General features: G+C 42.4%; 1 protein-coding gene across 1 annotated transcript; it reads right to left on the bottom strand.

Moving 5' to 3' along the window:
- Positions 1 to 35685: 35685 nt before the first annotated feature.
- Positions 35686 to 46355, bottom strand: LOC130884722 (glycine cleavage system H protein, mitochondrial-like). Its single transcript, XM_057785854.1, has 2 exons — positions 46332 to 46355; positions 35686 to 36183 (listed from the first exon to the last, which is right to left on the bottom strand). Exons 1-2 carry the CDS (start codon positions 46353 to 46355, stop codon positions 35686 to 35688), a joined length of 522 nt encoding a protein of 173 aa, XP_057641837.1.
- Positions 46356 to 72089: the final 25734 nt, after the last annotated feature.

The raw sequence follows: 72089 nt of genomic DNA, 5'->3' as shown, positions 1-72089 counted from the left end.
ATGAGACACGTCTGCTCCTAGCAACACCAATCTACTTCAAGAGGAAGATGGGCACTGAAGAGGCTCCTTATGGAGTTGGTTAGTCATTTGGGCAAGAAAGTGCTATTGCCTGGACTGATGCATAAATTGTACATAAAGAATCCACAGAGAGATGACTGCTAAACTTGCCTAAAAGTGAGATGATCCTTTGGGGTTGCTGTTTCATAAAAGAGTCTGTGAGACATTCTTCAGGATGCAGAAAAAAGTGACTGAACTCTTTGAAATTTCCTGCTTCATGGAAATGTCTGCTGAATACTATGGATGCTCCAATGGCACAGAAGAACTTTGGGTGACTGTCCAGGCAGTGAGATGTCTCTGTCATTTCTAGAGTTTTGGAAGTTGCTTACTTCTTGTTTCCTTAGATAATATTATATCCTTCTGGAGTCTTTCATAGAGTTGAAGAATAGATAGTTATAGTTTTCCTTATTTATGATAAAAGATAAAGTAGATATAAATATTGTAACTGTAATTCTTCTTTTAAAAAAATATTTATTTATTATGTATACAATAGTCTATCTGTGTGTATGCCTGCAGGCCAGAAGAGGGCACCTCTTGCTTGACAACTGTTTTGTTATATGTAATTTTACTATGTTAAAGCTAAAGCCTTCCTTTTTGTTTAAACAGAAAAAGGGGAAATGGTATAGGAGGTTCTTCTGTTTTTGTGTTGCTTTCATTGGTTGAATAAAGAAACTGCCTTGGCATTTTGATGAGCAGAAATTAGGTAGGCGGAGTAGATCGAACTGAATGCTGGGAAGAAGGACAGTGTGGCAGATGCCATGAAGCTCCTGTCTGAGACTGACATTGGTTAGAATCTTTCCCAGTAAGCCATGACCTTGTGGTGTTATACAGATGATTAGAAATGGGTTGAATCAAGTTGTGAGAGTTAGCCAATAACAGGCTAGAGATAATGGGCCCGGCAGTAATTTAATTAATACAATTTTTGTGTGATTATTTCAGGTGTAAGCTAGTCGGTATGAAAAGCAGGCCCGCCCGCTCCTCCTGTAACAAACCTTTGCCGCAGTCTGCCTTATTCTTTTGAGCCAAGGTCCTTCTCTGTACCTGGAGCTCACTGATTAAACAAGAGCCTGAGTTCTGAGGAGCTTTCTGAGTCTGCATCCTCAGGCCTAGGAAAGCAGGCACGTGCTCCAGCCTTCTTATGTGACTCTCATGTCTGTGGAACAGACACTGTACCGACTGAAGCACCTTCTTAGCCCAGCTGTGACCATTTGTGAGTACACAGCACCTTGGTACTAAACACATTTGATGCTCCGTAGCTATCCGCAGCATCATCTTTATCACTCCTTTAATTTTGTAAAGCTGAAGCTCTGAACCCTGGAATACCGACACCCTGCTCCCTCCTTTCCCCAGTTCCTGACAGCTACCATTCTACTCCTCTGTGTTTTGGCTATTCTAGAAACCTCAGAAAAGTAGACTATGCTATTATCTTCCCTTGAACAGCTTGGTGCACTTAAAGAGCAGTATTCAGTCCACACGACGACATGCATTGTGATTCATTTTTTTTTTTTTTTTTTTTTTTGTTTTTCGAGACAGGGTTTCTCTGTGATTTTGGAGCCTGTCCTGGAACTAGCTCTTGTAGATCAGGCTGGTCTCGAACTCACAGAGATCCGCCTGCCTCTGCCTCCCAAGTGCTGGGATTAAAGGTGTGTGCCACCACCGCCCGGCTGTGATTCATTTTTTAAGGCTATATAATATTTCGATGTGTGTATGTGTATGTGTATGTGTGTATGTGTGTGTGTATGTGTGTGTGTGTATGTGTGTGTATGTGTATGTGTGTGTGTATGTGTGTGTGTGTATGTGTGTGTATGTGTGTGTATGTGTATGTGTGTATGTGTGTGTGTATGTGTGTGTGTGTGTATGTGTATGTTTACCCATTCATCTGTTGGCAGGTACTTATGCTATTTTCGTGTTTTAGTCACCATGAGTAGATTTTTAATTTTTAAGTTACCTGTATTTACTGTATATAATGACATGTGTGCTATGGTATGTGTGTGGAAGTCACAGGGTAGCTATAGAATCAGCTCTCTCCTTTGAGCCACCATGTGGGCCCCAGGGGTTCCATGAAGGCCACCAGCCTTGGCTGCAGGCAGCTTCCCTACTGACACTCTTGCCAGCTCTGGTTGTGCTGCTGCTGGGACTTAATGTCCACTCACTTTGGGGACCTGGTGTCCCAGATGTAGGCCAGGACCTTGGCTTGTCTGGAGGTGGGGGTGGACACTTCTGCAGGTCCCTCCATGGGAACACTCCTGTGTGTCAGTTTGGCCTTTCTCACACCATGGTGGCTGGGTTCTAGGAGTAAGTATTCCCAGAGAGCTCTTTGAATTCAGCCTTAAAAGTCATCTGGTGACACTTCTGCCGTGTCCTATTTGAATGTGGTTAGCATCTCCGTTAATGAGAACCAGCATGAAGACTGGCCCATTCCTCCTCATGGGGGAGAGCCAGGCAGGCTGTGCAGAGTGGACGTGTGTGGGCTGTGAGGAGGTACCGTCATCATAGTCTGAAATGTAACCAGTCATGTTGGGAAAATCCCCTGAGCATAGCTGTGCCAGGAAGGTGAGAGGGGCTGTTCACATCCACTGCAGAGGGACAACTGAGGCCGCAGTGCCCTCAAACTGAAAACATCCACTCAATGTAGGGGCTCATCTCCATGACATCCATCTAGTCTCTGCTTGAGTGTCTGCAATGACGTAGAGCTCAGTACTGTTTGAAGAGCTGGTTCTGGTTCTGTGTGGTTGGAATGTCAGGAAACCCTTAGGACGAGAGGAACACTGACTTTCCTGTAAGATCTCCCTGGCTCTGGGTCAGTTTCCCCTTGAGTAAGGATGAGCAAGGATGAAAGAAGACAGAGAGAAGCTGAGTACTAGCTGGTTCTGGAGGGTTCCCAGTCATCCCATGAGAAGCCAGCTCACACTGGGCTCCTAGAATCCAGTCCAGATGCTGATGGAATTGGCCTCCTAGTTCCTCAAAGGCCAGATGGCTGCTCTTCAACACCTCCGTCTGTGCTATTGTTTCTCAGAATTCTCTGGATGTTCCTAGTCCTCAGCAGGGATTCTCTCTTGCCCTCAGTAAAAACTCTGACACACAACAGGTTTGTTTGTTTTAGAGATAGTGTTAACCTATCAATTCAGATTACTTGGGAACTTGCCATCTTCCTGCCTCAGCCTTCTGAGTACTAAATTTCAAACATGTACCATCATACTCCTTCTTCCCCTCCTTGCCTGCCCCTGTCTGTTTATCTGCTCTCTTTCCCTCTCTTCCTCTCCCCCTTCCTCGGGATTGTTTAGTTATTTGTATGTTTTATTATATGTTTGAGTGTTCCTCACGTACACCTACATGCCAGAAGAGGGCATCAGATCCTATTATAGATGGTTGTGAGCCACCACATGGTGGCTGGCAATTGAATCCAGGTCCTCTGGAAGAGCAGCTCTTAACTACTGAGCCACCTCTCCAGCCCTTCTCAGGGTTCATAAGATGACCTTGTTTGAATGTGACACTCCCTGATTCACCATTTCATTATTATGTCTTTCAGAAGTGACATCATACAAGAGTGGCTTACGTGAAGCTTGCAGTTAACTGAAGCTCCAAGGTGTTTTCCATTTCCCCGTTGCATGAGGTCTCCTGTGTGATCCAGAGTTTTGTTATCAGAACAGAACTGGGGTGAGGACAAAGACCCTGAGGTCCACTGGCCCCCCGAAAAGAGCGTCTAAGATAAAATCTGGCTGCTGGGCATGTTCAACTACTTGGGAAGCTGAGGCAGGAGAAGCACTTGAACCTAGGAGTTTGAGACCAGCCTGAGAAGCACAGTGAACCCCTGTCTTGAGGATGGAGGGGGAGTGTTTTCTGAAGAGTAGGCTCTGGGGTTATGTCTGAAGTAGATGGAGGGTCAGCTTGTTGGGAAAGAATATTCTTGGTGTCACACAAAGAAACACCCGAATAAAGCAAAATTAAATAAACTGGTAAGGCTTTTTTTTTTAATTAAAAAAAATTTTTTTTAAATGGTGTCCCTTGACCCAAACTTGGCTAGCAAGAAGCCCACATGTCTTATATTCATAAGGAGAAGCCTGGTTGTTCCTCATTGGCTGAGGTTCAATTTCATAATTTTTTCTGATTGGCTAATTTTGAAAGCAACATGAAGGAAATGAAGGGAAGGGGCAAGGGGTGCTGGCCACTTTGGGATGAAGTTCCAGGAATACAACAGGGCTTTGTGTAAATGCAATTTTTATGGTGGGGGAGATTAAAATATCTGCATAAAAGTTTTATAAGGCTGGGGGCTGTTTAAAAGATTTGCATAAAAGTTTTATTAGCTAGAGGAGATTAAAGATTTGCATAAAAGTTTTACAAGGCATGGAATATTGGCCCTTGGTGGGTTGAAAAAAAATTTTTTTTCCCACAAACTTGTGCTTGGCTTCTTGTTGGGATGGCATGGGGGGTGGGTCAGGTGGCTTTTTTCAGAGGCTGGGATGATCACCACTTATTCCGGCCTTTCTTGACTGGGAGGGGAAAATGAGATTGAGAAGGGCCATTTTAGAGGTTCTCAGCAGTCCGTCACTCGGGCTAGATCTGGGAGCGTCTAGATGCAGGTGTGCAGACTGGGCAGGAATGGTGGAAGGTGGGCCTTACAGGAGAGGGCTGTGTGGAGCCTTCTCTACTCTGTGCTCCAGTGGTCTTATTTATGTTCAATTACAATGGAACTAAAAAAAGGAATCATTTGTGAATGATAGAGGCAGCCTCCTAAAACCAGCCTGGCCCCCAAACTCTTGTAGGAAAACTTTCTCAGCTCACAGGAAGACAAATCAAACAAAATCACTTTTCAGCTGAGTAGGGAATGTTTTGGCTCGCCCTCTAGGAATGGCTGGTATGAAGCAGGCTCCAGCACTGACAAAGACCAGAAGGTCACTGGGACCCATCTCCAGCGGGCTTTACTGTAGGCCTCATTTGTGCTAGTGTAGATGGGTTTCTTGCAGGCAGTAGCCGTGGCACTGAAAGCTCTGGAAGGCATAGCCTTGCAACACTCCATCCCAAAGTCTTGAAGATGGGCTGAGGAGGCGCCGCGGCTGATGGAGTACTTGCCTAGTGTGCATGAAGTCCTGGCCTGGGACTGGGTATGGTGACGTGTAGTTGGTTGGTTGGTTTCACTCTTTATTCTTTGTTTACTCTTTTGGGGCCTGCCACCCAGCTCCCCAATAAATCACATGGAATCTTATTCTTTCTTATGAATGCCCGACCTTAATTTTGTCAGTTCTTTGTTTTGTTTTGTTTTTGAGACAGGGTTTCTCAGTAGCTATGGAGCCAGTTCTGGAACTCTCTCTGTTGACCAGGCTGGCCTCAAACTCCCAAGTGCTGGAATTAAAGGCTTGTACCACCACAGCCTGGCAAGTTTTTTTTTTTTTTTTTTTTTTTTTTAATTATTCCATCTACCATTTGCCTCTGGTCTTTTACCTTTCTCTATTTCTGTAAATCTTTTCTTTCCTTCTTATTCCGTGTCTAGCTGTGTGGTCAGGTGGCTGGCCCCTTCTTTTTTCCTTCTTTCTCTTGTCAATTCACTCCTCCCAGATTCCTCTTCCTATTTATTCTCTGCCTGCAGCCCCACTATCCTTTCTTCTTCCTTGCTGTTGGCTGTTCAGCTCTTTATTAGACCATCAGGTGTTTTAGACAGGAAAAGTAACACAGCTTTACAGAGTTAAACAAATGCAACATAAAAGAATGCAACACATCTTTGCATAATTAAACAAATGTTCCACAGCATAAACAAATGTAACACTTCTTCAAATAATATTCCACAACAGTGATAGGTGCCAGTGATCTCAGCACTCTGGAGGTAGAGGTAGGAGAACCAGAATCAAGGTCAACCCACCCCCATCAGGGTTTCTCTATGTGACAGCCCTGGCTGTCCTGGAACTCACTTTGTAGACCAGGCTGACCTTGAACTCACAGAGATTCACGGACCTTTGCCCTCTGAGTGCCAGGCTTAAACCACCGAGGCCAGGCAGAGTCAATCTTGAACAAAGATACAGGAAACTTTGTCTCAAATAACAATGACAAAACAAATACTTGAAGGGATTGAAAAGCGTGCCTCTCAGAATCAGTCTATAGAACTCTAGAGGTTTACGACTTGCTTTGCACAAGTCATGTGATTATCCATGGGTCAATCATTTTGGCAGGAGGTTGAGATAAAATGACTGACTAGGCCCAAATCATATGTCTTTTCCAGTGAACACCGGCACGTCAGGGCTAAAATACCAAAACAACAACAACAGAAACAAAGCGATGAAACAAGGCGTTAGGATAGTATCAGGCAAGTAAGAACCGAAGCTCCACGGTCTTCTCTGGGATCTACCCGGCACAGCATACACACCTCTCTCCCTGGCCTCCTCATTCTCCTGCTTGTCCGTAAGCATCAGCCTTTGCTTAGCTTCTCAGCATTTATGTATATGGCTCAAAATGGACTCCCCAGCCCCAGACACCACACGACTTTTAGGAGCCCAACACTAGCTATGGCTAAGTTCCTATTTCAAGGAAGAGCGACTCCTACTGGCTGCAGAGATGGGCACTGCTCTTTATTGACTGTTACTAATTTTGTTTTGTTGGAGAGATGGGTGTTAAATAAATGCTGGACTGGACATCAGTGGTAAAGGATATTGTTACAGGCTTCAAACATGGTCTGGAGATTAATGTCTAAAAGAAGCGGCCGAGGCTGAGGCAGGTATTGCAGAGCGAGGTAGCCTGAGGCAGGTATTGCAGAGCGAGGTAGCCTGCTAGTAGCAGAAGCGACTCAGAGGATTACAATATATCTTGCTGTCATGCCCTCAAGTAGCTTCACGTCTAATTTGACAAGCAAGACATTTGCTGGGGCTGAAGGTCATAGGTGTCATAGGAGGGTGAAGCCAGTGACCGTTGCTGGTTAGTTAGAACAGCATTGACCTCTGAGGAGGCAGAGAGGAAGGGCAGAATAGAGGGGTTCAGGCACTGATCCCTCCTCTGTCTCCTCCACAAACCCCACTCTGCCTGGATAACCCTGAAAGACCTTATCTACTCCAGTCACTGTCCAGCAGTTTTCATGACTTTTTTGAAAGTCAAGAAGTTTAGCCCCTGCTAAAAAGCGAAAAATGGGCATATACATAAACAAAAATCACTTCCTCTCCCTCCAAACTCCAAGGTTAAAAGCAGGCCAATAGCCCTCTGGACGTGGAGACAAACACGCGAAGGCTTCCGGCAGGGACTTCCACTTTTATTTTATGATACAGGAACAGTCTAGACTTGCCCAAGGCCTCCAAGCTGTGACTGGGATGACGTTTCTGTCTGCCAGCCCCTGGATGACTCCCCAGTGGGGAGTTGGCTTGGCCAGTCTTTGTGTGAAAGGTGGGGGACACCCCATCTTACAGAGAGAATAGAGACCGGGCCTAGGGATGCGTGCATTCAAGCCAAGTCCTGAGAGAGGCTGAGAAGCCTTGGGCATCATCGGTGAGGGGCAGAAGGTCCATCCAGAGTCTTATCTAGACAGACACCCTTTCCTGTTGGAGGAAAAGGAAGAGAGATTTGTTTCTTTGCTGTTTCTTCCTTTTCAGACAGATCAGGATTCAGATGGCCCCAGATAAATCCAGCTGACAAAGGGACCAAAGCGCTATGAAAGGGGCCTTTGCCCAAGACACACAGGGAGCCGGGGGCTTGGGGTCAATGGCCCCAAGCGCCTGGCTTTGGATTTTGATACAATTTCCAACACACAGTGATTTGTACTCATTCTCTGCCCTGAAAGCCATAATTACCAGTGCTGTAAGCTCGAAGCCTCGGCCCTTCTTGTCACCACTGTGGTGTCTCCTCGCAGCGTCACTCATGGTCTGCCTCACTCAAACCTCACTTGACCTCAGAGAGGCCCTGAAGGCAAAAAAATCGCAGAAGGGCAGCGGCCCCGGAGGAGGGGTCCTGAGGAAGGAAGAGTGGGCCTGGTAAGGAGGACAGAGAGGTGGCTGGGCGGAAGCGGAGGGAGCCGGGGAGGCGGGTGAGGGCCATGGCGAGGGCCCCTTGTCAAGGTTCTATCTGCACGGTGATTGATGCGAGCCTGGGTTTTTCTGTCAGCCTGTCACGGCGCAGGAATGTTTAATGTTCTCATTATTGGTTACGCTGTTGTGTATATTTCTCTGTCAGCACCACGGACCCAGCTGAACTGGCAGAGCACTTCAAAGGCCTGCGGGTCATTCATCATCCCCATGACGCCCAGGCAAACGCTCAGCTTCAGCTCCGCGCCAGGGATTTGTTATGACTTGCAAGCCGGCTGACAGACAGGGCTATGGCAAGGAGGGGACAAGGGCTGCAGAAGGCCTCCTCCCAGCCTTTTTTTGTCATTCTGGACTCAGGGCAGTGCCTCAGTGCCTCCAAGACCAGCCAGGGGTGACCTCCGGAGCACGTGTGTTAGGTCAGGAGTGCAGGGTGAGCCATAGTGCGGGCTCTCTGGAACCCTGCGAATCCACTCCCCGTAGCCCCACTTCCCCGTGGATACATTGTGCTATCCCCCTGAAGTTATTTTGAAGTTGGGTGGTAGTGGTGAGGGGAACCCAAACTTGCAGGGCCAGGGAGGGTGTGGGGGGCAGGGAGAGCCGGGAATATGGGAGCTTTGTTCCTTTTCCCAAGCCTGACATGATTAATCGTTTTCTTCTGATCTAATTTTGGAACATGAAAAACAGCACATTTGTCTTGAAGAAAAATGATGTGCCGAACTGCGCAGATGGAAATTTCGAGCAACGAGAAAGATTAAAGTGAAACCCCACTCCTTAGACCTAATCATGAGTTGTAGATTATTCTGTCGGCCCAGCCAGATGGTAGCTCTGATTCCACAGCCCCTTCTTATATTAATGAATACTAGACTGTTATATTTGACTTGGGTAAGTGAAATGTCTATCAGAGCTAATGGGCTGCCAGCCAGCATAACACATGTTGTACCGCTAAGGGTGCTTGCTGCATTTTTCATGGTTTATACTAATGTAGAACATTTTGTTCCCTACTGGTTTTCATCATTGTCACTGTTTGCTAAATATTTTCACATGGAAAGGGTGGGGGAGGGAGGCAGAGTCAGGAGGAAAAAGACCCCCCCCCCAAACTTGTGTCCAAAGCTAATTTCCTCCCGTTGGGCTTGGCTATAACTCTGCGAGTAAAACGGTCACCCCCAGCAATGCGTACAGGAACTCAATAGTAACGTGATTAAGTCCCTAGTCAAGAAGACTACTCGCGACTCCATGTTAACAAACCTAATTATAGCCCTGCAGTGATAAATTGGGCCCAGGTCCTTGCTGCATATCTCCGAGGTCATGTTCAAAGAGCAGTTTGACCATCTCTCCTCCCTGGGGGAGAGAGCTGTCCTGGAAGGTGTCCCAGGCCCAGTATGGCAGAGGGGCTGTTCCCCTCTAACCCGGTTATCCTGTCCCTGGGAAGGGTGAAGGCAGCTTTCAGAGAAGGTCAGATTTGTGAGTAAGGGGCTTTGGGCTTTTCCTGCAGGAGGAGGGTGTGCCATCTCTGCCTCCCCCCACCCCCACAGCAATGGTTCCAGGCAGGCCTCTGAGTTGGTGACTCGCTACTCCCCTGCACCCAGCAGGAGATGGCTCAGACCTGCCTTCTTCTCTCAGCCTTCTCGGAACTGGAAAGACCCAGAAAAGCTTGTGGTTAAGAAGGAAACCCACAATTTCTTACTAAGAAGGACCCATTCTGGTAAGCTTGGCATCCTGGAGATGGGGAAGTCCTGGAGGTGGAACCTGAAAGCAATTTGAGGGCAGATGAGATGGGGCTGAGGGACATCTTCAAGGGATGGTGTCCCGAGAAAAGAACGGAAAGAAACCCACAGCCGTGGACACCCCAAGAGTCAGCACGAGGTCTTGGCTGGTGATAGGCGTTCTCTCTCTCCATCTACTCCGGCCTCTCCAGCCTCATTCCTCACCTGTCCCCAGCTGTGAGCCCCACATTTCTACTTCATGAACATTTTTCGTGTCCCCAGGCTCTTTCAGAACAATGTACTTATGTCTTTTTAATTTCCATCTATCTTCCTCTGGCTTCTTTCTCTGGAAACCCTCTGCACACTCCTTCACGACCCAGCTGTGGTGTCGGTAGACCTCTGGCATGGTTTGGCCGTGTAACATTCCATAAGCCCCTGTGTTGAATACTTGGTGCCCGGCTGGTGGTGCAGTTTTAGGAAGCTCTGGAAACAGGAGATGGAGTCTGTCTGGAAGATGTCAGTCTTCAGTTTTGCTTCCTGTCCAGCACAAGGTGGGTAGCTTCCTTCTGCACACTCTCCCCCTGCCACCACGTTATAACGCGTCAATGGGCCCTGAAACATGAACTTCATTGAAGGAAGGAAGCCTTCTGAAATTGTGCTAACCCAGATCTCCTTTAACTTTTCAGGTAACTAGTCACAGTAACACCTACGTGACCTCAAAGTGGACTTGTTAAACATTAAACAACATTTAATGTTTACTACTTGGGAAGCAGAGGTAGGCAGACCTGTTTAGTTTGAGGTGAGCCTAGTTTACATAACAAGTTCGAGGCTAGCTAGAGTTGCATGGTGAGACAGCGTCTCAAAAAAAAAAAAAAAGCTTATTTGTGTTGCCCATATACTCATTAGACTTGGTGCTTTCTTCTTCTTCTTCTTCTTCTTCTTCTTCTTCTTCTTCTTCTTCTTCTTCTTCTTCTTCTTCTTCTTCTTCTTCTTCTTCTTCTTCTTCTTTCTTCTTCCTTTTTTTTTTTTTTTTGGTTTTTCGAGACAGGGTTTCTCTGTAGCTTTGGTTCCTGTCCTGGAACTAGCTCTTGTAGACCAAGCTGGCCTCAAACTCCCAGAGATCTGCCTGCCTCTGCCTTCTGAGTGCTGGGATTAAAGGCGTGCGCCACCACCGCCCGGCTTTTTTTTTTTTTGCTTCTTTCTCTCTCTCTCTCTCTCTCTCTCTCTCTCTCTCTCTCTCTTCCTGGAGAGGGTGCGACGTAAAAGAGTGGACCTGGGAGGAATGAGAAGCGAGTGTGATGGGGGTACATTGTATGAAATTCTCAAATAATTAATAAAAATATTATGTTGGGAAAATGTTTATTACCATATATTAATTATATATAATAATGAGTTTCATTATAATATTTTTATGCATGTATATAATGTATTTTGATTTTCTTCACTCCCATTACCCTTTCTATTGCCCCTCACGCCTCCTTATTTCTAACTGGTCTCCTTATATTTGTTTTCTGTGTGTGTGTGTGTGTGTGTGTGTGTGTGTGTGGTGTGTTCACCTACAGGGGCCAGAAGGGGGTTATAGATCCCCTAGATCTGGAGTAATGAGTGGTTGTGAGTCTCTCAGGTGGGTGTTGGGAACTAAACACACATCTCTGGATGAGCAGGAAGTACCCTTAACTTCTGCACCATCTTTCCAGCCTCCTTTGCTTTATTTCTTATAAAAACAAAAAACAAAAAAAAACCCTAACTCTAAGTTTTCCCCCACAATTTTTTAAGTGGTTTTACTTTATAAAAAGTGCAAATGTTAATAAGATCCTTTTGTTTTGAAAGAGGATCACAGCATATATCTCAGGTTGGTCTAGAATCCATCCTGTGGCCTGTGCTGGTCTTGAACCCAGGATCTTCCTGCCTCAGTTCCCTAAGTGCCTAGATTAAGGCGTGTGCCACCTCATAAACTGGTTTTAGAATATTTCTATTATTCTCCAAAATCCTCTTGAATCCATTTTAAATCATTACTCAGAGTCTACCAACATTAGCCTCAGGCAACCATTTTTTATATTTTATAATTATAAACATAGCTCTTTATTGAAAAAGAATTTACATGTTATAAAGTATATGCTTTAAAATACAAAATATAAAATAGCTTTAAAATACAAAATATAGAGTAGCTTTAAAATACAAAATATAAAATATTTTCAATTCTTAGTACATTTGTAAAGTTATACAAAATCATCGCTACTTTCCCACCAAAGAAATCCTGTATTCAGTTTGTGTTTACTCCGCGTGTCTGTCTTCCTGGGGTCTCTGTATCACTGGTAACTTGTCATCTCTGGATTACGTTTTAAGAAACAGACTCATGATATTTGGCTGATTAAGACTCTGACTTCTTTCATCTTAGTTTAATGTTGGCTCTATCCCTGTCATAACACAGATGAGAACATCATTTTCTTTTACAGTCAAATAATATTCCATTGTATGAATTTGCAACATTTCCTTTATTCATTTCTCAATTGATAGACATCTGAGTTGATTTCATTTGGGGGACTATTCTGAATATTGTTGCTGTGCACAAATTTATGCACAAAATTTTTCATGGATATATTTTTATTTCTCTTTACCAGGATTACTAGGTCGCAGACCAATTCTATTTTAAGGGTTTGATTCAGAGCTTAATTTTACATTTGTAATGATCTAAGAATTCTATTTGTTTACTTATATTTAGATAAAAATTTTGAATAAAATTTTTTCAGCATAAATTTTTTCAAACTTTTTAAAATATTTTTTTTATTTTTTTAAGATTACAATATAATTGCATCCTTTCTTTTCTTTCTTCCAACTTCTCCATGTATGCATCGTTTCTCTCAAAATATGGCCATATTGTCATTTACACACACACACACACACACACACACACACACACGCACGCACACACCACACTTCTAAATACAGTATTACAACTTGTTGGTTGGCATAGCGTGACTTGTTATATATGTTTTCAGGAACCAATTGGTGTTCTCTTCCCCAGGGAAAGACTTTTCCTCCTGCTCTTATTGTTAATTAAATTGCTTGTAGTTCATTTTGTTTCGTTTTGTTTTTGTGACAGGGTCTCATTGTGTAGCTCTGTCTGTCCTGAAACTCACTCTCTAGGCCAGGCTGGACTTGAACTCAGAGAGCTCTGCCTGCTCCTGAGTGCTGGGATTCAAGGCGTGCGCCACTCCTCCTGACCAGCCTGTAGTTCTTTGTGCAGGTTGGGTCCTCATGAGCCCTCCCTCATTCACGTTTGCATGTCCATTGGTGTCAACTTTGTTCAGGTTTTGTTTAGGCAGCCATGTTGGTGCAGCATGGTGGATGTAGGTTCTCTGGCAAGTCTAGGGGACACATGATCTCACAGCAAACTTCCTGTTCCTCTGCTTTTTCCCACAATCTCTCCCCCCCCCCCACCTTCTGCAACAATCCCTGAGCCTTGGACTTGGGAGTTGTGGTGATCTATCAGGTGGGACTCTGTGATTTGATTGGTTGTAGTTTTTTGTTCCTTCTGTTGCAAAGAGAAGTTTCCTTGGTGAGGGGTGAGGACTTACCTGTGGGTGTAAGGACCAATATTAGCATATAGTTAGGGATTATGCTGGCTTAGTGAGGTGTCAGTTGTATGTTCTACTCCAAGATCTAGGACCTCACTACTCCTGAGTAGCTGGCTAGCTTTCCAGGACCAGACACGCTATCTCTCTTATTGAGTGGGCCTTACGTCCAATTAGAGAGCTATTGCTTACTCTCAAGGTACGCATGCCACTACTGCACACTTAGGGCTGTTGTGCCATGCTGGTCATTGTGGTTCACAGACATCAGAGCCAGGTAGGACAGTTGGTTGCTTCCCTCCTTTGGAAGTTTGCATGGTACCTCCTATACCATGAAAGCTGGTCCACAGGGAGGAAGATTTCAGACCAGATCTAGCTCAGGTCCTTTGGGTCCTGTTTCCAAAGTACATGCGTCTTCAATAATAGGAACTTGCCTTCTGTCTTTGAGAGGTACAACCCAGGGCAACAGTAATACCTGTGATATTTTGGGAGTCTCCTGGACAATCCTGACCAGCAAATCAAAAGTGGGTTTCTCATGCCTGGCGCTAGGTTCCTGTAAGGTCAGCCCAGATGGGAAAATTTCACTGAAACTCTATATGTATATACACACTTACATGTCTATAAGTATTTTTAGTAGACAGTAGTAGTAGTTGATTCCTCTGACCTTTTCAGACATCCATACTGTTATTTTCACCTCCTCCCACCTCTGTCACTAATTAAAGCCGCCCCACTTTCCCATTTCCCCTTCAGATCACTTGCACCCTGCTATATTCTATTGCTCAGCCCCTCCTCGCAATGGACCCTTTCTTCATTTCTATGTTATCCCATGATATACATCCACATCTACTCGCGGTGTAGATCAGCTGCCTGGCCTTGCACTAGCAGTGCCTCGTGCACCGACCTCTGCAGTGCTGAGGTTACATGTGTGGGCCACCACCATGCCCAACAATGTTTTTTTTTTTTTTTTCGAGACAGGGTTTCTCTGTGGCTTTGGAGCCTGTCCTGGAACTAGCTCTTGTAGACCAGGCTGGTCTCGAACTCACAGAGATCCGCCTGTCTCTGCCTCCCGAGTGCTGGGATTAAAGGCGTGTGCCACCATTGCCCGGCCCAACAATGTTTTGAGACTCTTGTTAGGTGAGATGTGTTTAAAATTGTTACATGCTAATATACCGACCATTTTAACACCATAAAATGTTCTTTGTCCCTGACAATGTTTCTTACCTTAAAATTTATTTTATCTGACAGTAATGTGGCCATTACAGCTCTCTTGTAGTTCCTTTGCTGAAATGTATTTTCTCATCTTTTTTTGTTTTTGTTTTTCAGGATAGGGTTTTTCTATAGCTTTGGAGCCTGTCCTGTCTCCATCGTCTGTGTGCTGGGATTAAAGGCGTGTGTCACCACCACCTAGTATTTTCTCATTTTTTTATTTTTAAAATCTTATGTCTTGGAATCTATGATATATATCTTGTTGATATCATTTGGTTAGACTTTTCTTTTGAATCTAGCTCTAACAACCTCTGACTTTTGAATGGAATTGCTAAGTACATTCCTTTTTAATGTGATTATTGATTTGCTTAGATTTATACTTGGCTTTTTTTCCTGTTTTGGGTACTTTTTGTTTTTCTGGCCTACTTTCATCACCATATTTTAGATACTTATATATTAGCTAAATATTGGAAGAGTAATTCCTCTAGTTTTTTTTTGTTATATGATTTTAAGCAATTAGCCACTGTTCCAGGGATTATGGCTGCATTTAACTTTTCATAATCTATTTAAAAAATAGTACCTTAATTCTGGAAATATGTACAAATTTAGTTCAGTTAAGTCCAATGGATGAAGTAGGAGAATAACAAACTCAATGCCTTTTTAGGGTACAGAGTAACTTTAAGGAAAAAAAAAGAAAAAGGCTTGGAAAGATAGTTTAGTGATAGAGTACATGCATAGCATATTCAAGCCCCCCCTTAATTCCCAGTCCTGAACAAATAAGGAAGGAAAGTGAAGGAAGGCACTTTGCTTGATTATATCTCCTTTTCCCCTCCTTTTTATACTATTATTTTCAGACATATACATGTGTAACATATATTTGTTATAAATCCAACAAACAAACTCCGTGGGAGCAGGCCTGAGCCAGGAACCTCTGTGGGAGCAGGCCCCAGCCAGCGGCCTCTGCCATACCAGGCCCAAGCCAGAGATCTCAACAGGAGCAGGTCCAAGCAAGCAACTTCCATGGGAATATGCCCAAATGACCTCTGGAATTGCGGAGCAACCCCCAGGAGCCTGGACCAACCTCTGGGAACACCGAATGATCTCTGGGGTGACTGAACCGTGACCCCAACTGCACCGCAAGGATCAACCACCTGAGCCTTGGATCCACTGGCACCTGGAAGATTGAGCAGCAGAGACACAGCCCCAACTACATCAATCAGAGAAAAATATGGTTAGACAAGGTAAGAAAACAATACCACAGAGAGCAACACGACACCAACAAAAACTAGTGGCTCTCCAATGGCAAGACATGAACACCCCAATATAGATGAAGCAGAAGAAAATAACCTAAAAATAACTTTAGAAGGATGTTTGAGGCCTTTAAAGAGAAATTGAAAAATTCCCTCAAAGAAATGGAAAAAAATACAAACAAAAAATTAGAAGAAATTAACAAATCCCTTAAAGAAAACCAAGAAAAAGGAATCAAACAGATGAAAGAAATGATTCAAGACTAGAAAACCAAAAAAGAGATAATAATAAAAAAAAACATAAATCAGTGGAATTCTGGAAACAGAAAATATGGGAAAATGATCAGGAACCACAAATACAAGCATAAACAGCAGAATATGAGATGGAAGAGAGAATCTCAAGTGCTAAAGATACAATAGAAGAAATAGACTCTAAGAAAACAACAAATCTAACAAAAGCTTAACACAAAATATCCAGGAAATATGAGATACCATGAAAAGAGAAAACCTAAGAATAATAGGGATAGAAGAAGGAGAAGTACAACTCAAAAGCACAGAAAATATATTAAAATCATAGAAGACTTTCCTAACATAAAGAAAGATATGCCTATGAAGACACAAGAAGCTTACAGAACACTAAACAGATTGGATAAAAAAAAGTTCCCTTGCCACATAATAATCAAAATACTAAACATACAGAATAAAGAAAGAATGTTAAGAGCTACAAAGGAAAAAGGCCAAATAATATATAAAGGCAGACCTATCAGAATTACACCTGACTTCTCAAGAGAAACAATGAAAGCCAGAAGGTCATGGTCAAGCATTATGCAGACATTAAGAGACCATGAATGCCTGCCCAGACTATTATACCCAGAAAAACTGTCAATCACCATAGAAGGACAAAACAAGATATTTCATGACAGAACCAGATTTAACCAATACCTAGCCACAAACCCAGCCCTACACAAAGTACTAGAAGGAAAACTCCAACCCAAGTAAGTTAGTTACATCCACAAAATCACAGACAATAGATGATCTCACAGCAGCAAATCCTAAAGAAGGGGAAAACACACATAATAACATCACCAACAATAAAAACTAAAATAACAGGAACTAGCAAGCACTGGCCATTAATATCCCTTAATATAAATGAACTCAACTCACCTATAAAAGGCTAACAGATTGGATATGAAAACAGAATCCATCCTTTTCCTGCATACAAGAAACACACCTCAACCTCAAAGACAGACAATTGCCTCAGAGTAAAAAGTTGGGAAAAGATTTTCCAATCAAATGAATCTAAGAAACAAGCTGGTGTAGCTATCCTAATATCTAACAAAATAGACTTCAAACTAAAATCAATCAAAAAAGACAAAGAAGAACATTTTATATTAGTCACAGGAAATTTCTTTTTTTTTATTAATTAATTTATTTAATTATTAAAGATTTCTGCCTCTTCCCCGCCACCACCTCCCATTCCCTCCCCCTCCCCCAATCAAGTCTTCCTTCCTCCTCAGCCCAAAGAGCAAGCAGGTTTCTCTGCCCTGTGGGAGGTCCAAGGACCACCCACCTCCATCCAGGTCTATTAAGGTGAGCATCCAAACTACCTGGGCTCCCACAAAGCCATTACGTGCAATAGGATCAAGAACCCATTGCCATTGTTCTTCAGTTCTCAGTAGTCCTCATTGTCCATTATGTTCAGCGAGACCGGTTTTGTCCCATGCTTTTTCAGTCCCCGGCCAGCTGGCCTTGGTGAGTTCCCGATAGAATATCCCCATTGCCTCAGTGTGTGGGTGCACCCCTCGCAGTCCTGAGTTCCTTGCTCGTGCTCACTCTCCTTCTGCTCCTCCTTTGGATCGTGAGACTTCAGTCCAGTGCTCCAATGTTGGTCTCTGTCTCTGTCTTCTTTCATCGCCTGATGAAGGTTAATATTCAAGGGGATGCTTATATGTTTTTCTTTGGGTTCACCTTCTTATTTAGCTTCTCTAGAATCACGAATTATAGTCTCAATGTCCTTTATTTATGGCTAGAAACCAAATATGAGTGAGTACATCCCATGTTCCTCTTTTTGGGTCTGGCTTACCTCACTCAGGATAGTGTTTTCAATTTCCGTCCATTTGTATGCAAAATTCAAGAAGTCATTGTTTTTTACTGCTGAGTAGTACTCTAATATGTATATATTCCATACTTTCTTCATCCATTCTTCCATTGAAGGACATCTAGGTTGTTTCCAGGTTCTGGCTATTACAAACAATGCTGCTATGAACATAGTTGAGCATATACTTTTGTTGTATGTTTGGGCATCTCTTGGGTATATTCCCAATAGTGGTATTGCTGGGTCGAGAGGTAGGTTGAACCCGACTTTCCTGAGAAACCGCCACACTGCTTTCCAAAGTGGTTGCACAAGTTTGCATTCCCACCAGCAATGGATGAGAGTGCCCCTTTCTCCACAACCTCTCCAGCAGAGGCTATCATTGGTGTTTTTGATTTTAGCCATTCTGACAGGTGTAAGATGGTATCTTAATGTTGTCTTGATTTGCATTTCCCTGATTGCTAAGGAAGTTGAGCACGATCTTAAGTGTCTTTTGGCCATTTGAACTTCTTCTGTTGAAAAGTCTCTGTTCAGCTCAGTGCCCCATTTTATAATTGGATTGATTAACCTTTTACAGTCTAATTTCTTGAGTTCTTTGTATATTTTGGATATCAGACCTTTGTCAGTTGTGGGGTTGGTGAAGATCTTCTCCCAGTCAGTGGGTTGCCTTTCTGTCTTAGTGACAGTGTCCTTTGCTTTACAGAAGCTTCTCAGTCTCAGGAGGTCCCATTTATTCAATGATGTCCTTAGTGTTTGTGCTGCTGGGGTTATACGTAGGAAGTGTTCTCCTGTGCCCATGTGTTGTAGAGTACCTCCCACTTTCTCTTCTACCAGGTTCAGTGTGTTTGGACTGATATTGAGGTCTTTAATCCATTTGGACTTGAGTTTTGTGCATGGTGATAGATATGGATCTATTTTCATTCTTCTACAGATTGACTTCCAGTTTTGCCAGCACAATTTGTTGAAGATGCTCTCTTTTTTCCATTGTATACTTTTAGCTCCTTTATCGAAAATCAGGTGTTCATAGGTTTGTGGGCTAAAGTCAGGGTCTTCTATTCTATTCCATTGGTCGACTTCTCTGTTTTTATGCCAGTACCAAGCCGTTTTCAGTACTGTAGCTCTGTAATAGAGTTTGAAGTCAGGGATGGTAATGCCTCCAGACGATCCTTTATTGTATAAGATTGTTTTGGCTATCCTGGGTTTTTTGTTTTTCCATATAAAGTTGATTATTGTCTTCTCCAGATCTGTGAAGAATTTTGATGGGATTTTGATGGGGATTGCGTTGAATCTATAGATTGCTTTTGGTAGAATTGCCATTTTTACTATGTTGATCCTCCCAATCCAAGAGCAAGGGAGGTCCTTCCATTTTCTGGTGTCCTCTTCAATTTCTTTCTTCAAAGACTTAAAGTTCTTGCCAAATAGATCTTTCACTTCCCTGGTCAGAGTTACCCCAAGGTATTTTATGCTATTTGTGGCTATCGTGAAAGGTGATGCTTCTCTGATTTCCCTCTCTGCTTCCTTATCCTTAGTGTATAGGAAGGCAACTGATTTTTTGGAGTTGATTTTGTATCCTGCCACATTACCAAAGGTGTTTATCAGCTGTAGGAGTTCTTTGGTAGAGTTTTTGGGGTCGCTTATGTATACTATCATATCATCTGCAAATAACGAAAGCTTAACTTCTTCCTTTCCAATACGGATCCCCTAGATCCCCTTATGTTGTCTTATTGCTATTGCTAGAACTTCAAGCACTATATTGAAGAGGTATGGAGAGAGTGGACATCCTTGTCGTGTTCCTCATTTTAGTGGGATGGCTTTGAGTTTTTCTCCATTTAATTTAATGTTAGCTGTCGGCTTGCTGTAAATAGCTTTTATTATATTTAGGTATGACCCTTGTATCCCTAATCTCTCCAAGACCTTTATCATAAAGGGGTGTTGAATTTTGTCGAATGCTTTTTCAGCATCTAATGAAATGATCATATGGTTTTTTTCTTTCAGTTTATTTATATGGTTGATTACATTGATAGATTTGCGTATGTTGAACCAGCCCTGCATCTCTGGAATGAAGCCTACTTGATCATAATGGATAACTTTTCTGATGTGTTCTTGGATTCGGTTTGCCAGTATTTTATTGAGAATTTTTGCGTCGATGTTCATGAGTGAGATAGGCCTGTAATTCTCTTTCTTGGTTGGGTCTTTGTGTGGTTTTGGTATCAGGGTAACTGTAGCTTCATAAAAGGAATTTGGCAATGACTCTTCTGTTTCTATATTGTGAAATACATTAAGAAGTATAGGTATTAGCTCTTCTTGGAAGTTCTGGTAGAATTCTGCATTGAAACCATCTGGTCCTGGGCTTTTTTTGGAAGGGAGATTTTTGATAACTGTTTCTAATTCTTCGCGACTAACAGGTCTATTTAGATCATTCACCTGGTCTTGGTTTAGGTTTGGTATATGGTACTTATCTAAAAAAGTGTCCATTTCTTTTGCATTTTCCAGTTTTGTGGCATACAGGCTTTTGTAGTAAGATCTAATGATTCTCTGAATTTCCTCTGTGTCTGTGGTTATGTCTCCCTTTTCATTTCTGACCTTATTTATTTGCGTGTTCTCTCTCTGTCGTTTAATTAGTTTGGATAGGGGTTTGTCAATCTTGTTGATTTTCTCCAAGAACCAACTTTTTGTTTCATTGATTCTTTGGACTGTTTTCTGTGTTTCTATTTTGTTGATTTCTGCCCTCAGTTTGATTATTTCCAGTCTTCTACTCCTCCTGGGCGCGTCTGCTTCTTTTTTTTCTAGAGCTTTCAGGTGTGCTGTTAAGTCACCAATGTATGCTTTCTCCGTTTTCTTTAAGTGGGCACTTAGTGCTATGAACTTTCCTCTTAGCACTGCTTTCATCGTGTCCCATAGGTTTGAGTATGTTGTCTCTTTGTTTTCATTAAATTCAAGGAAGACTTTAATTTCTTTCTTAATTTCTTCCTTGACCCAGGTGTGGTTCAGTAGTTGACTGTTCAGTTTCCATGAGTTTGTCAGCTTTCTGGGGGTAGCATTGTTGGTGGCTTCTAACTTTAATCCGTGGTGATCTGACACAGGTGGACACTGATATTTTTTTGTATCTGTGGAGGTTTCCTTTGTTTCCAAGTATGTGGTCAATTTTCGAGAAGGTTCCATGAGCTGCAGAGAAGAAGGTGTATTCTTTCCTATTTGGGTGGAGTGTTCTATAGATGTCTGTTAAGTCCATTTGATTCATTACCTCCAACAATTCTCTTAATTCTCTATTAGTTTTCTGTCTGATTGACCTGTCCATTGGTGAGAGAGGTGTGTTGAAGTCTCCTACTACTAGTGTGTGTGATTTGATGTCTGCCTTGAGTTTTAGCAATATTTCTTTTACATAAGTGGGTGCTTTTATATTAGGGGCATAGATATTCAGGATTGAGACTTCATCCTGCTGAATCGTTCCTGTTATGAGTATAAAGTGTCCCTGTCGATCTCTTCTGATTGATTTTAGTTTGAAGTCAGTTTTGTTAGAAATTAGTATGGCCACACCTGCTTTTTTCTTAGGACCATTTGCTTGAAAAACCTTTTCCCAACCCTTTACTCTGAGTAGATGCCTGTCTTTGTGGTTGAGATGAGTTTCTTGCAAACAGCAGACTGTTGGATCCTGTTTTCGTATCCAATCTCTTAGCCTGTGCCTTTTTATTGGTGAATTGAGACCATTAATATTAAGTGATATTAATGACCAGTGGTTGTTAACTCCGGTTATTCTTACTGCTTTTGGTAGAAGAGTTTGTGTGTCTCCCTTCTTTGAGTTGTGCTGTTGAAGGGTCGCTAGATGCCTGGGTTATTGTAGGCAGTGTTGGCAATGTTGGATTCCTTGGGTTGTGATTTTCCTTCTATTACTTTCTGTAGGGCTGGATTTGTGGCAACGTATTGTTTAAATTTGTTCTTATCCTGGAATGTCTTGTTTTTTCCATTGATAGTGAACGATAGCTTGGCTGGTTATAGTAGTTTGGGTTTGCATCCATGGTCTCTTAGTTTCTGTAGTACCTCTATCCAGGACCTTCTGGCTTTCATGGTTTCCATAGAGAAGTCAGGTGTAAGTCTGATCGGTTTACCTTTATAAGTTACTTGGCCTTTTTCCTTTGCAGCTCTTAATATTCTTTCTTTAATCTGTATATTTTGTGTTTTGATTATTATATGGCGAGGGGACGTTTTTTTTTGATCCAGTCTGTTTGGTGTTCTGTATGCTTCTTGAATATTCAAAGGAATATCTTTCTTTATGTTGGGGAAGTTTTCTTCCATAATTTTGTTAAAAATGTTTTCTGGACCTTTGAGCTGTGCCTCTTCTCCTTCTTCTATCCCTATTATTCTTAGGTTTGGTCTTTTTATTGTGTCCCATATTTCCTGAATGTTTTGTGATGAGAATTTGTTGGTTTTGGTGTTTTCTTTGATCAGTCCATTTATTTTCTCTATGGTGTCTTCAGAATCTGAGATTCTTTCTTCTATCTCTTGTATTCTATTGATTATGCTTGTTTCTGTAGTCTCTGCTCGTTGACCTATATTTGCCATATCCAGCTGGTCCTCAGTTTGTGTTTTCTTCCTTGCTTCCATTTCAGTTTTCAATTCTTGGACTGTTTCCATTACCTGTTTGATCGTTTTTTCTTGGCTTCCCAGGGTATCATTTACGTATTTACTCATTTCTTCAAACTTTTTGTTATACTTCTCATCCATTTCTATGAGGGCGTTTTTTACATGTTGTTTAAGGGACTCTATTGCTTTCAAAAAGTCAGTTTTTTCCTCTTCTCCTGTGTTAGGGTGTTCAAGTCCTTGTGTTGTAAGATCATTGGGTTCTGGTGTTTTCATGTTGTTTTTCAGATTGTTGGGTGAATTCTTGCCTTGGCGTCTGCCCATCTCCTCTTACCGATGCTATCTATTGGGTTTGATTTAATTGTAGCGGTGCAATCTGCTCTCAGTGCAGGATTCACTGTTTCTTGCCCGCACTATCCTGCATCCAGTGCCTCTGCCGCCCGGAACTGTCTGTGCGCCGGTGCTTCCGCCGCCTAGGCCTGCCTGCCGGTGCCTCTGCCACCCGGACCAGCCTGCATGCCGGTGCCTCTGCCGCCTGGACTTGCCTGCGTGCTGGTGCCTCCGCCGCCCGGGCCTGCCTGCGCGCCGGTGCTTCCGCCACCTAGGCCTGCCTCCACAGGAAATTTCAATACTGAACACCAATGCCCCCAATACAAGGGCAGTTTCATATTTAAAAGAAACACTTTCATTTATTTATTTATTTATTTATTTATTTATTTATTTATTTATTTATTTTTATTTATTTAATTATTAAAGATTTCTGCCTCTTCCCCGCCACCACCTCCCATCTCCCCCCCTCCAATCAAGTCTTCCTCTCTCCTCAGCCCAAAGAGCAATCAGGTTTCCCTGCCCTGTGGGAGGTCCAAGGACCACCCACCTCCATCCAGGTCTATTAAGGTGAGCATCCAAACTACCTAGGCTCCCACAAAGCCATTATGTGCAATAGGATCAAAAACCCACTGCCATTGTTCTTCAGTTCTCAGTAGTCCTCATTGTCCGCTATGTTCAGCGAGTCCGGTTTTGTCCCATGCTTTTTCAGACCCCGGCCAGCTGGCCTTGGTGAGTTCCCAATAGAATATCCCCATTGCCTCAGTGTGTGGGTGCACCCCTCGCGGTCCTGAGTTCCTTGCTCGTGCTCTCTCTCCTTCTGCTCCTCCTTTGGATCGTGAGACTTCAGTCCAGTGCTCCAATGTTGGTCTCTGTCTCTGTTTTCTTTCATCACCTGATGAAGGTTAATATTCAGGAGGATGCTTATATGTTTTTCTTTGGGTTCACCTTCTTATTTAGCTTCTCTAGAATCGCGAATTATAGTCTCAATGTCCTTTATTTATGGCTAGAAACCAAATATGAGTGAGTACATCCCATGTTCCTCTTTTTGGGTCTGGCTTAACTCACTCAGGATAGTGTTTTCAATTTCCGTCCATTTGTATGCAAAATTCAAGAAGTCATTGTTTTTTATTGCTGAGTAGTACTCTAATATGTATATATTCCATACTTTCTTCATCCATTCTTCCATTGAAGGACATCTAGGTTGTTTCCAGGTTCTGGCTATTACAAATAATGCTGCTATGAACATAGTTGAGCATATACTTTTGTTGTATGTTTGGGCATCTCTTGGGTATATTCCCAATAGTGGTATTGCTGGGTCGAGAGGTAGGTTGAACCCGACTTTCCTGAGAAACCGCCACACTGCTTTCCAAAGTGGTTGCACAAGTTTGCATTCCCACCAGCAATGGATGAGTGTGCCCTTTTCTCCACAACCTCTCCAGCAGAGGCTATCATTGGTGTTTTTGATTTTAGCCATTCTGACAGGTGTAAGATGGTATCTTAATGTTGTCTTGATTTGCATTTTCCTGATTGCTAAGGAAGTTGAGCACGATCTTAAGTGTCTTTTGGCCATTTCAACTTCTTCTGTTGAGAATTTTCTGTTCAGCTCAGTGCCCCATTTTATAATTGGATTGATTAACCTTTTACGGTCTAATTTCTTGAGTTCTTTATATATTTTGGAGATCAGACCTTTGTCAGTTGTGGGGTTGGTGAAGATCTTCTCCCAGTCAGTGGGTTGCCTTTCTGTCTTAGTGACAGTGTCCTTTGCTTTACAGAAGCTTCTCAATCTCAGGAGGTCCCATTTATTCAATGATGTCCTTAGTGTTTGTGCTGCTGGGGTTATATGTAGGAAGTGTTCTCCCGGGCCCATGTGTTGTAGAGTACTTCCCACTTTCTCTTCTATCAGGTTCAGTGTGTTTGGACTGATATTGAGGTCTTTAATCCATTTGGACTTTAGTTTTGTGCATGGTGATAGATATGGATCTATTTTCATTCTTCTATAGGTTGACATCCAGTTTTGCCAGCACAATTTGTTGAAGATGCTCTCTTTTTTCCATTGTATACTTTTAGCTCCTTTATCGAAAATCAGGTGTTCATAGGTTTGTGGGCTAAAGTCAGGGTCTTCTATTCGATTCCATTGGTCGACTTCTCTGTTTTTATGCCAATACCAAGCTGTTTTCAATACTGTAGCTCTGTAATAGAGTTTGAAGTCAGGAATGGTAATGCCTCCAGACGATCCTTTATTGTATAAGATTGTTTTGGCTATCCTGGGTTTTTTGTTTTTCCATATAAAGTTGATTATTGTCTTCTCCAGATCTGTGAAGAATTTTGATGGGATTTTGATGGGGATTGCATTGAATCTATAGATTGCTTTTGGTAGAATTGCCATTTTTACTATGTTGATCCTCCCAATCCAAGAGCAAGGGAGATCCTTCCATTTTCTGGTGTCCTCTTCAATTTCTTTCTTCAAAGACTTAAAGTTCTTGCCAAATAGATCTTTCACTTCCTTGGTCAGAGTTACCGCCAGATATTTTATGCTATTTGTGGCTATCGTGAAAGGTGATGCTTCTCTGATTTCCCTCTCTGCTTCCTTATCCTTAGTGTATAGGAAGGCAACTGATTTTTTGGAGTTGATTTTGTAACCTGCCACATTACCAAAGGTGTTTATCAGCTGTAGGAGTTCTTTGGTAGAGTTTTTGGGGTCGCTTATGTATACTATCATATCATCTGCAAATAACGAAAGCTTAACTTCTTCCTTTCCAATATGGATCCCCTAGATCCCCTTTGTTGTCTTATTGCTATTGCTAGAACTTCAAGCACTATATTGAAGAGGTATGGGGAGAGTGGACAGCCTTGTCGTAAGAAACACTTTTAAAGCTTAAATCACACATTAAACCCCACACACTAATAGTGGGAGACTTCAACACTCCATTCTCACCCCTGGGCGGGTCTACCAGTCAGAATCTTTTTTTTTTTTTTTTAAAGATTTATTTATTCATTATGTATACAGTGTTCTGCAGGTCAGAAGAGTGCACCAGATCTTACTATAGATGGTTGTGAGCCACCATGTGGTTGCTGGGAATTGAACTCAGGACCTCTGGAACAGCAAGCAGTGTTCCTAACCGCTGAGCCATCTCTCCAGCCCTACCAGTCAGAATCTTAACAGAGAAATAAGGGAACTAATAGATGTTATGACTCAAATGGACTTAACAGACATCTATAGAACATTCCATCCAAACATAAAAGAATATACCTTCTTCTCAGCACCTCATGAAACCTTCTCAAAAACTGACCACATACTAGGTAACAAAGCAAACCTCAACAGATAAAAAAAAATTGGAATAACCCTAGGTATCTTATTGGATCACCATGGCTTAAAATTAGAATTAAACAGCAATAGTAATTTTAGAAAGCCCACAAACTCATGGAAATTAAACAATGCTCACCTGAATCACCAATGGGTCAAAGGAAGAAATTAAAGACTTTCTAAAATTCATTGAAAATTACCAAATAACATACCCAAATTTATGGGACACAATGAAAGCAGTGTTAAGAGGAAAGTTCTTAGCACTAAATGCCTACATAAAGAAGCTGGAAAAATCCCACATTAGTGAATTAACAGAACCCCTGAAAACTCTAGAACAAAAAGAAGCAAACTTACCCAGGAGGACTAGGTGGCAGGAAATAATCAAATTGAGAGCTGAAATCAACAAAATAGAAACAAAGAAAACAATACAAAGAATCGAATCAATGTGACAAAGAGTTTGTTCTTTGAGAATTCAACAAAATAGACAAACCTTTATCTAAAATGACCAAAAGGCAGAGAGAGAATATCCAAGTTAACAAAATCAGAAATGAAAACGGGCACATAAAAACAGACACGGAGGAAATCGAGAGAATCATTAGTTCATATTTTGAAAACCTGTACTCCACAAAATTGGAAAACTTAAAGGAAATGGACAATTTTCTGCATAAATATAGCTTACCAAAATTAAATCAAGACCAGATAAGCAAAATAAATAGATCTATAACTATTAAAGAAATAGAAACAGTCACCAAAAGTCTCCCAACCAAAAAAAGCCCAGGACCAGATGGTTTCAGCTCAGAATTCTACAGTATTTTCAAAGAACTAATACCAATACTCAAATTGTTCCACATAATAGAAACAGAAGGAACATTGCCAAACTGTTTTTATGAGGCTACAATTACCCTGATATCCACACCACACAAAGACATTACTAAGAAAGAGAATTACAGACCAATCTCACTCATGAACATTGACGTAAAAATACTCAATAAATTACTGGCAAACTAAATCCAAGAACACATCAGAAAAACCATCCCCTGTGACCAAGTCGGCTTCATTCCAGAGATGTAAGGATGGTTCAACATACAAAAATCTGTCAATGTAATCCACCATGTAAACAAACTAAAAAAAAAAACCCACATGATCATCTCATTAGATACTGAAAAAGCCTTCCACAAAATACAACATCCCTTCATGATAAAGGTTTTGGAGAGAGCAGGGATACAAGGAACATAATAAAGGCAATATGTAGCAAGTAAACAACTAACATCACTATAAATGGAGAGAAACTCAAAGCAATCCCACTGAAATTAGCAAAAAGACAAGTTTGTCCACTCTCTCCATATCTATTCAATATAGTACTTGAAATTCTAGTTAGAGCAATAAGACAACAAAAGGAAATCAAGGGGATACAAATCAGAAAATAAGAAGTCAAACTCTCACTATTTGTAGATGATATGATAGTATCATAGATAGAGACCCCAAAAATTTTACCAAGAAAGTTCTACAACTCATAAACACTTTCAATAATGTAGCAGAATACAAGATTAGCTTGAAAAAATCAGTAGCCCTCCTTTACACAGATGAGAAAGAAATCAGAGAAACATCACCCTTCACAAAAGCCATAAATAACATAAAATATCTCAGAGTAACTCTAACCAAACAAGTGCAAGACCTGTATGACAAGAACTTTAAATCTTTGAAGAAAGAAACTGAAGAAGACATTAGAAAGTAGAAAGATCTCCCATGCTCTTGGGTAGGCAGAATTAACATAGTAAAAATGGCAATCTTACCAAAAGCAATCTACAATTCAATGCAATGCCCAGCAAAATCCCAGCAAAATTCTTTACAGACCTTGAGAGAACAATGCTCAACTTCATATGGAAAAACAAAAAACCCAGTATAGCCAAAACAATCTTGTACAATGAAGGAACTTCTGGAGGCATCACAATCCTTGACTTCAAACTCTACTACAGAGCTACAGTACTGAAAACAGCCTGGTACTGGCATAAAAACAGGTAAGAGGACCAATGGAATCCAATAGAAGATCCGGATATCAATCCACACACTTATCAAGACCTGATTATTGACAAAGAAGCAACTGGAAAAAAGAAAGAATATTCAACAAATGGTGCTGGCATAATTGGATATCAACATGCATAAGAATGAAAATAGATCTATATGTATCACCATGCACAAAACTCAAGTCCAAATGGATCAAAGACCTCAACATAAAACCAACCACACTGAACCTCATAGAAGAGAAAGTGGGAAGTACACTTGAACGCATTGGCACAGGAGTCCACTTCCTAAATATAACCCCAGCAGCACAGACACTGAGAGAAACAATTAATAAATGGGACCTCCTGAAACTGAGAAGTTTCTGTAAAGCAAAGCACATGGTCAACAAGACAAAACAACAGCCTACAAAATGGGAAAGATCTTCACCAACCCCACATCAGACAGAGGTCTGTTCTTCAAAATATTCAAAGAACTCAAGAAATTGGACACCCAAAGATCACATAACCCAATAAAAAAAAAATGGCGTGGAGACCTAAACAGAGACCTCTCGAAAGAGAAATCTAAAATGGCTGAAAGACACTTAAGGAAATGTTCACTATCCTTAGCCATCAGGGAAATGCAAATCAAAACAACTCTGAGATTCCATCTTACACCTGTAAGAATGGCCAAGATCAAAAACACTGATGACAACTTATGCTGGAGAGGTTGTGGGGTAAAGGGAACACTTCTGCATTGCTGGTTGGGGTGGAAACTGGTACAGCCACCTTGAACACCAATATGGAAATTTCTCAGAAAATTAGGAAACAACCTTCCTCAAGATTCATCAATATCATTTTTGGGTATATACCCAAAGGATGCTCAATCATACCACAAGGACATGTGCTCAACTATGTTCATAGCAGCATTATTTGTCATAGCTAGAAACTGGAAACAACCTAAATGCCCCTCAACTGAAGAATGGATAAGTAAAATGTGGTACATTTACACAAAAAAGTACTACATAGTAAAACAAAATCATGACATCTTGAAATTTGCAGGCAAATGGATGGATCTAGAAAACATTTTGAGTGAGGTAACCCAGACCCAGAAAGACAGTTATCACATGGTCTCACTCATAATTGGCTTTTAGACATAAAGCAAAGAAAACAAGCCTACAATTCACAATCCCAGAGAACCTAGACAACAATGAGGACCCTAAGAGAGACATACATGGATCTAATCTACATGGGAAGTAGAAAGAGACAAGATCTCCTGAGTAAATTGGAAGCATGGGGACCATGGGAGAGAGTAGAAGGGGAGGGAAGAGGAAAAGAGAGGAGTGGAGAAAAATATATAGCTTAATAAAACAATTAAAAAATAAATAAATCCAACAAACAATACAGTATTTTCTTTATTATACTCATATACTTACACTTTAAAAGAAGCTAAAATGCTGGTCAGTGGAGGTGCATGCCTTTAATCCCAGCACTTGGGAAGCAGAGGCAGGTGGATCTCTGTGAGTTCCATGTCAAAAGAGCTAATTTCAGGACATCTAGGGCTGTTACACAGAGAAACCCTATCTTGAAAAAACAACAACAACAACAACAACAACAACAACAACAACAAAAGAAGCCGAGAAAAGAAACAAGGGACACACACAACACCTTTATGATCACTCACATAGCTTTGTGACTTCATTTCTTGCTGTGGGTTCAAATTGTCACCTATGTTACGTCCTTTTAATCTAAAAGACATTAAATTGAAATACTTCTGTTCATTTTTGAGACGGGGTTTCTCTATTAGGTAGCTCTGGTTGTCTTGGAAGCTATGTAGAACAGGCTGGCCTCAAACTCACAGAGATTCACTTGCCTCTGCCTCCTGCGTGCTGGGATTACAGGTGTGTGCCACCATGCCCAGTTTACTTTGAAAATTTTTAGCAGTCATGCTAGCAACAAATATCCTTCGTCTTTATGTATCTGGTATTGTCTTTATTTCCTTTCCATGCTAAAAATTATTTTAGCCAGATCAGAATTTCATTTCTAGTTGAAAAGTTTCTTCTGGTGCTCTCACTGTGTCCATCCATTGCTGGCTGACCTGCTTTGTTTCTGAGGAGGGGTTATCTGTTCACTGTTCTCTGGGACACATGCGTTCTTGGCTTCTTCTTGTTCCAAGTGTTTTCTTTTTGGTGTGTGTTTGTATGTGTGTGTGGGTAATTACCAATTTGGTTACATGGATTCAAGAATAGATCACTTTATAGTCATTATAATTAGGGTTTATTAAAATGTTTAGCTGAGTAGATTAACATTTTTTTCTTCAAAATTTATGTCAATCCCAACTTTGAATATTTTTTCTGCTCTTTCTCTCAGTGTTATTCTTCCAGGAGAGCAGTGAAGCAATGCTGCTCGTCTCCCATGCCTTCCATTTCTTCACGCGTGCACAGGCTTTGTTGACCAGGGATGGATGGGTTCCTTTGGTATTTTTTGCTCCTGCTATACATGCACAGGGTTACTAGGCATCCTAGCATGTGTGAGGAATCCTGTTGGTGTGTGTGGCCATTTGCATGAGAATGACTCTCTACGTTTAAACTTTTGGTCACCTGTTGGTGGGACTGTTTGGGAAGGATTCGGAGGTAATGTTGGAGGAGTCGTGTTACTAGGGGTAGGCTTTGAGGTTCCAAAAGACCCATACCATTTCCAGGTAGCTATCACTTCTTCATGTATGCGGATCAAGATTTGAGCTCTTAGCTTCTGCTTTAGTGCCATGCCTGTTTGCCTACTGCCATGCTCCCCTGCCAGGTTGGTCATGGATTCACCCTCTGAACCTGTAAGCCTCAAATTAAATGCTTTCTTTTATAGGTTGCCTCCATCATAGCATTTTGTCACAGCAATAGGAAAGTACTAAGCTCCTGTAACTCCTCATTAATCCCTCAGCTCATCTGCCTGGAAACAAGCTTATAGCCTTGGGTTAATGGAGCTCATGAGCTTCGTCACTGAAATCACTTTAGTTGATTAGGATGCAAGTCAAATGTGCCTACCCCAGCACCAGTGATAGAGATGCTAGGTGTAATGTTGCCCAAACTGGGGAAAATAGTGAGTAGCAATGTACTCATGGTGCTTTTGCCCAAACTTGAGCAGTTTTCATTGATATATTTTCCTCTGGGTTTTGCACAAGTTTTTTTTTTTTCCCCCAGAGTGCTAAAACTAGACTTTTGATGATTTCATCCACTTTAATGGCTTATTTTGGGGAAAGAGGTTTTGGAGACATTTTAATCATCATGTTACAAGTCAGGGACTTGTTTGACTGTCTGAGTTTCTGTCCTTTTCTTTACTGAATACCCACATTCTTTATAATTATGGCTCATATTTATAGTAGGAAGAACCATGTTCATCTCAATAGGCGTAGGCAAAACTCTTTCTCCAAGTCAATTCATAGACAGTGGCCTGGCTGTGCCTTGAAAGTAGTTGGAAGCCTAGGGGATAAATTCAGGAGAAGCAATCACATGAACTCAGGACCAAACATACACCACAGATTTCCTATTGTAGTTTCAACCCAGTCTGACCAACTCTACACATAATTGGAAAGTGGCTATTGGCAACATTAGCAACACAGATGAGGACTGGAGAGGACATGAGCCAGAAGGATGAAGATAAGGGGCTACAAATCTGTGAGATCCATAGTTACCATATGGTGTGACAATAAAGCTGTTAAGATGGGTATGGGAGAACTACCCTTGTCTGGTCCCTGCTCTTCTTTGATTCATGCTGCCATTGGCTGACTAGACAAAGTGAGTGAGGGACTGTGATGGTTTGAAAGAAAATGGCCCCTAAAGAGAGTGGCACTATTAGGAGGTGTGGCCTTATTGGAGGAAGTGTGTCACCGTTGAGGTGGGCTTTGAAGTCTCATATGCTCAAGTCACACCCAGTGTCTCAGACCACTTCCTGTTGCCTGTGAATCAAGATGTAAGAATTCTCAGCTCCTTCTCCATCACCATGTCTGCCTATGTGCTACTTTGCTTCCTGTCATGGTGATAATGGAGAGAAGCTCTGAACTGTGAGTCACCAGTCAATTAAATGTTCTGCTTTATAAGAGTTTTCGTGGTCATGGTGCCTCTTCACAGCAACAGAAACCATAACTAAGACAGAGCTGTTAAGTCCCTGTGTTACTTTCTTCAGGCACACATTCATTTGCTGACACATGCATTCACAGATTCTATGATCAGAATCTCATTATATGGTGTGCTACATACTACAAGTGTTCTTGGGAAACAAGGCCCGTGTCCTTAGCATCACAGAGCACTGTTCATTATCAAGGACAAAGACCCTCTTACCACAGAGAGTGGGAATCTTATAGGCACCTTGGTTTGCTATATTTTGTTCTCTGGGAAGAGAATGTTTTCTTTACCAAAAGAACAGAGCAGCAAAAACAGGATTGTGGAGAAAGTGTTTGAACTACTTGAAATAACTCACTGTGCTTAGAGCCTCAAGCATTTCTGCTTTCAAATTAATCTTGCTAGTTACTAATGTGTGTCATTATTCATTAAAACAGGCCAAGTGAGAATCCCATTTAGTAAAATTGGTTATTAGAGAAAATATGATTTCCAAATGTACAGCAGAAGCTCTGGCAATTGACCTTCATTTAAAAATCCATTGTTTTCTTTCTTTTATTTACATTTGTGGGGTTTTTGTTGTTGTTGTTTTCTTTTGGTTTCCCAAGACAGTGTTTCTCTGTATACTTCTGACTGTCCTGGAACTCACTCTGTAGACCAGGCTGGCCTTGAACTCACAGAGATCCAAATACTGGGATGAAAGGTATGTGCCACCACCAACATATTTACATTTTCTTAGTGTGTGGTGTTTGTGTGTACATGTGTGTATGTGTGTTTGTGCATATGTGTCTGCATGTATTCCAAAGTCAGAGGACAACTTATGGGAGTTGGTTCCCTCACTCCACCAAGAGTCCCTGGGATTGAACTCCGGCCATCATCAGGCTTGAGAGCGCGCCATCCAGCCACCCCTTCTTCATTCTCTCTATAAAACATGGAATGACATCACCAGCTCAGTAAACACTTGTCACTGTCACAGTTTCCTGTTTGTTCTCTCAAACATGTTTATGCCAGTCGGACCTATAATTTTAAATACATAATTTATTTAAATATGATACAAACAAAACAAATACAATCCCAAGAAGAAACAAACATCTTCTATACTAGCAAACTTAAATGTTTAGGATATACTCAGTGAAGAGATGCACCAAAACTACCACAATGAATTGGGAGCATGGATGGAAACTAGGGAAGATTAGAGGAGGAACATATCACAATCCCCAAATAACTTCTATAGGAAGCTTTCTGCTTGAAAATTATTTTTATTTTTATTTTTTTTTTTTTTAAATTTTTATTTATTTATTATGTATACAATATTCTGTCTGTATGTATGCCTGCAGGCCAGAAGAGGGCACCAGACCCCATTACAGATGGTTGTGAGCCACCATGTGGTTGCTGGGAATTGAACTCAGGACCTCTGGAAGAGCATGCAGTGCTCTTAACTGCTGATCCATCTCTCCAGCCCCCTTGAAAATTATTTTTAAAATTCTCACTGTACTTTAAAAATTCTAAAATTAGAACTCAAGAATATTCATGAAAATTTTATTTTTTTTTCTAGAGAAAAATATGGAATCTTGAGGGAGGTAAAATGACATTTGATTTAGAAATAATTGATGTCGAAATATATTTGACCTTAAAATATTCAAGGTTATGGTTTATTATTTATTACCTTAATTCACCTTAAGTATTTAAAAATACCATCCTAAATATAATTCTATGTATTATCACTGTTGGCGATATTTTGTCATTTTGGATAGGAATGTTCTCAGTTTTCTGTATATTTTTTCACAGAATCTTTGTTCAAATAAAACAAAAAAAATCCCTCCCCCATTTTGTTACATTAAGTAACGTAATCAAACACAACACATGCTTATGCACAAAACAACAAAAATATCCATCCCTTATTTTTAACATTAATTAATGGACTTTTAGTAAACTAAAACACAACACACCACACACACGCAAGCACACACATGTGTACACATGTAGGTCTCTGTCATATGAGAAGCACTGTTGGGTTTAAACATTTTATGTATGCCGATTGCAAGCATTCCTGTTTGAGGGCCTGTCAGATGGCTCAGCAGGTAAAGGTATTGCTGCCTTGTTGATGACCAGAAGTTTGCACCCTGAACCCACACGGCAGAGGGAGAGAAATGACTTCATCAAGTTGTCCTCTGACCTCCACATGTGTGCCTTGGCACACACGTGCCCTTGCATAGACACACAAAAATAAATAAGAAAAGAGTTGCATTTACTGCTTGACGAGCCGTATGCATTTTGTCAAAAGAAAGGAAACCCTTTTTTTTTTTTTTTTTTTTTTTTTTGCATTTTTAAGTATGTAATTCAGGGATAGTGAGTGCGCTTATATCACGATAAGACCCCACATGCTCAGACTCCTCTTTCTCTGCCCAGTCGACCACTGTTTATCCTTGGATCTCTTTTCATCTTGTAAAGCAGAAACCATACCCACTGCACAGTATCTCTGGTCCTCTCCTCTCCCAGGCCCTGGCCAGCACAATGTCTCTCTGAGCCTGGTGACTCTAGCTACCTTGTAGAAATGGAATTAAACAGTGGCTATTGTTTTCTTGTGAAGCCCCCCGAGCTCTGTGTTTTGGTGGCCTCTTTCCTGTCTGCTATGCAGACCAGATGACTGCAATGGCTCTGTTCCCCAGTGTTTGATTCTTTGTCCTCAGGCCAGTGTGGATTTGATCTTTTATTTCAGTTAGAGTGTTTTTTGGTTCCAATATTTGTAGTAGTTCTAGCTTATATAATCTATTCTTAGCCAAAACTTTCTACTTTTGCTCCCTTGCTTCAAGAACATTTGTAATTTTTTTTTTTTTACAAAGAGGATGACTGTTTTATTCGTTGCAAAGCCAGTACTTCATAGAGGAAAAACATGGCAGCCAACGCAGCACGTGGTAAAACGCAGTGCTGTCTTGCACCTGACATTGTACAATACTTTCCTGTGCTCCCAGGCATTGCCAATGAGAAGACACATGAAGTCTTTTAGCCAAAATCCAGTGGTGGATGTGGACAAGTTACAATATTATGGGAGATTTATAACACTGTTATCGTGAATTATGAAATTCTCATAATCACTGAGTAGGATCTCACCAAGTAACTCTGGCTGGCTTAGAACTTGTTAGTAGACCAGGCTGACCTCAAACTAACAAAAGATCTGCCTGTTGAGTGCTGGGATTAAAGGATAGGTTCATCACCAAACCCAGCTTCATAACCATTTTTTTTTTACCATAGATGATCAAGAATTCTAAACACCAGTGCTTAACCCCTCGTTTAAATACCTAGCATGAGAATTATATGTACATTGTGTTTATCTGCACTCATCAGGAAGTTGGGTTTTTTAAGTAGCACTGTAGAGAATAGTTTCCTTCCATCAGTATTGCTAAAAGTTACTTCAAATCTACTATCCTCCACTAATTTAAGACAAGCATCCTGGAGCAGGTTACCCCACAGTTCTGTTGGGAGTGGGGTGCCGTGTTCATTCCTCAATGGATTTCACATACTTTTCATAGGCTTCTTCACTCATTAGATCATCCAGCTCTGAAGGGTCACTCAGTGCCATCTTGATCAGCCAACCATCTTCATAACAGGATTTGTTGATGAGCCCCGGGTTTTCTGCAAGAGCCTCGTTGACTTGGGTCACCTCTCCCCACAGAGGGGAGTAGAGTTCACTGGCGGCCTTCACACTCTCCAAAGCACCGAACTCATCTTGTTTTTTCAATTTTGTCCCAACTTCAGGCAGACTACAGTAAACAACATCTCCCAAAGCTTCCTGTGCAAAATTGCTGATTCCCACTGTTCCAATACCATTCTCTGTGGTTATCCATTCGTGTTTCTCTGCGAATTTACGCATTGACTGCACAGCGGATCCAGTGCGCAGCGCGCGGATAGCGGCAGCGCTTGGCACCCAGGGCCCCGGCGGGCAGGAGGCCAGGGCGCTGCGCAGGCTGCAGGCCACGGCCCGCGCTCCTAGCCACTGGCAGCGACATGATGGGGGTTCCTAGGGTAACCGCACTGCGCCTCCACCACTGGGCGTAACATTTGTAATTGTTGATTGAACTATTTTTCCTTTCTGTATCATGATGGCTTTCAAATTTGTCACATAAATTTAGCATTTCTGATACTGATATTTACTGATTGCCTTTTGAAGAATTCAGTTTGAGTTAATTTTGGATTTTGGCATGACTTATTTTTTTATTAAATTGAAACACACAAAAGAGAGACATAAAGTGACAATTAAGAAGCCCTGTAGCCTCATCCCCGCTTATGCATGGCATGCACACGCTCTCTCTTTTTCCATATATATATATATACATATATGTGTATATATATGTATATATATATATTTCTCTCCATATTTATATGTTAAATATATATGGGTATATATATCTCCATAAGAAGCAGGGTGAATGTCAACGAGGACAAACTTTGATATACTAATTAAGTATATCAAAACCAAATTGTTGAAAGCTTACGATAACAGAAAGGCAGACAGCTGTGTTTTACACATAGAAGAGATCTGAATGGCAGGCATGCATCTCATCAGAAACCAGCATTGCAGAATGAGGTCAGAAAGGGGCTTTCTCTAGTTATTCTCAACACAAGTGTTGATGTTGACACCTGTCTCCGACATTCTGGATGCCTGGGAGTCTAGTGAGTTCCAACACACCAGGAAGTAGAAAAAGCAAAGGCAAGAGCTGGGCCTTGTGGGAAAGGCATGCATTTCCAGGTATATAGGAACCTGAGGCAGGAGGATCACAAATGGAAGAATTGCCTGGACTGTAGAGAGAGTTCAAGGCCAGCCTGGGAAACTTAGTGAGATAGTCTATAAGTATGAAAGCCCAAAGAGGACTGGAGCTGTGTACAGCACAGTAGGAAAGTATTTCCCTAGGATGCATGAAGCCCAGGTTCAATCTCAAATACCACCCCTCACTCCCACTTGGAACAAAAATTAACAGAAAGACTTACTGAAGAGAGTAGAACAAAAGCTTTGTCTTGCTTACTTCATATACTCCCAAGGTGCCACAGTTTGTTGCCAAGAGACACCCCCGCCCTGTCAAGCCTGTGTTTTCTTTAGTAAGGGAAAGTAAGAGCATTGTGAGTGAATGCCTGGGTTCCTAGAGTTGTTTCCAGTCCTTCTTCAACAAAACATGATTGTCTCATTTGAATGATTAAAAGAAGTAGGGAAAAGAGAGGGAGAGACTGTGGACTTCCTAAACACTCTCTGGATGCACGGGAAGCTGAGTGTGAGCCACCTGAGCTTGCCTGGGTGTCTAGAGGCCTCTGGGCAATCCAAATCTTCCTCTCTTCTGTGCTTGTTCCTTGACCTCACCCTGGTAGAAAGTGTGGGAAAGTATCTTACTGCAGATATCTGTTCAAGCAACAATGAAAAAAAAAATCAAACACGATCGATCACTTCAGGGAATTGTCCTGATTAAAACAAACAAGGTGGTCCCAGAGCCTGATGTTGTTTTGTGGGACACAGAGAAGACATTCAATCTTAAGAATCTTTCCCCCTCCTCAAGAAGGAACGAGAGGAGAGGAGTGGGCATATCTACCCCAAAAGTCCAAGAGAGCTCTAGAACGCCTCGTTGGACTGTGGGGTAAGGGTGTTTTCTTTGAAGCTATTCACTGGAGAGTAAAGGAGCTGATTGTTAGTTCAAAGAACACGAAGAATCATAGGAACAAGGCTCTACCAAAAGAATAGAAATCATTAATTGCTTGAAAAAGAACTTCATAGTTTTATGGAAGTTTTTAGTGAGCCATGAGAGGCCGCATACAGACAACTAGAAAAATCAGAAAAACAATACAGAAGCAAGCTAAAATGTGCAACACAGAGAAAGTGTATGAGGTGGAAATTCCGAGGGGAAGAACCAAATGAAAACTTTAGCAGAGTACAACAGCCAGCTTTGTCGAGCAAGACTGTTTGTGAATTCAAAGATAGGTTATTAAAAAATATCCAGAGGCCAGGCAGTGGTGGCGCACGCCTTTAATCCCAGCACTCGGGAGGCAGAGGCAGGCAGATCTCTGTGAGTTCGAGGCCAGCCTGGTCTACAAGAGCTACTACCAAAAAAGCTATGGAGAAACCCTGTCTCAGAAAAAGAAAAAAATATCCAGAGGAGGAAAGAAAATAATGGAAAGGAGCGTAGAAAACCCGAGACCCCTGAGAAACGCCGCCAGGAAAACTCCCCTTTGTGTCGTGGGGATCTTAGAGGGAAAAGAGACAGATAAACGATAGGCACATAATGCATGGTGGCACATCGGGAGCCTCGGATTTGGGAAACTGAGGCAAGAAGATGATGGATTCGTGGGTAGTCTGGGGTGCTCAGAGAGGCAAAAGTGGCTGCAAACTTCCGAAATGTGGGGACATCCAGCTGTGTAAACTATGAAGTTCTCTGGTAAGGTTCAACCTAAAGAAACTTACACACATCGTAGTCAAACTGTAAAATCGAAGACAACGTCAAAAAAGAAGTTGGCAAGGAAAGAAGGCTCATGAAAGGCATTTTATTCCCTTCCCTGTAGCTGTGAAGATTCCCCTGACAGAAACAAGGCAAGAGAGAACGGTTCCAGGGCCTAGTGCATCATGACAGGGAGGTCAGGGCAGCCTGAGTAAGGCAGCTGGTCACGTGGTATCTACTGTGTGTGTGTGTGTGTGTGTGTGTGTGTGAACAGAATGCTGCTGGCACTTCTATTCAGCTCCAAAGAGAATAGGATCCCAAAAAGCCAGTACATGCAGCAGAGACAAATCCCAGTGCCATTATCGTTGGCCCCTCAGTCTGCCTCAATTGTCAACCACATTCAGAGGATCCAGTTTGATCCCATGCTCATTCATTCCCAGTCCAGCTGGAGTCTTGGGATAACACTAACCAAAGAAGTGAAAGACTTATGACAAGAACTTTAACTCTTTGAAGAAAGAAATTGAAGAGGATACCAGAAAATGGAAAGATCTCCCATGCTCTTGGATTGGTAGGATCAACATAGTAAAAATGGCAATCCTACCACAGACAATCTATAGATTCAATGCAATCCCCATCAAAATCCCAACAAAATTCTTCACAGAACTTGAGAGAACAATAATCAACTTTATATGGAAAAACAAAAAACCCAGGATAGCCAAAACAATCCTATACAATAAAGGAACTTCTGGAAGCATTACCATCCCTGACTTCAAACTCTATTACAGAGCTACAGTAATGAAAACAGCTTGGTATTGGCATAAAAACAGAGACGTTGACCAATGGAATCAAATTGAAGACCTGAATATTACTCCACACACCTATGAACACCTGATTTTTGACAATCTAAAATTATACAATGGAAGAAAGAAAGCATCTTCAACAAATGGTGCTGGCATAACTGGATGTCAACCTGTAGAAGAATGAAAATAGATCCATATATCACCATGCACAAAACTCAAGTCCAAATGGATTAAAGACCTCAATATAAATCTGACCACACTGAACCTGACAGAAGAGAAAGTGGGAAGTAGCCTCCAACGAATGGGCATAGGAGACCACTTCCTACATATAACCCCAGCAGCACGGACAATAAGGACAACAATGAATAAATGAGACCTCCTGAAACTGAGAAGCTTCTGTAAAGCAAAGGACATAGTCATTAAGACAAAAAGGCAACCCACTGACTGGGAGAAGATCTTCACTAACCCCACAACAGACAAAGGTCTGATCTCCAAAATATTTAAAGAATTCAAGAAACTAGACATTAAAATTCTAAATAACCCAATTAAAAAATGGGGTACTGAACTGAACAGAGAATTCTCAACAGAAGAATTTCAAATGGCCAAAAATACTTAAGGACATGTTCAACTTCCTTAGCTATCAGGGAAATACAAATCAAAACAACTTTGAGATACCATCTTACACCTGTCAGAATGGCTAAAATCAAAAACACCATTGCTAGCCTATGCTGGAGAGGATGTGGAATAAGGGAAACACTCATCCATTGCTGGTGGGAATGTAAACTTGTGCAACCACTTTGGAAATCAGTGTGGTGGTTTCTCAGAAAATTGGGAGTCAACTTACCTCAGGATCCATCTAGCAATACTACTCTTGGGAATATACCCAAAAGATGCCCAATCATACTGCAAAAACATTTGTTCAACTGTGTTCATAGCAGCATTATTTGTAATAGCCAGAACCTGGATACAACCTAGATGCCCCTCAATGGAAGAACTGATAAAGAAAGTGTGGCACATCTACACATTAGAGTACTACTCAGCGGTAAAAAAACAATGACATATTGAATTTTGCATGCAAATGGATGGAATTAAAAAACACTATCCTGAATGAGATAACCCAGACCCCAAAATATGAATATGGTATGTACTCATTAGTGGATTCTAGCCATAAACTAAGGACATTGAGCCTATAGTTCATGATCCTAGAGAAGCTAAGTAATAAGGTGAAGTAATATCTCCTCCTAGAAACTGGAAGCAGGCAAAAGTTGGAGGCATGGGGGCAGGGAGGTAGAGGGAAGGGGAAAGGGGGAGAGAGGGAGGATAAGGGAAGGGTTTGGGAGAGCTTAGGGGAGTGGGATGGTTGAGATGGAGAAAGGAAGGATATGGGACCAGGGAAGGGGATATCTTAATTGAGGGAGCCATTTTGTGGTTGACAAGAGGCTTGGCTTTGGAGGGGTTCCCAGGAGTACACGGGATGACCTCAGCTAGGACCCTTGTTAATGGAGGAGAGGGTGACTGAACTGGCCTTGTCCCATAGTCAGACTGATGACTATCTTGAATATCACCATAGAACCTTTGGCGACCGATGGAGACAAAGACAGAGACCCACATGGGAGCACTGGACTGAGCTCCCAAGGTCCATTTGAAGAGCAGAAGGAGGGAGAATATGAGCAAGGAAGTCAGGACCATGAGGGGTTGGTCCACCCACTGAGACAGTGTGCCTGAGCTAATGGGAAACCAAGTCTTTTGTGTGTAAACATGCACATGACATCAGAGGTTGACGTGCTTCTCCACTTTATTTTTGGAACAGTGTCTTTCACTGAACCTGGACTTCTGTTTTTCTGTTGGCACAGAGGTTGTGATTTAACTGCTGCTGTTTCAGTCAGCAATTGTGGCTTCGTAGTTACTGGCCTGCTTCTCTGGAGGTGGCCTGGTCACTCAGGTCATGGTAAGGTGGAAATTCCATTCCTGCAGCCACCAGCTCTGCCGATGCAGCCAAATATAGTTTTTAATTAAATCTCTGTTGTATGGAGCTGCGGGCAGCGTTCCTACCATCAGCTCCCGGTCGCTTGGCTGGCTTATGCCCCGAAATAACAATACGCAAACTGTATTCATGTTAACACTGCTTGGCCCATTTCTATTAATGTGTGTAGCACCATGAGGTGCGCTTACCGGGAAGATTCTAGCCTATGTCCATCCTGGGTTGGAGCTTCATCACATCTGCCCTGGAGAGCAGAGGCATGGTATCTCAGCTCACTTCCTCTTCCTCCCAGTATTCTGTTCTGTTTACTCCACCCACCTATGTTCTAACCTATCAGGCCAAGCATTTTCTTTATTAATTAACCAATGACCTTCCTCCATCATTTCCCCTTTTTCTGTTTAAACAAAAAAAAAAGGAAAGCTTTAACTTTAACATAGTAAAATTACATACAACAAAACAGTTATCAAGCAAGAATTACAGTTACAATATTTACATCAATTTTATCTTTATCATAACTAAGGAAAACTATAACTAACTATTCTTCAACTCTATCAAAGACTCGAGAAGGATACAATATTACCCAAGTAAACAAGAAATAAGCAACTTCCAAACTCTAGAAATAACAGAGACATCTTGCTGCCTGGACAGTCACCCAAAGTTTCTCTGTACCGTTGGGGCATCCATCTTCGGCCTACAGGCCCATAGTATCCAGAGACATTTTCATGAAGCAGGAAATTTCAAAGGCAGTTCAGTCACTATCTGCTGTGTCCTGCAGAATGTCTCGCAGACTCTTTCATGAGTCAAGAACCCCACAGAATCATCTCACCTTTAGGCAAGTTCAGCACTCCTCTCTCTGAGGGTTCTCTGTATCCAGTTTATACAATAGTCCAGGCAAGAGCAATTTCTTGGCCAAATGGCTATCCAACTCCATAAGGAGCTTCTTTGATGCCCATCTTCCTCAGGAAATAGATTGGTGCTGCCAGGAGCAGAGTGTCTCATTGTCATGAAAAGCCCTAAGTTATTAAAACATTTAAAAATGCCATATTCTGTAGTCTTTGAAAGATATGAAAAATGCCTATTTAACTGAAACATATCTCTATATATCTAGAAAATCTAACTAACATGACTACAAGCTTGACTATTATTGATAATTATCCATTAACAACCTATATGCATTACATTTTTACATGAACTACACAATCACAATACCTCAATCAATATCAGAAATATATAAACATATATATACATATAACAAAATTTACCTTAAATTTATATCAACGAAGCAAAATTTATATCAATGTAAATTAATCATATCTATATCATATCCCCCTTTAAACATAAAAGAACATTTATAAACAGTATTTGGGAATATGGGTGCAGTTTTTTCTCTCCAAATTGCTTCCTGCTGAATGGGGGGTGCTGTTAATCAGATCTTTCATGGTGTAACCTGTGTGTTAGTTTGGTCTCAGTTGACAGTTGAGTGAAGTAATTTTCTGAGGGTGTTCACAGCAACCTTTCAGGAGGGCATGGTCTATCATACCAAACTGGGATAGAAGCAATCCACAGGGTCTCATCCTCTGTGAAAACAAACGAAGACTCTCTCCAAAGCATCATATCCTTAGACCCAAATTCTGAAGTCATAACACCCTTATGATATCCATTCTAGTTTAGCTTGGAAGCCCATATAATGAAATGTCTCTCTGTAATTAGCTCCTTCACAGTCAAAAATTTCAAAGAAAACACAATAATACAAAGTTCTATTTATCAAGAAGACTTGGGAGTCAGAGGCTGGGGTGAAACCCTGCTAGCTCAGAGAGGTTGAGGAGCAACTAACTGACCTTCTCTCTTTGCCAGAAAATCCCCACACCACTCAAGGCCCCTCCCTGCTACTTCCTGTCCATCTCTCTATCATCTTCCAGATGGCCTCTGACTCTATATGATTACTTTCTGCCAACTAGTTGCTAACTCAATCTCCTGGTCCAAGGTTGATTTTATTTAATTAATGCAAACACAAACTCCAGGTTCACAGCGCAATGGAATATTCCCGCAATGCTGGATCTTACTGACTCTGATGGACTAGCAAAGCAGGAGCCCCAGGGCTGCTGTGCCCAGATGTTATGTGGGGGTTAGATCAGGCTTTGGTTCTCAGAACTTACATTAGCAGCTTACAACTACCTGCATCTTCCATTCTAAAGGAGTCAATACTCTCTTCTGGTTTCCTCTGGCACCAGGCACACACATGCTACACATGCAGGCATGCATGCAAACACTCAAAATAAAATAAAAATAAATCTCCTGAAAAAAAAAAGATTAAAGTAAGTCAGCTATGAAGGGGCAGATGTTACGTGGATAGCACAGAAGAACAAAGAACTGCAGCTGGGGTTGTAGCCCAGGGATAGAGTCCTTGTCCTGGCAGGCGCAAGGCCTGGGCTAGACGTGCAACAGTGCAAAATGAACACCTTCAGAAGTGCTACAGGTACTGATGTACTAGCAAATTTGAGGGCCTGGAAGGAAAGGATTAATTCTCTGAAACATGCAACCTATCAGTAGCAAATCATGAAAGACAGAAATCCTGAAATTGTTACCAGACAAGAAAGAGAATTGAATAGGTGATAAGAGAAACTCCCACCCAAAAGAAACTCAGCTACAGTGACTTCTCTTGTGAGTTGCCAACATTAAAAGTTAATAGCATTCTTTTCTCTTAAAAAAGTTTAATTATGGGGGCTGGAGAGATGGCTCAGTGGTTAAGAACACTGGCTGTTCTTCTGGAAGTCTTGAGTTCAATTCCCAGCAACCACATGGTAGCTCACAACCATCTATAAAAGAGCTGGTGCCCTCTTCTGTCATGTAGGCATAGATACAGGCAGAACACTGTATACATAATAAGTAAATCTTTGAAAAAATTTAAAAGGATGGAGCACTTCCACTAAGTCTATGAGACCTATATCACCCTGCAGCAAAGCCAGACAACACAAGGATGATGGACAGGAAGCACAGACCCTGTCCCCAACAGACATGGGCACAAACCTGTTCAATGCTGTATGAGAAATAAAAACCGGCATTGTGGTAGAGGACCATATACCACGACCAGGTGAGATTAATTCTTGGGAGGCAACTGTGCTTCAATACATAAATCACAATCATAGTAAAAATGTGGTCACACCACAGAAATGAATGGTGAAGATCTGAGCCCACTGGGTGCAGAGAAAGTAGATGAAGAATTTGAATTAGGCATGGGAGGTGTTTACCTTAACCTAATAGAGGCCACACTTAACAAGGCCACAGCTAATATACCAGCATAGAATCTGGAAATAACTTTTAGTGCGGATGTCCAATTCTCAATACTTCTGCCAATAGAACACTTCAATGAGAAAAAAAAAATCAAAACCAAGAGGCGTCCGAGTCAGGAGGGAAGAAGTAAAATAGTCTCTGGAAGATGACACTGTCATCTGTGTATGTGTCTGCCTATGTATGGCATATACTTGTAGGTGCAAATATATGTTTTTATGTATGCATATACCTATATACATGAGCATAAATATGCAAACACGTATCTACCAATGTATGATATATGTGCATGTATTATATATCTTTGTATGTATATATACACACATATATGCAAATATGTATATATCTATGCATGCACACATACACATATTTACTTATATATGTATCTACTTATGTGTATATGTTCATATATGTATGTATATATGTGTATAAATGTATCTATCTATATCTTCTAACATCTATCTACCTATTATCTGTCTGCCTACCTAACTATTCAATATTTTTTAAATTGCCACAAGGAAACTCTTAGTACTAATAAACACATTTAATGAAGTGGAAGGATACAAAATTAACATACAAAAATCAATTATTTCTTCACACTGGCAATAAGATACCTGAAAAAGATTAAGAGAATACTCTCATAATAGAGTAAAAAAGAATACATTTAGGAACAAACACAAGAGGTGTAAGACATAGAACATTAATTAAAAACTGAAGAATAAACAGATACGTGGAAAACACACCGTGTTCATGGATCGGAAGAGTTAATATTTTCAAATTTTCCATGCTACCCAAAGTGATAGACTCAATCAGTTCCCACCAACACTGAATAGCATTTTTTTTTTATAGAAATAGTAAAACAATCCTAAAATAGACAGGACTCCAAATAGCTAAAGCAATCCTGATTATGAAAAACCTGGATGACCACAATACCTGTATTCAAATTATATCATAAATCCATAATAGATTAAAAATAGATGTATAGCTCAGTGAATCAGAACAAAGAGAAAGAAACTTACATATACTTGATTAATTTACAAAGTCATCCGTAATACACAATGGGGAGAAGATGGTCTCCAATAAAGATGCTGAGAAGCCAGGTATGACGGTACATGCCCACTTAGGGGTCTTAGGAGGTGATAGCAGGTGGATGATCTAGTGGAGGGCAGTTTGGGCTATTCTTACGGTGAATGCAGTCTGTCTGTGCTACCTGGGAAGACTCTTCCTTGAGCGACAGTAGCAATGATGTGTTGGAAAGACTGTCCTATGCAAAAAATATCTTTATGTGAAATCTGATTTAAGATTAAGTAAAGATGAAAATGTAAGACCCAAATCTACAAAACTCTTAGAAAATATGGTAAAGTTTCCAGGGCTTGAGTTTCGCAGTATTGTTTGCACACTGGTGGGTGAACACAGCTGATAGAGGTAAAAACACGTGGGACTCTGTCAGACAAACGATCCTGGAATCAGCAGTGTCATAGGAGTAGACAGCTTGTTTGTTTTCTGGCTGCCCAGACTCCCGAAATAACCACACAGAAACTGTGTTAATTAAATCACTGTTTAGCCTATTAGGTCTAACGTTTTATTGGCTAAGTCTTACATCTTAATTTAACCCATTTTCATTATTTTATATTTTACCATGAGATTTGTGGCCTACCGACAAGGTTTTGGGCAGCTCCATGGCTTCTTCTTGACTCCACCTCCTTTCTTCCAGCATTCAGTTTAGTCATGTCCCGTTCCCCTCTCTCCCTCCTACATACCCTATCACAAACCTAAGACAATTTTTTTTATTAACCAATGATATTTACAGAATACAGAGGGTAATCCCACATCACCTCTCCTTTTCTGTTTAAATAAAAAAGGTTCTAACTTTAACATAGTAAAATTACACATAAAAACAGTTATCAAGCAAGAATCACAGTTACAATATTCATATCTACTTTATCTTTTATGATAACTAAAAAACTATAACTATATATTCTTCAACTCCGTAAAAGACTCCAGAAGGATATAATATTACCTAAGTAAACAGGAAGTGCATTGTAAGCAACTTCCAAAACTCTAGAAATGACAGAGACATCCTGTTGCCTGGACAGTCACCCAAAATTCTTCTGTATCATTGGGACATCCATCTTCAGCCTACAGGCCCATAGTATCCAGCAGACTTTTCCATGAAGCAGAAAATTTCAAAGACAGTTCCACCTATATTGGTAGTCTGTCAGTCACTTTCTTCTGTGTCCTGCAGAATGTCTGACAGATTCTTTCATGAAGCAGGAACCCCAAAGGACTGTCTCACCTTTAGGCAAGTTCAGCAGTCCTGCGGGTCCTGCATGTCCAGTTCATCAAGCAGTCCAGGCAAGAGCAGTTTCTTGCCCAAATGGAGAGTAAACACCATAAGGAGCCACTTCGATGCCCATCTTCCCCTTGAAGTAATTGGTGCTGCTAGGAACAAATGTGCCTCATTGTCATGAAAAGTTCTAAGTCCTTAAAACATTTTAAATGCCATATTCTGTAGTCTTTGAAAGGTTTGAAGAATGCCTATCCATCTGAAATACATATCTGTCCATCTAGAAAATCTAACTAACATGACTACAAGCTTGACTATTATAGATGATTAGCTATTAACCTATATTTCTTAATTATGCATTACATTTTTAAATGAGCTACATAAACACAATACCTTAATCAAGAACATATATATATATATATATATAAATTTATATCAATAAACCAAGATCCATACCAATGCAAATCTCTATAGTATATCCCCTTTAAATGTAAACAGACATTTTACATTTACATAAATAAGCAGTATTTGGGAATATGGGCGTAGTTCTCTCCAAACTGAAGAAGTGGTTGACAGTACCAGAGTGGGAGAAAACATGTATAGACAGCAGATCTCCAAAGAGGTTAATGCCCAAAACATACAAGAAACTCATAACACTACACAGAAAATGGAATTTTAAAATGGGAGAGAATCAAATAGATACTTTACCATAAAGACATACAGATATCCAAGTGCTGTATAAAATGTTGTGATTAATTATCAGAGAAATGTGATAGAAATATCACACATGTCTTTTTTTTTTTTTTTTTTTTTTGGTTTTTCGAGACAGGGTTTCTCTGTGGTTTTGGAGCCTGTCCTGGAACTAGCTCTTGTAGACCAGGCTGGTCTCGAACTCACAGACATCCGCCTGCCTCTGCCTCCCAAGTGCTGGGATTAAAGGCGTGCGCCACCACCGCCCGGCTGAATATCACACATGTCTTTTAAAAAGTGAGAAGATATGAGTTATTGAGGCTGTGGAGCAAAAACAAATCCTGATAAGATGTTGCTAGGAATGCAAGTTGGTTCAGCCATTTTAGAGCATTGCATGGGGTTTCCTCAAAAGCTAAAAATAGGACTACAGCACACAGACAGGTAAACACACACACACACACAGAGTAAATAAAGCATAAAAGTATAACATCTTATAATCATTGTTTGTATCAATTATTATATAGAAATTAATGAAAATATTTTCAATGAAGTTATTATTTAAAAACTATGTCTTTATTGAAACTTTTTGTTCCTAAAGGAGGTAAGGCTTTTGATTTTATTTTGGAAGAGGGTTTTATTATATAGACCAGGTGGCCTCGAACTCACAGAGATCCATCTGCCTCTGCCTTCCGAGTGTGGGATTAAAGATGTATCTCCACACCTGTCAATATGTTGTCTGCTATAGCTTGTCAAACCTTATCTTTTAGTTGGAGCATTTTCTCAGTCACATTTAGTGTTATTACTGACGCATTGCAGTTCCATTCACCATCTGTGGTCTTCTTCTATACCATGGGTTCTGTATTTTACTTTCCTTCGTTTCTTGCTTTATTTTCAAACAAGCATCTCTATGAGTGTATCTCTTCTATTATCTTGTAGTACACGAGTGTATCTCATTCATTACCCCATAGTTTTTTTTTTTAATCTACAGGAACACACATATATTTGAAGCTTTTTTCCTGAGGGATGATTTCTCTGTATAACACTGGAGCTGGCTGTCCTGGAACTCGATACATAGACCAGGCTGGCCTCAAAGTCACAGAGATGCACCTGCCTCTGCCTCCCAAGTGCTGGGATTAAAGCTATGCACCATCACTGCCCGGCTAGTTGATGGTTACCTTTGATTTGTTAGTCAATATGAAATAAGGCATTTACTACTCTTCCCATGCAAGTACCTTGAAATTCTCTAAACTCCTCTCCCACTTCCAATGAAAAAAATGAGTAACTTTTTAAATGTTATGTGGATGTGTGTGTGTCTTAGTGGGTGTATGCACATGCGGTGGACATCAGAGGCTAGAAGAGAGTGTTGGATCCTCTGGAACTGAACTAACAGGTTGTGAACTGCCGTGTTGGTGTGGGGGACTGAATCCAGGTCCATCTCTAGCCTATCTCCCCCCAGCTTTATGGTTTTAGTTTGAGTATTTTAGTTCTACATGTACTTTAAACCCTACCTAATATTACGTTTTTACTAGAACTAACATTAGCTTTCCATTTCTCTCTCCCTCCCCCCTACATGCATGTATATGTATGTTTATGTATATGTATATGCAAATATGAATATATATGTATATCAGCTTTACATAATAGCACTAGTCTACATCCCCAGGCACATAGCTGATATTTCACTTTAGGCTTTTCTTATATCTTGGTTGATTTTTTTGAAAATTTACACACTGTAAACTTTATCTGCTTTTATGCATAAGTCTATAGATTTTTGTTAGTCACGTTGTGCATTTACCATAACAAGCTTGATTTGCAACAATGCATCGTTCCAAATTTCTGGCTGTTATAATCAACTCTGCCCACCTTTAAGCTCTGAAACTGCAAAGTCTGTTTTTCTGTGTGGCCTTCTAGTGCTGACTCTTTCCACACAGCAGAGTGCAGTCATGTCGTAGGTGACTGCCGCAGTGCAGTTGTGTTAGTTGTATACTTGTACTAAATGGTGCTTCTTCGTTTGTTTCAGGAGAGACATCTGGGTTGCTTCCCGTTTGGGACAATTATGAATAAATCTCTCCTAAACGTTCATCATTTGTCGTGAATAGATAGCTAGGAGTGGGTTGCTCTTTCGGACTGTGTACGTGTTTGTTAAAGATACTGTCAGGTGACTTTCCGAAGAGGCTCTGCTATTGTGCATTCCCAGCAGCACGGTGAGGGTTCCTGATGAGTCTGCTCTTGTCAGTGCTTGGCGTTGCCACTCGTTCCTTTTCATCTCTGTCGCTGTAATAGGTATGCCATAGTATTTTATGGTTGCTTCAATTTGTGTGTCCCTTGTGACTAGTTATACTGAACATATTTTCATGCACTTATTAATTATCCATATATCTCCTTTTTGATGATATGTGTGTTTAGAATTTCTACCATTCATAAGATTGGGTTGGGGACTATCTAGATGGCTCAGTAGTTAAGAGCATGTCCTGCTCTTGCAGAGGACCTGAGTCAATGGGAAGCCATCACTAAATGATGCTTTAGCTCTCTGGTCTTTCATTTAGTGTGTGTACACATACATTTGAAGATGTACGCGTTTGCTTATGTACATGTGTGTGCCTGTGAGAGCTTGTGGTACCACACGCATGCAGGTCCCTGTGGAAGGCAGGTGAAGGTGTCAGATAGCCTGGACTGGAGTTGCAACTGCTGTGAGTTGCCTGATTGGGTTCTGAGGCCACGCCTGAGCCCTCCGCAGGAGGAGCAAGTGCTCTGACTCCTGCGCTCTCTCCCCAGACCTTTATTCACATTCCTTTGAGGTTTGTTTGTTGTGTAGCGGGCATCAGTAACCCTTCCTGTGACTGGAGCAGTCTTCTCTGCTAGACAGCATGTGCATTCTACTTCTTAGCCATCGTTTTATGAGCAGATAGCAGTCATTAGGTTGTTTTCACTTCGGACAATTAGGAACAATACTGCTACAAGCATCCATGCACAAGCTTTTGTAAGGGGTTGTGCTTTTTCAATTACCTTGGGTGTATAGGGCAATGAGCTAATTTTTCTATAAAGCGTGATGTGTAAGTAGAGATTTTTTTTAGGGGGAGAGGTGGAGACACAAACATTCAGTTGTTCTGGGACCATTTGCCTTTTCCCTGTTAGATTCCCTTCACATCTGTCAAACTTCTGTTGACTCTAGACTCTCAATCCTGTTCCACTGCATTGACCTACATGTCTATCTTTCAATCCTATCGCTAGGATTGAAGTCTAGAGAAGGTAGGTTTAGAATAGCCTTGAAATTGAGGAGCCGAATTCCTTCAGTGCTGTTCTTATAGCTCATTGTAGACCTCCTGCCTTTCTCATTCACTCTTTTCATTACTCTGTGTGTGTGTGCATGTGTGTGTGTACGCATGTGTGTGTGTTACGTGCATGATTCAGCTCATTGTAGACCTCCTGCCTTTCTCATTCACGCTTTTCACTACTGTGTGTGTGTGCATGTGCATGAGCATGTGTGTGTGCGTATGCATGATTCAGCTCATTCTAGATGTTCCTTTCTCATTTACTCTTTTCATTACTGTGTGTGCGTGTGTGTGTGCATATGTGTGCGTGTGTGTGTGTGATGTGCTTGTGTGCATGCGTGGCCAGTCATGGTGTGTGATGATCAGAAGACAACCTCAGGTATTAGACCCTGCCTTCCATCTTTAAGGCAGGCTCTCTTTGTTGTTGGCTACTGAGTATACCTCATGCCAGCTCCTGGGGCATCCCCTGCGTGCACCTGCCATCTCTCTGTAGGCACACTGGGACTATAGGTACAATGGGCTACCTTGCCTGATTTTTACATGGGTTCTGCGGATTCGAAGGCAGGTCCTCATGCTTGTAGGCAAACAACTTACCCATGGAGCCATCTCCTGAGCCCCTCAATGCATTTTAGAATCAGCTCATCACTCAGGATTGGAAAAATTGCATGACGAGACTTCGAGGACTCTTAACAGTTTGCTTCTAGTTGATAAACATGCCATGTAGCATTTTACTTGTTTTATTTGATTTCCTTCATCAATATTTGCAGTTTCCAACATACACTTAGATCACATAACCGGATTTATGGCTAAGGCTCACTTTTGGTGTTATTGTGAATGATAATGCTTTTAAAATGTTGATTGTAATAGTCTTTGCTAACCTGTAGGGTGAAATTCATTGTTTTTACACTGACTTTTGTGTCTATGATTTATTTAACTTACCTTCTAGTCAAGGAGATTTTGGGGGGATTGATTCTCTGGAATTTTCTACATGAATAGTCTGTTCATTGTAATAGTGTGTGCTTTTTTTGTTGTTTATTTTACTTTATTTTGGTTTTGGTTTTTTTCTTTTCATTCTTCTTTCCTTCCTGGACACAGATTTTATCTGGTGTCATTTCTTCTACAAGTAGACATCTCTTCCCCTTCCTCTTCTCTCTTCTTCTCCTCCTCTCCCCTCCCTCCCGCCCTCTTTTCCTTCCCTCCCCTCCCAACACTCTTTCTTCCAGGTGTGAGTCACAGATGCCTCGTTGATTTTTGTTAGTCTGGCAAAGCCTTTGTCTGACTGTGTGATTGGGGATGAACATAGGGTTTGCACACACTGGTGAGTACTGTAGCTCAGAACTCTCTCCCAGTCATTTTGTTTATTTTTTATTTGTTTCCCTCCATTTTATCTTTTTAAAAACATTTAACAATAAAAGCTATTTTTTAGTTTGCATATAAGATTTTATTTTGTTCTTTCTTGCCCGCCCCAATACCCCCTCTTCCTCTTCCTCTCCCCCTCTGCAAAACAAAACAAACTAACCAACCACGCACACAAAACTTTCTTCTGTGTTCATATAACATATATTTCATTACCCTTTTTGTCCTTCTCTTCCATATGTATGTGTATGTACATCTATTCATTTATATACAAATTAAAATCTAGATTCTGCATGTGAGAGAAAACAAGGCATTTGTTTTTGTGAATCTGGCTTATTTTGTTTTTACAATGATATCCTGTTCTATCCATTCCTGGTGGTGTTATAACTTCATTGTTCTGTATAACTGAATTGATAACTTTGTGTATGTACCATGTTTTGTTTTAAAGATTCATTTATCAGCCTGGTGACGGTGGCACACGCCTTTAATCCCAACAGTCAGGAGGCAGAGGCAAGTAGATCTCTGAGTTTGGGGCCAGCCTGGTCTACAGAGTGAGTTCCAGGACAGCCAAGGCTGTTACACAGAGAAACCCTGTCTCGAAGAAAAAGGATTTATTTTTCTATGCATTTAAATTTGTCTGTGTGTTTTGCAGGCCACATGTGGTCTTTCTCTCCTTCTGGTCTTCTCTCTGAGCCCTTCCTTCCACTTTTCTTTTGCACCAGGAGAAGAGCCCCACTATCTTAAAGACACTCGTCTGTTTTCTGGAGCATCACGTGTGGTTTGCACCAGGAGAAGAGCCCCACTATCTTAAAGACACATGTCTGTTTTCTGGAGCATCATGTGTGGGTTTGCAGAGTAGCTCATTTCTACCTTTGAGTTGGTGAAGTCTGGGCACTCTCAGGAACCAGCTCCTCCCAAATCATATTCATCCCTGCCTTTGTGCTCCATTCCTGTCTAGAATATCTTTACTCCTTTCCCTTTTTCTGCTGCAGAAAATAGACAATAAATGAATAAATAAGATTATTTTCTGGATAGGGATAAGTCCCAGAAGGCTTGAAGGGAACCCATCCACCCTCCACACAGCCACCCTGAGCCAGATGCCCCTCCACTGGACACCTGTGTGTCATGTACTGATAAACACGGCTCTGCATCTGTCCCTAGCATTGTATTACCCTTGCATCCAAGGCCCATTTAGTTTCTTTCTGAAAACCACCTACTCAAACCCTGGAGATTCTAGAATTGTATACCAGAAAGGGAACTCATGGATCAAGTATTCCAGAGTTTCCCAGGAGTCCAGGAGTAGAATGTAGCAACAACAACATCTGTAAATGTAATCATCTATGTATTTAGTCAAGTAAATATGGCAGGTGACAGTCTTTCCTACAGGGTGGGATGGACAGTTTTCCTCTTCCCTTCTTCTTTCTCCACTCTTCATCTTCTCCTCTTACCCTTGCAATGATGGATGATCTGCCTACCTGTGGATACAGCTGAACACGATAGTTTGGGCTCTGGAGAAGCAGAGACCTCTTTCTGATCCTGGCTCCTCTGACTCAGCAGTTCTTCATCTGAGCTCCACAGGTCCCACTCCCTCATCAGTTGGCTCAGAGGAAGGTACTATTGAAGTGGTAATGTGTGTAATTTCTCAGCAGTGGGCCTAGCACACTCTAGGGACATAAAGGACATTGGCAAGGATTAAAATTCACTCTATCCTGTTCAAGCTGGGGAGGGGGAAGGTTTCTACTAAGATGAGCCTGGCCTTGTTTTCTTTGACTTTTCTGGGTAGTAAGGAGCAATTCATGGGAACACTCTTCTTCCTCTCCTAGGACTTCTGAATGTCTGGAGAGGCTTCCAAGGTCCAGTGCTTTCTGGGAAGAGAGGAAATAGAGAGTAAGAGAGAAATCACAGATGGTGCTACCACAGACACTTGCTTGGTGGGGAAGCAGTAAACATGAACTGGCCTCCAGCTGTGCGCTTGCCTCGAGGCTCTCTTTGGAGGGCAAGGCAACTTCAAGGGTGCTTTCACTGTTTCTTCTTCCAGGCCTCTGCCACGTCAGTCTTGCCCCGTGCCTGCTTCTCTTTATTCAGAATCTGGGAAAATGTTTTCTTTCTTTGAGAGGTTCTTGGTGTGTTTGGAGGAGGAGGATTCTCAGCATTGCTGTGGCTTACATGTGTTTGGCTTCCATAAAAACTCATGTTGAGATTTCATGTTGGGAGGTGCTGGGTGCTGGGAGGGTCCTCAGGATTTACATTCTTCTCAGGAGACTGGAGTGAGTCGGGTGTGAGGGACCTGGACCAGTTATCACGATAGTAAACTGTTGTGAAAAGGTCACTTGTGGTGCTTTGGCCTCTTTTGTTGTGTGCTGCTTTCTGCTCCCATGTGTGCCATTTGCGGTGTGACGACATATCTCGGAGTCCTGATCATGTGTGCCATTTCCTGTGTGACGACATATCTCGGAGTCCCGATCATGTGGCCCTTAGAGTTTGGTCTTCTTAGTTTACAAACCCAAGAGCCAAAAGAAGCCCGCTTTCAAAGAACCCGCAATACTCTGTTCTAATGATACAAAACTGACCAAGACACATGCTTACTATAAAAGGGACACTTTGCAGCGATGATCACCCACCTACCTGTGGATATAGCGGAATGTGATGGTTAGAGGCCCGCTAACAGGAAGGGGCTACAAATGGCCAAAGGCATTGAGTGATTTGACTGTAGTTGACAGAAGAGACACTGGGGAAGCTCCCAAAATCTAAATAAGGATCAGGGATCTGGATCTGTCAGCAACAAGCTTATCACACAAGCATGAGGACCTGAACTTGATCCCCAAAACCTACATGAAAGTTGGGCACAGCGGTGCATGCCTATAATCCCAGCAAGAAGGCAGAGGCAGGAGGATTCCTGGGTCTTGCCAGTTGGTCAGTCTACCCAAGCTGGCAAGCTCAAGCTTGGTTCAGTGAGAGAGCCTATCTATAAAACAGTGTGGACAGCAATTGAGGGAGACAGCAGAAGTTGGTCTCTGGCATCCCTGTGTGCATACACACTCCCCGCCCCCCAAATATAACACAAGCAACTCAAACATTTCAAAATGCCTCCCAGGTTAAGCTTTGACCGTTTAGGAAGATGCTTAGTGTATATTACTTGTGGAAGAAGTTTAAGGCCCTGTATGTTCCTGGGGACCATGTTTTAGAGTTAGGAAATTGTTTGCACCTAAGTACCTACGGGTGGCATGGTCAGTGAGCCACCCCTGGTGACACTGCCGGGAAGTAGAAACTCTGGGTGAGAAGGGGGGTACTGTAGGGCTGAGGGAATGGGGTGAAAAAGAGTAGCTGAAACATTCTGATGCTATTTTAGTCATGAAGATACAGCTTGTGGGTCTCTGTGAGTCTCCCATGCTAATATGGCAGGTGGTTTTGAAGCTGTGTAGGCCTCTCTGGGTCACCTCTTTACATAGACAGGAAGTGCATACAAGTGACAAGGGAGTTAAAATAATCGTCATTACACACAGTGCACAGAAGTAGGGCTTTAACCCCACCATGGGGCAACCAAGGGGATGTAAATTCGTCCAGTCTTTCTTGAGGCATTTTGGCAGTCTCAAAAGTCTTTGAAATGTTCATACACTTTGGCCCAGCAAATCTACCTGTATGTGGAAATCACTGAACAAGCACACAAAGATCTAGGGACGGTGACATTTGTGATGATTATACTCACTATAACAAACAACTGAAAACAACCTAAACAGACAGCAGGGAGAAATCATGCAATGCACACGGCACTCCATGGCATGGTGCTCGCCACTGCAGAGGATACTGCTACCACGTATGTTTAATGCTACGGAAGAATGGTTGTCACTTTAAGTGAGGAACATGGACCTCAGGACGGTATAATCATGAGTCTATTTTTTAATAGAGAAAAATAGAAATGGGTGGGGAGATGGCTCAGTGATAAAGTGCCCTGGCTTCCAAGCACCCACGGCAGGTAGCTCACAACTGCAGCTTTGGAACTTCAGCCCAGGGGATCTGACACCCTCTTCTGACTCTGTAGGCTTTCATATGTATGTGTACACACACTCACACACACACACACACGCTCACACACACATGCTCACACATACACATGCATGCACACACAAATAAAAATAAAATATTTAATTAAAAATAGATATGGAGCAATAGGGATATCTCAATGTGAGGATCTGAGTTCAGCCCCCGGAACCCATGTAAGAATGCGGGATGTGGTAGTGCTGGGGTCAGAGACAGGAGGATCCTTGTCTAACTAGGGTCCCAAGCCTAATTGGAGAGCTCCAGAACAAAGAGAGATCCTGTCTCGCACGTGGTAGATGGTGTTCTTGAGGATGACACCTGAAGCAGTCTTCTGGCCTCCATGGGCACATGCCCACACACATGAACTTGCACACGCCCATAAACATGCATATGTATACATATACACAAATAGATATGCTATTTCAATTTTTTGTTCTAGATATTTTATTTTCCAGACGGGGACTGTACCATGTGGAGCTCTAGTCTTACACAGTTTACAAAGATGGCTTATAGTCTTCTGCTGTGAAGATCCTGGTAGCCTGTGTATCCTTTACATGGTATCCGACATATGGGTGCAGAGAAGTGAAGTGTTATTTTCAAACTCTGTCTGTCTGTCTGTCTGTCTGTCTCTGACCCTGCCCCCAGGGAACTTGCCATGCTAAGCTTATGTTTTGCCCCTAAGCTACATTCCCAGTTTCTTGGCATTTTCACTGGACAGAAAGTAAGATACAAAATTAGTTACTATGAACTCAACGTGGAAAGGCCAGTGCAGGAAGTCATTAGACAAGACTGTAAAGCACAAATAACACTGTTAATAACATATGAGTGATGAATGGTCTTTTTTGTGTGTTTGTGTGTAGATACTGTGTGTAAGTTCATATGCATGTGCACAAGTGCATATGTGTATCATTCATGTGTGTGTGTGTGTGTGTGTGTGTGTGTGAGAGAGAGAGAGAGAGAGAGAGAGAGAGAGAGAGAGAGAGAGAGAGAGAGAACATGCAGAGGCCAGAAGTCTACTTTGGGAGTCATCTACCTGTTGTTCGAAAGACTTGAGGTTTTCCCATTAGTCTAGACAGCTGGCCAATGAACCCCAGGATCCTCCTATCTTCCCCAGAGCTAGGATTATAAGCACAAAGCACCACGCCCAGCTTTTCTGTGGGTGCTGGGGATCTGGCTCAGGTCCTCATGCTGGCATGGCAGGCACTTTTACTGTGCCATCTCCCCAGCCCACAAGCGGTCTTCACGCCACTTTTCTCTTTGTTTGAACATGACCAATCTCATAAGCCATGGAGCACAGGAGACCTCCTCATAGCTGTCTTCTTCTTCATCCAAAGTTTTGTTTTTTTTTTTGTTTTTTTAGAAAGACTTTAATTACTGATATAAAGTAAAACAATTACTTGTTGGTTGGCTGAGAATTGCTAGAAATTAATAAATAGTTTGGAAATTATTTAGTAAATTCTAATTACTTAGCAAAAGTAATTAAAATATTTATAAGCGAACACCCATAAAACACCACCAAGCAAATACATTACTCAATAAATGGTTTAATTAGTATTTCATTACCAGAAATTAATCTCAGTAACCAAACATTACTACAAATTACATGTAGGACAGACAACTTATTTTACTGCTATTAATGATTTCAATTACAAAGTCTGTATAAGTCTCATGCCTTCCTGTTCCCACCCTCCTCCTGTTCCACTCCCACCAGATAAGTTCTTACACTAAGGCCCGAGTTAGCATGTGGGAGGGCTGGGTGGACCCTTCCACAGTGTGGGGGAACCCCAGGCACATGGCTTAATAATTTCCCTCAGCTCATTTCCTGGTTGTCTTGCTGAAATAGAGGCCCTAGGTGCCTGTTAAATCAGCTGGAATCAGACTCCGGGCTGGTGGGCTTCTTATCACTGATATATCTTCCTCCAGAGCCTTCTAAATCACTTGGCTACACGGCTCGATTCCTTCCCCTGTGCCACTGCCAAGGCCTCATTGGCACTGACTTCAATTCCTGGTTCACCACTCAAGTGCAAGGGTGGCACCTGGACTCAGTTCCTGCATGGAAGTGACCTCCAGGCTGATCAGGAAAAAAAAAAAGAGTCTCCTCCCTGAAAAACATAAACTCCAAGACTCAAAATCTGTATGTAGGAGTCCTACTGGCGAATGCTTTCAGGACCTTCCCCTGTATTGGCCTGAGTAAGCAGGACAGGGCAAGGGAGATGCTGACTAACACCTTGAGAAAGCTCTGGAGCTTGGATGGTCTTCCCAGCTTCTAGATTGAGGTGGTAGGGGAGAAACCTTTGACATACTCAATGGCCATATGCTAGATGGGGGTTACCAGGGGGAAGGCCTGTCTCTTTTGGCTGAGTTGTGAGAGAAGGGCTCGGCTGTCGCCTGTTAGCGAACAGTCTACCTTGGAGACGGAGGAGTGTTTTGCTTTTGAAGAAGGAAGCAGCAGCACACAGCAGCCTCCACTTAGCCACCCTCCACAGAACCTCCTTCTGCATGTACGGTTTGAGAAAGCACACATGAAGTCCCTTCCCAGGGTGGCCTGAAGGCTGTGCCTTCTTCTTGGCCTAGTGTTGGCCCACCAGTTGTCCCTACTGAGACTGGAGATGGCTGCATTTTTGACATCAGGTTAGCTGTTGGCTTTGGAACCAACTGGTATTGATGCCTAAATCACAGTCCTGCTACATCAGGGTCCTGTCTCACTGCGTCCCTGGAAGTTAGCACAGAACGGGGCTCCGTTACTGTTTACTGCTTGAATGCACAGTGGTAGAGGTAGACTCGGTTACTTTCCTACTTGTTGTGACAAAAGCTGCTTAAGGAAGGAAGCTCCTCCCAGTGGAGCCGCCATTGGCTGCTAAGGCTGGTGGCAACATAGTTGTCCCCACGGGAGTGTAGGTGGCTGGGGAGTGTAGGTGGCTGCTCCCCCTGCATCCGTAGTCAGGAAGTAGGAAGAGGGATGGATGCTGGTGTTCACCTGGCTTCTTCCTTCCCTCTCTTTAACCCAGTCTGACACAACAGTCTATGGAATGGTGCCACCTCCAACCAGGGTCTCTTTCCTCAGTTAAACCTTCTTGGACCCATCTTCACAGACATGTGCAGAGGCGTGTTTCCGAGGTGATTTTGAATCTAGTTGACAGTTGATCAACCATCGTACCGTCACATAAATGCATTAAAGGAAACCATGGCGCACTCGTCAGAGGAGGCTGTGCCTGTGACTTAATGTTCTGTGTCAGAGGAATCCAGGGAGGGGAATTGAGAACCAGGCAAGGTGGGAGATAGGATGGGGTGCACCTGGAGCTTCTCCTGGACAGACATCTAACTTTGCCCCTACTGTGTCTCCTGGGAGGAAACTGAGAGGGCCTGAGCTATTACATTCATTGAGTTTCTCCTGATACCTGTGACTGAAATGAATCTCCTGTTCTTATCACATCCCTACCTTGTACAAGATTCCTGTGACGAGGGCTTATTTACACCCAGCCTCAGTCTAGGCCACTGTGAGGTGACCGTGCCTGCACCTGGATGTGCTTTCTGGCCTAGGAGGCATAGATTAATGTCCCAGATGAAGGAGAAGGATACTTCCGTGAGGTCACCCAGGGGGCATCTTGCCTTTGGATGCCACATTGTGTCCATCTCACCAAAGAACAGACGCTGGAAACAGCTGGGCTGCATCCTGAAAACTGCTTATTTTGTATCTATCTACTTTTGGCTCTGTGCCGCTCCCAGCTCTATTCACTGAGTCAAGACTGCTCTCTGATCTTCCTCCTCTGTGCCTGGCAGGTGCTCTCTCCTCTCGCCCTGGCCATACCTCTACCCCCAAGGTTCCTCCTGGGAGGAGCTCTGTTCACTGATTCCTGGTTATGCGCTGCTCAGTCCTTCCTAGGTGTCTGTAGTCCGCAGCTGCCAATTCCTTTGGAAAGAGACTATTTTATTTTAGGCAAACTGGGCCTGGTCTAGAGCCCAGAGATTCGAAGAGGCTGAAAGAGAAGTCAAGCTCCATCAAAAGACCTCATTATGCCCACCCCAGCTCTCATGCTCTCAGTAGGCCTGGCAGCGTGAGCCATCGTGTGTGGGCATTGACATGGCCTCCCTAGGGAGGCAGATTGTGAGGCTGCCTTCAGTATGGCCTCTGCTGGTGTGGAAGGAGTGAGGGAGAAGGAGAGTTCACATTTGTCGTGGCTGGGATTTTTGCCTGCCTTGTCCTTAATCAGTCTCTGGTTAATTAGCCACCTCTCCTCAGCTCTGTAGAACGTCATTAATCACTACAGGCAAAAGCGGGTGGCTGCGCCTCCTAGTTCCTGGGAAATTCTGGCTCCTTGGGTGGGCACTTCTTGCCTGGGGCATTAGAATGGTCACAAGGTTCTGTGGGCTCCCCTTTTTAGGGTCTTCAACATGCTTGAGAAGGGCCCTGGGTCTGCTGAGATAGCACAGGAGAAAGAGTACCGCACCTTCCCTTTCCTTCTTCAACACTCCGATTTTGTTCATGGTGAAAATGTGCCTAGCCCCGGTGTGCTCACATGACCAGACTCACTGCAGCTACAGAAGGTCATAGGCCAAGTGCACCATAATGCGGCATAAGCTAGAAGCTTCTTGAAGCTCTAGAACAGCAATTCTCAACCTGTGGTGTGTGAGCCCTATGAGGGGGAGGACCAAAAGACCCCTTCCCAGGGTTGCCTAGGACCATGGAGAGGCGTGGATATTTACATTATGAATCATAACAGTAACACAATTGCAGTTGTGAGGTAGCAATGAACTAATTTTACGGATGGGGTCGTACAACATGAGGAGCTGTATTAAAGGGTCATGGCATTAGGGAGGTTGAGCACCGCTGCTCTAGAAGGCCTTTTCCTTTTCTGGAAAGGGTTTTGGATGCCATCAGTACTGCCCCTACATGTTTTTCTTTCTGCCTTAATGCAGATCTGCAGGCTGAAGAACGCAAGAGAGCTGCGGTGGGATCAGCCTTGATGCTGGGAGACCTGTGCTAGGAGCCATTCTGCTTTACATTTCTGTCAGCTCTGAAGAAGATACAGCTCTGCTTGGGCGGCTGATAGTTGGGTATTTTGTAATATGCAGTGGAATATGTTTCTAAAACTGAAGAAAACATAGCCTGATTTTAGATTCTCGGAAAACTGAGAGAATTCCAGGCTTCATCAGCCACTGAGCTAGGGTGGCATCAGTAACTTGAATGTCACTAGCTCTGCCCTTTAAACAAAACAGCACCTCGATTTCCTCACAATTAAAAAGATTTTGTTTTTAATTAGCTGTGTGGCATGTGTCTCTGTGTGAGCACAGCAGGCCGTGGTGGCCCAGGAGGCTTTAGATGGATCCCCTGGAGCTGGGGCTACGGGTGTCTGTGAGCTGCCTGACACGGGTGCTGAGAACCAAACTCTGGTCTTTATGAGAGCAGAAATCACTGTTATCTGCTCAGCCGTCTCTCCAGCCCCATCTCCTCATTTTGGGAAGTGTCATTGTCCCCAACACTGTTAATCACCTGTGTCATTAAGAAATTACCTGGATGTGACCTCGACACATCCACGGGGTCATCCTCAGCGAAACAGCACTTAGAAAGGCAGAACAGGACTATAACAGGGAATTTCTAAGGAGGTTTTGGTGTGCACATAATTTGCATAGGGGCCAAGCATCATCTCTGGAGGACAGGACTCAAAACCCTGATTCACCTTCATTTTGGGGGGTTAAGAACACTGGATATTTTTTGTTACCCCGAGTCGATCCCTTCTGATATCTTTGGACAGGAAAGGATAAAAGGATCCAGAGGCCAGTTCACCATTGGAAAATTAGGGAGTTGGAATAGGTGAACCAGGTTAACAGCAAACTTAGAAGCTGGTATCATAGAGACTCCTGGCTCTGTGCATTTGCGGTGAGGTCTGGGAAGAGCAGCTATACAGTATATATCCAGTCATCTGGGTCGGCACGGACATCCTTAAAGCTGTGGTTGTGGAGGTATCAAGTGCACAGAGGTTTTCAACAGTGGCCCTTTGTGTGGCCCAGCAGGTAGAATTGTTCTGTTTGTCTCTGGCTTCTGCAGTCCTGGTCTAAAAGTGTAAGCTTTGCCAGCTCTTGGGCAGTTTGGAGAAGGCATCTTAGTTTCTGTTGCAGCAATAAATGACATGGCCAAAAGCAACCTGGGGAGGAAAGGGTTTATTTCAGCTTACAAGTTAGAGTCTCTCATAAAGGGAAGTCAGGGCAGGAACCCCATCAGGACAGGTACTAAAACAGGCCCATTAGGACAGGCACTGAAACAGGCCATGAAGGAATGTTGCTTTTGGCTTGTTCTCAGGCTTGAATTCAACTACCTTTCTAGACAGCCCAGGGCCACCTGTCCAGGGATGACATTGCTTACAGGGAGCTGGGGCCTCCGACATGTTTGCAATCAAGAAATGTGCTCCACAGATAGACCTGCAGGCCAATCTGATTGAGGCAATCCCCCAGTGGAGACTCCATCAGATAACTCTGACGGCTGAATCTAACTAGGCGAGTCTGAGAGGCAGACGGACACTATGGCACAGTGACTGCGATAAGGACTGGAGTCAAGCTACTGGGTTCAAGTTCCTCTGCTTGTCTATGTACTGGGCCCTGGCCTGGCTCGCGGTTGTGCAGCCTTGGCAGCCTCGCAGGGTTCTCTCCCAGAGCAGGCTCCATGCTTAGGAGACTCAAGTCTTAAAGATGCAGTCATATAAATTGCATGCATCACCAGGCTTCACTGCAAAACCACCACATGTGCACTCTGAGAAGTCCTCTCCCGTGCTGTCCACTTTCTCTACCCCATTCCCGTTCTTTCCCCTGACATGCCATCTTGAAAACCTGAATACATTTTGAACAAGACTTTCACATTTTCATTTTACTCTGAGCCCTGAAAATTATGTAGCCAGCTCTGCTTGGGAAATTTTATTGATTTCTCTGCACCTTTGTTTCCCTGTCTCTAAAATGGATAAACAAACAAACAAACCAACCAAAGACTCCACAAACCTATTGCCTGCCCCAGAGTCATGTGTGAAACAGGACCAGGCAGGGAGAAAGCCTCTGTTCTCTGCTAAGTGAGGAGAGTGAGGACTCCAGCAATTCATCCATAAAGCACAGAGATGTGGCGTTCGTGTCTCCATCCTGTCTGATCGGCTCTCCTGTGAGATGGGACGTCTCGTTAGCTCTCCACCCATCGCGGCCCACAGGACTGACAAAGGTAAATGTAAGGCTTGGAAAGAGAGGAGTCAAAGCCACGGTCCTGCCGGAGGGGTTGACAGCTGAAACTGGGCGTGGCTTACAAGAGTAGATGAGGTACCTCCTGGATGTAACCTGTATCTTCCCCAGAGAGCCAAACCAAGAGCCAGGTTGTCATCAGCCACCATACCCGCAACTGACGCACGTGGGTATCAGGGAAGCGGTAAGCCTCAGCCTACTGTCTCGCATTCACTGACCCACACTAGAAGGTGTGTGCTGTGTGACGATCTTTTGAGGGCTATGACGGTGTTGGTGGCCAGGTGTTGCAGCAGAAAACAGTGTTGGTGTCCAGGGTCTGTACTGCCACAGGAAACCACGCTGAAGTCCGTGACATGTGCCAAGCTGGAGACCATGTGGATGTCTGTGGTCTGTGCTGTCGTCAGAAACCACGTGGAAGTCCATGATTCATGCACTCGCTGACTGTAAAGGGCAAGGAGGCTACTTTTGCAATGACTGCAGACTCACAGTCGAGAAAGAGGACATGGAAGGCTTCTGTGAGCCCCCTCCCACGTAACAGCCTGGACAGACAGCCATCGAAGAGAAATCTTAAAAATTGTGATAAGGATGCCCAAGTGTAGGTCTCCACAACAGAGGGCTTCTGGTGGGGGGGCACTCAGTTCTCTCTAAGGGACTGGCACTGGGGGTTTGATTATGCTCCAGTGACTGTATGGGCAACACAAATTAGATTTATTTTGGGGGGAGGTCGCAGGGGTGGAGGAGGCAGAACTGGGAGACTGGAATGTGAGTATGATGTGAGATTCCCAAATAATCAATAAAAATACGATGTTGGAAAAAGTCTACTATAGACCGGCGCGCAGGCAGTCCCGGGCGGTGGAGGCACCGGCAGGCAGGCAAGTCCGGGCGGCAGAGGCACCGGCAGGCAGGCCCAGGCGGCGGAGGCACCGGCAGGCAGGCCTAGGCGGCAGAGGCACCGGCGCGCCGGCAGTCCCGGGCGGTGGAGGCACCGGCAGGCAGGCTCCGGCGGCGGAGGCACTGGATGCAGGATAGTGCGGGCAAGAAACAGTGAAGCCCGCACTGAGAGCAGATTGCCCCGCTACAATTAAATCAAACCCAATAGATAGCATCGGTAAGAGGAGATGGGCAGACGCAAAGGCAAGAATTCACCCAACAATCTGAAAAACAACATGAAAACACCAGAACCCAATGATCTTACAACACAAGGAATTGAACACCCTAACACAGGAGAAGAGGAAAAAACTGACTTTTTGAAAGCAATAGAGTCCCTTAAACAACATGTAGAAAACGCCCTCATAGAAATGGATGAGAAGTATAACAAAAAGTTTGAAGAAATGAGTAAATACGTAAATGATACCCTGGGAAGCCAAGAAAAAACGATCAAACAGGTAATGGAAACAGTCCAAGAATTGAAAACTGAAATGGAAGCAAGGAAGAAAACACAAACTGAGGACCAGCTGGATATGGCAAATATAGGTCAACGAGCAGAGACTACAGAAACAAGCATAATCAATAGAATACAAGAGATAGAAGAAAGAATCTCAGATTCTGAAGACACCATAGAGAAAATAAACGGACTGATCAAAGAAAACACCAAAGCCAACAAATTCTCATCACAAAACATTCAGGAAATATGGGACACAATAAAAAGACCAAACCTAAGAATAATAGGGATAGAAGAAGGAGAAGAGGCACAGCTCAAAGGTCCAGAAAACATTTTTAACAAAATTATGGAAGAAAACTTCCCCAACATAAAGAAAGATATTCCTTTGAATATTCAAGAAGCATACAGAACACCAAACAGACTGGATCAAAAAAAAAAAAACATCCCCTCGCCATATAATAATCAAAACACAAAATATACAGATTAAAGAAAGAATATTAAGAGCTGCAAAGGAAAAAGGCCAAGTAACTTATAAAGGTAAACCGATCAGACTTACACCTGACTTCTCTATGGAAACCATGAAAGCTAGAAGGTCCTGGATAGATGTACTGCAGAAACTAAGAGACCATGGATGAAAAAGTCTACTATACTGCCGGGAGTGGTGGCACACGCCTCTCTTTAATCCTGGCACTCAGAAGGCAGAGGCAAGCAGAGCTCTGTGACGTCAAGGCCAGCTTGGTCTACACAGTTCCGGGTCAGCCAGGGCGACACAGGAGACCCTGTGTCAGAAGGGAAAACAAACCAGAATCCAGACTTGAGACATTCCTTGGTTTAGTTGTGTGTTTCTTTCTGCGGTTTAAACTAACTGTTTGCAGCTTTTTGCTATTTCATGATATTGATATTTTTAAATGACATAGGCTAGTTTTCCAGACTATTGTTTGTTTTTGTTTTTGGAACGTACTATATAGATGAGTCTCAATCTCACAAGTCTCGACAGCCTGCACTATCCGACTCCAGGTTTGCTTATTCGTTTTAAACATACAATATGTTTTATTTATTCTTTGAGAGTTTTATAGTATATACAATATAGTTTTATTATATCTACCATCCCATTCCTCCCCCCAACTTCTCTGTCATCACCACACCCCTTCCCACCCTTTTATCTCACTGAGTCGGTTAGGCTGCCTGTGTGCACACAGGTGTACAGCAGTACACTGAGTCAGTTAGGCTGCCTGTGTGCACGCGGGTGTACAGCCGTATACAGGAAACCAACCTCCCCTGAGGAAAACAGATTCTCCCTGGCTAGGGGTGGGGCCTCTGAGCCCCTCTCCCAGCTTGTTTTTATTTTGTTTTTGTCTTTGAATTAGGGTCTCACTGTACTGTCCTGGCTACCCTGAAACTGGTTATGTAGAACAGGCTGGCCTTGAACTCACCGAGATCCACCTGTCTCTGCCTCCAAGTGCAGGAATAAAGGAATGCACCACCATCATGTTCAGCTTATGCTGGAAAATTCCTGTGTTCGGGTGTTGCTCCATGAGTACTTTTGTCGTAAGCGTTCTTGCCAGAAACATCACAAGAGCTGTGTTCCCAATCATTTATTTGTAATTAATTTGTATTATTAATACTAGTTATAACTTAGTAAGAGTCTGTCATGAGATATAGTGCTTCTTGTACCCATTTTATAGACAAGGGTAATTGAGGCAAAGAGTGGCCAAGCATTTTTCCCAAGATGATATAGTCAGAGAGAGGGCTAGCCAGGATTCGCTCTGACTTGAGTAATAGTTTCCTGATCACTCCAACTAACTGCCAGGAACACTGGTCCCTCTGGGAGAAGATGGGAAGCTGGACCCTGGAGGGCTGGGCTTGGCTGTGTTCTCATCTGAATTCACAGATCAGTCAGGGCCAAACCAGGAGCCACAGCCCAGGCTTGTTGACCAAATGAATGAACACTTTCCCCAAGATCCGGGGTTAGCTTGAGCTCACGGACCGTGTTGAAGGACGGCCTTGGCATCCTGCTGGCAGAACCTGAGGAGCGGTGCCAGTCAGGTTTTCCCGATGACTGTGACAGAGATAAAATTAAGTGAGAAAAGAGAATTGGGAACAATATTTGCCGATGCCTCTTTCTCTGGGCGTAAAGGCTACACGGGTATGGGTGGACTTGTTGTTTCAGGCAGGCTGCAAGGTAATTGTACCAGTTTTCACCTCTGAGGAGTGAGACTGGGGGCCTGGAGGCTGGGCAGGGGCTTTCCCTTCGTGCATTAGTAGAAATGACACCAGGGATGAATTCACATATTCTTTTAAAAATTCATTTATTGCGTGAAAATATGATGTGTGTGTGGCCATGTGGGATGTGTGTGTGTGCGCGCATGTGCGTGTGCATGCACTGTACACACCAGAGGCTAGAAAATGCCAGGTGTCCCATCTGTCACTCTCTCACTGGAGCTGGGCGGACAGTCAAGTCCCAGTGATCCTCTTGTGCCGATGTCCCAGGCTATAGGTATACACACATGGCCATGCCTAGCTCTTTGTTTTAACAAGGGTGATGGGATCTGAACTCGGGTCTTTAAGCTGTGCAGCAAGCAGTCTTACCACTTATCTATGGCTCCAACCCTTATGAATATCTTCTTCTTGTGACAGTTTAATCATCACAGCTAAGTAGGGCATGGTTCAGTTTATCGCGGAAGCAAGAGACTTGATAGTGAAAGGCAGACCCTTTAGTTACACCAGCAAGAGGGATGGTAGGGACCTCCTGGGCAGACCTGGAGAGGTGCTCACCCTGCAAAAGCAAAAGTGCCTTTGTTTTGTGTTGTAAGGAGATTTCTGACCCACCCAGTCCCACAGCTGTTTAGTCCCAAAGAAACACACAGAGACTTACATTAATTAAAACTAGTTGGCCTAGTAGCTCAGGCTTTGCTTATTAACTAACTCTTTTTTTTTTCCACATGCCAACAATTATTTATTTAGTATGTTTGTGATAAGCATTGTACTAGGTTTGCATAATAGAGTGGTAACTAAGACAGAATTTTTCCGTGTTCTCTGGATTTTTACAGATAATAAACAATGCAGGTGCTAAGTAATGCTTGCCTAGAAATTTTTTATTTATTTATTTATTTATTTTTATTCTTTTTTACTTAAAATTTCCAACTGCTCCCCGTTTCCCATTTCCCTCCCCCTCCTCCCACATATTGCCCCCTCCCCCTGTTCCCCTCCCCCTATCCCCACTCCACTTCTCCTCCCCCTAGTCCACTCCCCCTCCCTCTCGATACTGAAGAGCAGTCCAAATTCCCTGCTCTACATGAAGACCAAGGTCCTCCCACTTCTATCTAGGTCCAGGAAGGTGAGCATCCAAACAGGCTACGCTCCCACAAAGCCAGTTCATGTATTAGGATCGAAACCTAGTGCCATTGTCCTTGGCTTCTCATCAGCCTTCATTGTCCGCCTTGTTCAGAGAGTCCAGTTTCAACCCATGCTTATTCAGTCCCAGTCCAGCTGGCCTTGGAGAGCTCCCAATAGATCAGTTCCACTGTCACAGTGGGTGGGTGCACCCCTCGTGGTCCTGATTTCCTTGCTCATGTTCTCCCTCCTTCTGCTCCTCATTTGGACCTTAAGAGCTCAGACGGTTGATCCAAATTGGGTCTCTGTCTCTCTCTCGATCCATCGCCAGATGAAAGTTCCTGTGCCATTCTCCTTGGCCTCTCGTCAGCTCTCATTGTCCACCACATTAAGAGAGTCCGGTTTTATCCCATGTTTTTTTCAGTAGCAGTCCAGCTGGCCTTGGTGAGCTCCCAATAGATCGGCCCCCCTGTCTCAGTGGTTGGGTGCACCCCTCATGGTCCTGACTTCCTTGTTCATGTTCTCTCTCCTTCTGCTCCTCATTATAACCTTGGGAGCTCAGTCCGGTGCTCCAGTGTGGGTCTCTGTCTCTATCTCCATCCATCGCTAGATGAAGGTTCTATGGCGATATGCAAGATATTCATCAGTATGATTATAGGATAGGTTCATTTCAGGTTCCCTATCCTCAGGTGCCCCAATGAGCTAACTGGGGACATTGCCCTGGGGTTCTGGTAGCCATTCCAGGTTCAAGTCTCTTGCCAACCCTTAGGTGGCTCCCTTAACTAAGGTATGAGTTTCCCTGCTCCCCCATCCAACCTTCCTTTACCCCCAATCACCCCGATTCCCCCAGTTCCCCTCATCCTCTCCTTCACACTTTTCTCTCCCCATCTCCCCTCATCCCCATCCCACCCCACCCCCCAAGATTCCCATTTTTTGCCCATCAATCTTGTCTATTTCCCATAGCTGGGAGGATATCTATATGTTTTTCCTTGGGTTTACCCTCTTGTTTAGCTTCTTTAGGATCACAAATTATAGACTCAGTGGCCCCTATCCATGGCTAGAAACCAATTATGAGTGAGTACATCCCATGATCTTCTTTTTGGGTCTGGGTTACCTCACTCAGGATCGTATTTTCTATTTCCATCCATTTGCATGCAAAATTCGAGAAGTCATTGTTTTTTACCGCAGAGTAGTACTCTAATGTATATATATTCCACACTTTCTTCATCCATTCTTCTATTGAAGGGCATCTAGGTTGCTTCCAGGTTCTGGCTATTACAAATAATGCTGCTATGAACATAGTTGGACAAATGCTTTTGTCATATGCTAGGGCATCTCTTGGGTATATTCCCAAGAGTGCTATTGCTGGGTCCAGGGGTAGGTTGATCCCAATTTTTCTGAGAAACCGCCACACTGATTTCCAAAGTGGTTGCACAAGTTTGCAGTCCCACCAGCAATGGATGAAGGTACCCCTTTCTCCACAACCTCTCCAGCAAAGGCTATCCTTGGTGTTTTTGATTTTAGCCATTCTGACAGGTGTAAAATGATATCTCAAAGTTGTTTTGATTTGCATTTCTCTGATCGCTAAGGAGGTTGAGCATGACCTTAAGTATCTTTTGGCCATTTTAACTTCTTCTGATGAGAATTCTCTGTTCAGTTCAGTGCCCCATTTTTTAATTGGGTTAATTATCCTTTTAAAGTCTAGTTTCTTGAGTTCTTTATATATTTTGGAGATCAGACCTTTGTCTGTAGCGGGGTTGGTGAAGATCTTCTCCCAGTCAGTAGGCTGCCTTTTTGTCTTAATGACAGTGTCCTTTGCTTTACAGAAGCTTCTCAGTTTCAGGAGGTCCCATTTATTCAATGTTGCCCTTAATGTCTGTGCTGCTGGGGTTATACATAGGAAGCGATCTCCTGTGCCCATATGTTGTAGGGTACTTCCCATTTTCTCTTCTATCAGGTTCAGTGTGTTCAGATTGATATTGAGGTCTTTGATCCATTTGGACTTGAGTTTTGTGCATGGTGATAGATATGGGTCTATTTTCATTCTTCTACAGGTTGACATCCAATTGTGCCAGCACCATTTGTTGAAGATGCTTTCTTTCTTCCATTGTATACTTTTAGCTCCTTTATCGAAAATTAGTTGTTCATAGGTTTGTGGGTTAAAATCCGGGTCTTCTATACGATTCCATTGGTCGACTGCTCTGTTTTTATGCCAGTACCACGCTGTTTTCATTACTGTAGCTCTGTAATAGAGTTTGAAGTCAGGGATGGTAATGCCTCCAGAAGTTCCTTTATTATATAAGATTGTTTTGGCTATCCTGGGTTTTTTGTTTCTCCATATAAAGTTGATTATTGTCCTTTCAAGATCTGTGAAGAATTTTGATGGGATTTTAATGGGGATTGCATTGAATCTATAGATTGCCCTTGGTAGAATTGCCATTTTTACTATGTTGATCCTCCCAATCCAGGAGCAAGGGAGATCCTTCCATTTTCTGGTATCCTCTTCAATTTCTTTCTTCAATGCCTTAAAGTTCTTGTCAAATAGATCTTTCACTTCCTTGGTTAGAGTTACCCCAAGATAGTTTATGCTTTTTGTGGCTATCGTGAAAGGTGATGATTCTCTTATTTCCCTCTCTGCTTCCATATCCTTTGTGTATAAGAGGGCGACTGATTTTTTGGAGTTGATCTTGTATCCTGCCACATTACTAAAGGCGTTTATCAGCTGTAGGAGTTCTTTGGTGGAGTTTTTGGGGTCGCTCATGTACACTATCATATCATCTGCAAATAATGCAAGTTTAACTTCTTCCTTTCCAATTTGAATCCCCTTTATCCCCTTATGTTGTCTTATTGCTATTGCTAAAACTTCGAGAACTATATTGAAGAGGTATGGAGAGAGTGGACAGCCTTGGCGTGTTCCTGATTTTAGTGGGATGGCTTTAAGTTTCTCTCCATTTAATTTGATATTAGCTGTCGGCTTGCTGTATATAGCTTTAATTAAATTTAGGTATGACCCTTGTATCCCTAATCTCTCCAAGACTTTTATCATAAAGGGATGTTGAATTTTGTCAAATGCTTTTTCAGCGTCTAATGAAACGATCATATGGTTTTTTTCTTTCAGTTTATTTATATGATGGATTACATTGATAGACTTGCGTATGTTAAACCAGCCCTGCATCTCTGGTATGAAGCCTACTTGATCATAATGGATAATTTTTCTAATGTGTTCTTGGATTCGGTTTGCCAGAATTTTGTTGAGGATTTTTGCATCGATGTTCATGAGTGAGATTGGCCTGTAATTTTCTTTCTTGGTTGGGTCCTTGTGTGGTTTTGGTATCAGAGTTACTGTAGCTTCATAAAAGGAATTTGGCAATGACTCTTCTGTTTCTATATTGTGAAATACTTTAAGGAGTATAGGTATTAGGTCTTCTTGGAAGTTCTGGTAGAATTCCGCATTGAAACCATCTGGTCCTGGACTTTTTTTGGAAGGGAGGTTTTTGATAACTGCTTCTAATTCTTCACGACTAACAGGTCTATTTAGGTTGTTCACCTGGTCCTGGTTTAACTTTGGTATATGGTATTTATCTAAAAAAGTGTCCATTTCTTTTACATTTTCCAGTTTTGTGGCATACAGGCTTTTGTAGTAAGATCTAATGATTCTCTGAATTTCCTCTATGTCTGTGGTTATGTCTCCCTTTTCATTTCTGATCTTATTAATTTGCAAATTCTCTCTCTGCCGTTTGATTAGTTTGGATAGGGGTTTATCAATCTTGTTGATTTTCTCCAGGAACCAGCTTTTTGATTTATTGATTCTTTCAATTGTTTTCTGTGTCTCTATTTTGTTGA

The sequence above is a fragment of the Chionomys nivalis genome, chromosome 12, assembly GCF_950005125.1.
Source record: "Chionomys nivalis chromosome 12, mChiNiv1.1, whole genome shotgun sequence".
Classification (NCBI taxonomy): Eukaryota; Metazoa; Chordata; class Mammalia; order Rodentia; family Cricetidae; genus Chionomys; species Chionomys nivalis.
The sequence above is the reverse complement of the archived record's forward strand: the minus strand, read 5'-3'. Positions and strand labels throughout refer to the sequence as shown.

Excerpts from the sequence above, each read along its gene's own strand:
- LOC130884722 (XM_057785854.1), bottom strand. The coding sequence starts at position 46,355 with ATGGAGCTGCCCAAAACCTTGTCG. Across the intron at positions 36,184-46,331 it reads AGCTGCCCAAAACCTTGTCG|TGGCTAGGAGCGCGGGCCGT; the intron begins GTAGGCCACAAA and ends TGTCGCTGCCAG.